The following is a 71,089-nucleotide window of genomic DNA, read 5'->3' as shown; positions in this document are numbered from 1 at the left end:
CTTGCTGGCGGCCTTCCCTCCTTTCCCCTTCATTTTGACAGCTTGGGGGAGGCTTGAGAGTCATGGGCGGACGGAGCACCTTTGGCCACCCCCCCCACTCCCAGGCTGCTTCCTGGGTGTGGGAAGGCTCCCCGAGCTGTCAAAAGGAAGAGGGAAGGCTGCTGGCAAAGTGGCGCGGCTCCCCTTCCCCCAGGAAGCCGCCAGCCATGGGCGGCTCACTCCACCCCACTGGGTGTCTCACCCCCTGGGGTGCTCACCCTGCCCCCCGGGACGCTCGGCCCCCCCCCCCATGGCCCCGGCATGTGTGCCGCTCCGGGTGCCAGAGCAGCTAGCTCCGCCTCTGATGTGATGTACTTTGAGATTTTCATTTTCATTTTCAAACATATTGACCCAGCTTGCACATAACACTTAGCCAAATGATGGATAAGCTCAGAGGTGTGTAGTTAGAAAATTGCAGCTGCCTCGCTTCTCCATTCCTACTGCTGCTACGCTACTGGGAGTGAAGCCATGGTTTGGCTTAGTGTTACAGTGGTAAAGGACTGAACGATGGGGTAAAGGGACTCTGACCATTAGGTCCAGTCGTGGCCGACTCTGGGGTTGCAGCGCTCATCTCGCTTTATTGGTCGAGGGAGCCAGCGTACAGCTTCCGGGTCATGTGGCCAGCATGACTAAGCTGCTTCTGGCGGACCAGAGCAGCGCACGGAAACGTTGTTTACCTTCCCGCCGGAGTGGTACCTATTTATCTACTTGCACTTTGACGTGCTTTCGAACTGCTAGGTTGGCAGGAGCAGGGACCGAGGAATGGGAGCTCACCCCGTCACGGGGATTCGAACTGCCGACCTTCCGATCAGCAAGTCCTAGGCTCTGTGGTTTAACCCACAGTGGTACCTCGGGTTAAGTACTTAATTCGTTCCGGAGGTCCGTTCTTAACCTGAAACTGTTCTTAACCTGAAGCACCACTTTAGCTAATAGGGGCCTCCTGCTGCCGCTGCGCTGCCGGAGCATGATTTCTGTTCTCATCCTGAAGCAAAGTTCTTAACCCGAGGTACTATTTCTGGGTTAGCGGAGTCTGTCACCTGAAACGTCTGTAACCTGAAATGTATGTAACCCGAGGTACCACTGTATTTGGGGGTTCATGGTTTGTCTCACTCCAAAGAAACCACGAGCATAGCCAAAGTTTGTTATTGACTTTACTGCTCATGGTTTGTCCGTGATGGGTGGGAGCAAACAAAACCACAAGGCTGGGTATTGACGTAATGCTAAGCCAGCGCATTAGGCGAATCTTTTTTGTTTGCCTGCATGTTTTGAAATCAAACTGAGTGGCCCAGGAACAGGGCTGTGTGAGCATTACTGATCAGCTGGTTGGGGATGCTTGCAAACCCTCCAACATTTCTCCAGTGAAAACAGGCACGTCCCGTTCCATGATGATAATTTTACTATTTATACCCCACACATCTTACTGGGTTGCCCCAGCCACTCTGGGCATCGTCCTATAATAACATAATAAAACATTAAACATTAAAAAAAAACCCTTTGCTATACAGGATTGCCTTCAGACAGCCTGGGGGTTAGATAACTCCAACATTTCTCTAATGAAAATAGGGATATCCTAAGGAAAAAACAATAACCCAATAACCCCCCCCCCCCAAGAAAACAACATTTTAAAAGGGCATAGGATGTCAATCCAGTCAACCAAAGGCCTGGTTAAAAAGGAACATTTTTGCCTGGCGCCTAAAGGTGTATAATGAAGGAGCCAAGTGAACTTCCCTGGGGAGAGCGCATCCCACAGATGGGGAGCCACTGTGGAGAAGGCCCGTTCTCATGTTGCCATCCTCCGCGCCTCTCAAGGAGGAGGCACATGAAGAAGGGCCTCAGAAGATGATCTCAGGGTCTGGGTAGGTTCATATGTAAAGAGGCGGTCCTTGAGGTACTGCGGTCCTGAGCCTCCACTACAAGGAGGCAGAATGTTGTGTTTGATTTGGTCTGATGCAAAAAATTAAAAATCTAAACATGATGTCTATGGGTTGTCCTGTTTTTTATAAAAAAAAAAGTACCCAAAACCTTCTGTGAATTGCTGAATTAATTTCACATTTTTTGCTGGAAGGAGGAATGGCCGTGAAATTGACAAAGCATCTGTGAAGCCTCCCTCAAACCCCCGTCTCTAAAAACTATTGTGAACGGATCAGTTGCTGGCAAGGCAGTGATGTAGGGGACAGAAAGTCCCCTGGCAGGGATTGTCATTTTTAAACGAAGTACCGGACAGTGGAGACAGGGACCTCCAGCCACCTGCAGAGTGGTCACTTTTGCATATATCCTGTTTGGATGGAGTGCCTAAACTGTCTCTCTCCCCCCTCCCTGTCCCGCTGCCGCCACCAAGCACTCGCCACATCCCCCAGCGCAGGCAGGAAGAGCAGGAAACAGATGGAGCCGGCTGCTTCCGGTAAACTAACCAGGTGCTTCCTGCCACTGGACCCAGCCAGAAGGAACAAGGCAGCCCACGCACGCCCCTGGATTCTGCCGGGCTCTGTACGTGTGCACATGTGTGCACATTTGTGTGTGCATGTATGTGTGTGTGTACATGTATACACATGCTGGTGTGGGTAGATGTGCACAGGAATAACCATACCCATTTGCAGTTAGGAAATGCATCAGGAAGGTATGTTCACAGTTGTGTGAGAGAGTAGGTAATCCTTAACAGCCCCCAGCTCCTGACACTCTGTGGTGTCCCTGGAGCTGAGATTAGGATGATTGAGCTGTGCTGGATGGTTGTGAGCAGACAGCATGCGGGATTCCAAGATGAGCAGGAATGGATGAAGATGTTATGTTGTGATGTTGTTGTTGTTTAGTCGTTTAGTCGTGTCCGACTCTTCGTGACCCCATGGACCAGAGCACGCCAGGCACTCCTGTCTTCCACTGCCTCCTGCAGTTTGGTCAAATTCATGCTGGTAGCTTTGAGAACACTGTCCAACCATCTCGTCCTCTGTCGTCCCCTTCGCCTTGTGCCCTCCATCTTTCCCAACATCAGGGTCTTTTCCAGGGAGTCTTCTCTTCTCATGAGGTGGCCAAAGTATTGGAGCTATGCTGTATATCCATAACTATTTGCTGCAGTGTGAATGGCTTTCTGTTAAGAGAGTTATCAGTGTAAATGGCATGTTACAGGTTTGCATAATCAAAAAAAAAAGTTCTCCCAAGGAACTTGCAGTATAAAAGCTTGAGAACCTAGGAAGCAGTGGAGATTCCCCTCTGACTTTCTAAGAGACCGGCTTGATCTTGCAAAAACTGTCTGGGAATGGATCTCCTTATGCTGCACTGAGCCTCAGTTTCCAGCAGCCAGATCCACCCACACAATTGCTGCTATCCCTTGCTTGAAGCCCACACCTCTTGCTCATTTGGTAGCAAACTGTGCACGACTGTGCCTGGGAAGCTCTTTGCTTTAGCCTCAGGAGCAGAATCTGGTTAGATACTCAGAGCGCTAGCTACTACTGTCAGCCTGCAAGTGCAAAGGTATTACCATGTTAATTCCTGGGCAATTCACATGCCAGACCCGGTATATCTGTGCACTCCCTTCTGCACTGCTTTGTAGGAATCTGTATCACTAATATCCATAGTAGAGCCATGTGGGTGTATCCCTGGACAGTTAAGTCTAGTCAAAGGCGACTATGGGGTTGCGGTGCTCATCTCGCTTTCAGGCCAAGGGATCAGGCAGTTGTACAGACAGCTTTCCGGGTCATGTGGCCAGCATGACTAAACTGCTTCTGGTGCAACGGGACACCATGACAGAAACCAGAGTGAATGGAAACGACTTTTACCTTTCCGCTGCAGCGGTACCTATTTATCTACTTGCACTGGTGTGCTTTCAAACTGCTAGGTTGGCAGGAGCTGGGACAGAGCAATGGGAGCTCACTCCGTCGTGGGGATTCGAACCACCGACCTTCTGATCGGCAAGCCCAAGAGGCTCAGTGGTTTAGACCACAGCGCCACCCTGTGCACAGTGGACTAAGGGGGGGATGCACTGGATGTGTGCATCAGAGAGTATTGCTGCTAATAAAATGAGTCAAATGAGTGCTCTGGTGTGTGAAGTCATGGACAGGTTTGTACAGCTCAGAGTACTACTTGCGTTGTGTGAATGCAGAAGTGGCCCTGCCAAATCTCAGGGTGGCACAGCTAGCAGAGGCAGTGGATTGCGTGGCGAGTTCCTGCCCCCCCACCAGGATAAATAAAGACACGAGACACCATAATTTAAGGTTAATTGGGCGAATTAGGCCACAACTTTATTGAATTCAGGAATGAGAGGCATTGGCTTAGGCATTGGTCCTAGCGACTATCCGGCTCCAGCCCATTTGCTGGAGACACGGGGAAGGGTTAACACTATATCGGGGGAGTCTCCTGCCGAGGCATGTCGACTAGGAGCTCCCCCGGGTCACCGCTCTGGGGCGTGCCTTTGGCCCACACCTCCATAGGCTTCGGACAGGGCCACGCCCCCCGGAGTCATTTAACGGACCACCCCTCGCTCACTGGGGGGAGGTGATGGCGTTCCTCCCCCCCCACATCCTCTTAACCCCTTCTTACCAATGCCTACCGCCAATGCCGAGAAGTTGTGACGAGTTGCTACGACGTAGGCGAAAAACCAAAAGGCTAGAAATTGCCAATTGGGAAAAATTCCTACCATGCCCCTTGCGGCGACAGACCGAAGTCCATAGCAAAGTCAAAGACCTACCTAAAGGGAGGGAGGGTGGGAAAACGTGAGGGCTAGCCGGCGAAAAGAGGGCGAGCCCCCTCTGCGCTGGCCCTAAATAGGGCAGGCCACGCCCCCCAGCCAGCTGATTGGCTGGCTGGGGGGGGGCAGACCCGGCCGGGATTCCCCTGCTCTCGCGGGGGCTGCAACCAGCCCCCGCTCCCGTGGGGTGGGCGTGTAGCCCGCAACCCCACCTCCTGGGCAGGCCGGAAGTGGCTTTTCGGATTTCATTCGTGACAACACAACAGGGGAAGGAACTTCTAGTCCCAGTCGAGTGGGAAGCTCTCAGGCCCATCTCCAATACACTGGAGAAACTCCCAATGGATCTCATCCACCCCAGTTCATTATTAGGGAGGGCTGCCATTTGGATTTCACCAGAGATGCTAAAGGGGTTGGGTTGGAAAGGGTTTTGCCGCCTGCTCTGGTTCCCTGGCCTCTTGCAGATTGTGGGTCTAAAAGGGAAACTTGGTTTTGAGAGTGGGATGGGGCCCAGAGGATATATAAGCACATGGACAGTTTTCCATGGGGCTATTATCCTCCACATAGGTAAAGGTAAAGGAACCCCTGACCATTAGGTCCAGTTGTGACCAACTCTGGGGTTGTGGCACTCATCTCGCTTTATCGGCCGAGGGAGCCGGTGTACAGCTTCCGGGTCATGTGGCCAGCATGACTAAGCCGCTTCTGGCGAACCAGAGCAGCGCACGGAAACGCCGTTTACCTTCCCACTGGAGCGGTACCTATTTATCTACTTGCACTTTGACGTGCTTTCGAACTGCTAGGTTGGCAGGAGCAGGGACCGAGCAATGGGAGCTCACCCCGTCACAGGGATTCAAACCACCGACCTTCTGATTGGCAAGTCCTAGGCTCTGTGGTTTAACCCACAGCACCACCCGCGTCCATCCCCCAGATAACCATCTTGCAATTTCTGAACATCCTTCACCCTTTAGCATTTGTCTTCCTAAAGGTTAGGACTACCCATGCGCTATCTGCTCAGGGTGCTTCCTATTCTTTAGCAATAGGATTTGCAGCTGGCAGCCAGCACAACTGCTTGCCATTCCTGGATCAGCAAGGTCTGTCCACCCCTCCCCTCCCCAGCTAAGGGGCAGATCAGTCAAGGCTGGGCCTGCCTGGTTGCCAAAGGCCCTGGCAGCGTCCTTGCTCCAGGGGAGTCAATTCCAGGACAGCGCAGGAAGCAATGAGCGCGAAACAACTCTATTGCTCTGTGTGAAGTGGCCCAATGGCTCTGAGTAATATTTTCCTGAGCAGTGGCTCCAGGAGAAGCAGGAAGTGAACACATTTCCTGCCATTCAAGGCTGCCTCTCCCTCCCCGCAGGTCCAGCCATCGGCATTCCTCATTAACATCAACTCTCTTGAAATGCACCCAACGCTCGATTCATCTGAAGCCAGGTGTCCTCTTCAGACAGCCTGAGATGCCTGCCAGGGTTTCTGCTCTGCACATCAGCTGCCTGGAATCCTGCAACCAGAGTAGATCATGCGAAGTGACCAGATTTGCATGTATGTCTTCCTCTGCACATTTTGCAGAATATATTTCCTTCTCAAGGACCGTGTCTTCAAAGAAATGCAGGGAGCTAAGAGACGGTGTTCTAACAAACATAGCTGTCAACTTACAGATTTGAAAATAAGGGACCAGCAGCCTTGAAAATTAGGGACCAGCAGCCAAAATAAGGGACCTGCAGCCTCACCTGTTCCAGGCACTCCAGTCTTCCTGTCCTCCTGCAGTCTGGTCAAACTCATGCTGGTAGCTTCGAGAACACTGTCCAACCAACTTTGTAACCAGAGGTTCAACTGAATAGAATCTGAATCACATGCACCACAAGGCCTATGCAGCCTCAGCTTAAGATGGCTCCCCGGCCTGGCTTTGCACTGCAAAGTTTGCAGCAGCACGTGCAACAAAATGGCGTCCAGCATTCAAAACCCCCCTCAGCTTGCATTAACTAGCCACACACAAGGCATGCAAGCTCCACCCCCCAGTTGTTCTTAGACTTCTTATTGGGTGAGCAACATAGCCAAGCAACACAGTTAGAGCCTCCCTCCTCCCTGGCCGGCAGGGAGGGAGGGAGAGGAGCTGCTTCCTTTGAAATTTAAGGGACATCCTTTAAGGGACATTTAAGGGACATCCATCAATAAGGGACAGCAGCGGGACATGGCGCTGGAATAAGGGACTGTCCCTTCAAATAAGGGACACTTGACAGCTATGAACAAACCGTTTCCTGCATGTGAGAACGGAAGTAGTAACTCGAAATCTTGAAGCTGCGCAGGGTGTTTGGAACCGCAACAGGTTTGCCTAGTACTATCAGATTTAGCTCTGGTAGTTTTAAGAATTCTATTGTGACCCCAGAGTCGACTTACACGTCTGTTACTTTCAACAATATGTGAGCACTAAAAAGTCGCACACGTGCCGGCTGGTTCCATTTGGCTCCCCAGTGGGCACTGCACAATGTGCAATCATACACACTGGGATATACTGGATTGGTCACAAACGGAGGGTCTCACTCACCAGGTGAACTGATTTGGTTGTCACAGTTTGCATCTGCCCTGCTCAGAACTTTGCTAATATGTGTGGAATTTCAAATTCTTAATATTGGGCACACATGCAAACATTTGTTAACATTTTTCTCAATGTAGGAAGATACTTGGGACTCCTCTTGATGCCTTATTTATTCAGCTTTCATCCTGAGCTGGATCTACACTGACCTTAAAAAAAACAAAAATGCTAAGAAAAAAAGTTATATACCCCTCAATGCAATTTTCCATCAACTGCTGTACAGCGCCCCCTGGGGTCACATTTTTATAACACATTTATAACGTTATAACTCACCAGTATAGATTAGTCCCCGATTTACCTGCACAAAGCTTATACAGATGTTAGATTATATCCAGTTGTTACTGAACATTCTTTGTGATTTGTTTGCTAGGCAGTTCTAGGGCAATGAGCATTCATCATCCTGCATTTATCCTGATTGGCTTGCAAGTTATTTATATGTCTTCCTGATAATCATTTGTTCTTCCCATATTTCTCAATTCTCCATCACTTTCCCAAATGCAAAAAGTCTGTTTCTTATTTCATGTGGATTTGTTGTGCTCGGATGACAAAAGGCTTTAACGCACTTCAGTTGTTCTAACAACTGTTCCTGCATGTGGTTGAATCATATTGAATATGCTGACGGTGTATTAATCCTAAGTAGGCTTGCTAAGATGTATAAGACTGAATCAGATAAGTGCTGGAGATGCAGTGAGGTCGAAGGTACGTTCTTTCATATGTGGTGGACCTGTAAAAGGGTAAAAGAGTATTGGGAAATAATTTATAATGAATTGGAAAAAATGTTTAAAAGCACCCCCCCCCCAAAAAAAACCCCAACAACCAGAGTCCTTTTTGTTGGGGATAATTCAGATGGAAATTCCCAGGTGTCAAAAAAGGTCATTTATGTATGCCACTACTGTGGCCCGTGTTTTGTTAGCCCCAAAATGGAAAATGAGCGAGGTCCCAACCAAAGAAGAATGGCAGATTAAAGTGATGGAATATGCACAGTTTGTGGATCTAACTTATAGAATAAGAGAACAAGAAGAACATTCGTTTAAAGAAGATTGGGAAATGTTTATTGACTATATGGGGGGAAATTGTGTACACTTGAAAACGTTGGCAGTGTTCAAAGGCACTGATTTTGACCCCACACGCAGTGGCAACCTATTTCAGAGCCTCTCATAAAAGATCTGCTATCGGCTGAGTCTAGTCTTATCTTCCTGACCATTCATAAGAAGGCAACTGATCAGATGGTATGGGACGGGAACAATTAAACTGTTCTCCACAAAGGGTATGGCAGTGGCAAGAGTTCCTTTATTTTGAATGCTGTGAAACAGGGATGGTTCCCTCCCTTCCCCATTTCACCCTGTAGACTGTTGTCAGAGGGTCTACGCCCTCAGGACACAAGAAGAGCCTGCTGATTCATAGGAGCTGGTCAGAAGCAAGGGACCGCCAAGGGGAGGGTGATGGAAGGGTGCAATTCTCCAAGGCAAGGATGCAGGGGAAATGCAGCACTCAGCAGCGCAGTTGAAGGGGAGCCTTTGCCAGGAAGTTTGGACAATGAGTCATCCTCTGCTGGAACATCAGAGAACAGGCACACACACATTGTTGGAGCTCTGCGGAAGGCAGTGCACGCATAGCACAGAATGCATGTGCTTTTGTTGTAAAGTTGCTTTGAATTACTTTTTGAAAAATAAAAGACATAAAGAGGAGACTAATAAGTTAAATAAATAAATATAGGGCGGCACCCAGCTGAGTTTTACCTGGAAATCTGAGGAGCTAATTCAGTCATGGTTCATTCATTTCAATGGGTCTACTCTTGAGTAAAACGTAGTTGAATACCCCACTAAGTGATGGACATCCATTCTGAGGGCATCTGTATGGATCCGCATTCGCACATGAACCCCCCCTAGACAGCTCTTTCCGCATACCGAGCACTGATATCTTATGGAAAACTTACTGTGTACTGCTATTCTTTGACTTTTGCACTCATCAGAATTTTGCGATGCCATTCTCCAACTGAACAATGGTTACAAAGTGGTGTATGTTAGGGGGAAGTGTGCCTACAAATGCATACATTAGTAAAAGTAGCAAAAAAATGCAGGTTATTGGGGAAAATTGCTTGCAAAAATGTGTACATTGACTAATACAAAAATCTACTTGTTGGTAGAAATTCACACTAAAATGCTGATGAATTTCTATCAGGAATTTAAAAATAAAAATTTATTGTGAATTGCTGCAAAAAGCAGGCAACTGAATTTAAGAACAACAATTTCTAATTCAGAAAAGGCATGGAGGTAGGCAATTTTTAGGATGGGCACCTGTCAGAGCCGCCCGAGGTCCCAGCTCACAAAGGACCAACGCTGCTTCGTTGTTAAGTACAAAAGTCTTTATTGAAGTTCAGTTTCACTTCCAGAGCCACAGCGCGCAGCTCTACGTCTCAACTGTCAGACCGCTGATGCTCCGTCTGAGTCTCCTCCCCCCAGACACCAATTTAAGACTCTCGCCTTACTCCACCTCTTCCTCTGTTCCTTCCGCCTCCTGTCCGTTGGGGTCTCGCCCTTTCTAGATTCTTCTGACGCTGAATCCCCTGAGCCTTCCCCCTCCCTCCTGCGGGCTTTAGGAGCTGGTTCCCCATCCGGGTCTCCTGCTGTCCCCCGCGCCTGTACATTTGAACTTGGCGCGCGCGCCCAGCCAGTAACTTTTCTCCTGACCGTTTCACTGCTGCTGTCACTGCTTCCCCCTCTGGGGGGGCTAGCTGCAACTGACCTCCCCTCCGTTGGAGGCGTGGTCAGCCCTGACTCACTTTCTCTCCCCGCTGGAGGAGACGCTGGCCCTGACACATGTGACTCTTCCCCCCCACTACGCTCTGGTGGGGAAACTGGTCCTGCTGCTTTGGGGTTCCCCTCTGGCTCCTTGTTTCTGGTGCGTCCCCCCTGGGACCCCCCTTGCCCTGACCATCGGCGCCCCCTTCTGGGAATCTTCTGAATCGCTGGAGAAGCTCATGGAATCTCTCGGGCCACTGTCATACTCCCCTACGCTGCCCTCGGATTCTTCCCCTTCGCTCTCCATTTCCTCTCTCCCCAGTGCTCCTGCTCCTGAGCCCCTGACAGCACCGGTCATATCCTGTTTCTTGTATAATAATAATAATAGTAATCGTAGAACCCCGCCCATCTGGGCGGCTTCCAGCACATATAAAAGCATAATAAAATGTCCAACATTAAAAACTTCCCGATACAAGGCTGCCTTCAGATGTCTTCTAAAAGTTGTGTAGCTTTTCATCTCTTTGACAGGGCAGGTGCCACTACCAAGAAGGCCCTCTGCCTGGTTCCCTGTAACTTCACTTCTCGTAGTGAGGGAACCACCAGAAGGCCCTTAAAGGTGGACCTCAGTGTCTGGGCTGAACGATGGGGGGGGGCGTATAAGCAGCTTAGAACCAAGATTTTGCAACTAAGACCCCACCAGAGGAATATGCCGTGCCTCGCCTCGCCTCACTGGCTGGCATGAGGAGCGCAGGGAACATTCTCTGGGTCACTTTGTGCTTGGGAGTGAAAAGATCTCCCTGACAGGGTGGGTCTCCTTGCCTGTGCGAGAGAGATGGGCAGGGGAGTACCGAAATGTATTTGTTTTGACTAATAATAATAATAATAATAATAATAATAATAATAATTTATTTGTACCCCGCCCATCTGGCTGGGTTTCCCCAGCCACTCTGGGTGACTTCCACAAAGACCAAAAATACACTAAGATGTCATACATTAAAAACTTCCCTGAACAGGGCTGCCTTAAGATGTCTTCTAAATGTCAGGTAGTTGTTTATCTCTTTGACATCTGATGGGAGGGGGTTCCACAGGACGGGCGCCACTACCGAGAAGGCCCTCTGCCTGGTTCCCTGTAACTTGGCTTCTCACAGTGAGGGAACCGCCAGAAGGCCCTTGGCACTGGACCTCAGCGTCCGGGCTGAATGATGGGGGTGGAGACACTCCTTCAGGTATACTGGGCCGAGGCCATTTAGGGCTTTAAAGGTCAACACCAATACTTTGAATTGTGCTTGGAAACGTACTGGGAGCCAATGTAGGTCTTTCAAGACCGGTGTTGAGGATCAGGATGAAGAGCATACTTTCAAGAAAATATAGAATAATAATTAAAAAAAGAATGTTGCAATGCTGTACTAAACTGGGAGCAAGTCCCATTGTAAAAAGATTGCCTGCTGCGTTCAGCTAGTCCTTCCACCAAACAAAAGGACCTCGGGTTTGGGCTATATTATACATTCACTGAATCACAGGGAACAGTCACCTCAAAGTTTTGAACTTCTGTGATTCCTCCATAGAGAGTGTTCCTACAAATGTGCTCCCGAGTGGTGACATAACAATATGGCTGTCACCAAATCCAAAAAGGCCATCAAATGGCAGTGAAGAATTAGTGTGCGATTTTTCCGTGCTTCAGTTGTGCTTCTTCTGTACACTCTGCAAAACGGATCCCATAGCGAGAGGCACACGCCCAGATTTCAGAGACTGAAGCATATTTTGAGTGTGTGAAATTCAGTTCTGCCCTGTGCGAATGTGTTGCTTATCCTGTCTTTTACTGCAGAAGTACGGCTGTGTTTTCTAATCTGTTGGCTGAAAGCTCTGTGGAAAATAAGGACATCTAAGTTTTCTGAAGAGGAAGAAACCCTGTGCAAATTGTTAAGAACATAAGCCAAAAAGAGAGAGAGAAATACAGTGATTTCATAGTTAGTGTGATGAGTTTGCTGTGGAAAAAAGTATGCATGTGAACTTGTGCACAGACTACAGGAAAGGTACAGGCATGTTTGCTTTTAATCTACAGTACTATATATTTGGGGGGAAAGTTTGCTTTTTCTCTATAGCTGCCTCTTGAGATATTGTTGCCAGATTCGGCACAAGGGTTCCCAATATGAGGGTCGCGATCTTTCCCAATGTTTGGATGCTGACTGACATTTTGAATCAAGATGGAAAACGAAAATGTCATTTTAGTGTGATTTCACCTGTTTTTTGGCATAGGTTCAGCTGCCTCCCAAGAGATAATTGCTAAACTTGGCGTGAAGGTTGCTGAGGGTTTATTCCTCACTTTTTGGATGCCAGACATATTTTTAATGAAGATGTGGGACTGAATTATCACTTTGGTGTGACTTGGCCCCCCTTTTGGGCATAGGTTTGCTTGCCTGTTGAGATATGATCGCCAAACTCAGCACAAGGGCTTCTGTGGTGTGCAGAATGGTCTATGTTGGTGTTTAGATGCTGGGCACCATTTTGATTCAAGATGGTGGAGCAAAATGCCATTTTGGCATGACTTTGCCCAGTTTTTTTGCATAGGTTCAGCCACCTCTTAAGAAATCGTTGCCAAACTTGGCACGAGGGTTCCAAGATGGAGGTGGCAGTCTTTGTTGGCATTTGGATGCTGGGCACCATTTTGAACCTAAACATTACAGTGGTACCTTGGGTTACTGACGCTTCAGGTTACAGACGCTTCAGGTTACAGACTCCACTAACCCAGAAATAGTACGTCAGGTTAAGAACTTTGCTTCAGGATGAGAACAAAAATCGCATGGCGGTGGCGCAGTGGCAGCTGAAGTGGTGTTTCAGGTTAAGAACAGTTTCAGGCTAAGAACGGACCTCCAGAACGAATTAAGTTCTTAACCTGAGGTACCACTGTACTTTACTTGGTTTTTGGCATGATGGATCCAAACTCACAAATTACACCATCCATTTAAAAATCAATTATTTTTGGTTTCTGAAATTCCCAGACAGCACCAGGTACTTCCCGCTAGTATTGATATAAGTATTAAAGCTCCCCCCACAATAAATAAATAAATAAATCCAGCCATCATGTAAGAGCAGGGATTGCATATAGCAATGTTGCAGCCGAAATGCACTTACCTGGGATGGGAGTTAAGTGCCACTGAATGCAGTAGGAATTGTTTCTGAGAATGCATGAGTACGATTGTACTGTAAGGAAGTAATTTTTCTTTATCTTTTGATCCTGGCACCTCTCTGTTCTGAACTATTGCTGCACTGTTCCCATGATTGGAGTAGCACATTCTTATGCTTAAGTTTGGATGAGTTATTTGTGAGAGTTCCCTGGTATAAGAGCATTAAGCAAGAGACTTCTCTGCCTGCCCTGCCCATTCCAGCAATAGCCACAGAAAATATACTACCGGAAGATCATGGTAGCAAAATAGAAGATACCCAATCTAGGAGCATGGCGGGAGAGACCTTAACCTCTTTTAAAACATGGGTAGGCAAACTAAGGCCCAGGGGCCGGATCCGGCCCAATCGCCTTCTAAATCCGGCCCGTGGATGGTCTGGGAATCAGCATGTTTTTACATGAGTAGAATGTGTCCTTTTATTTAAAATGCATCTCTGGGTTATTTGTGGGGCTTGCCTGGTGTTTTTACAAGAGTAGAATGTGTGCTTTTATTTAAAATGCACCTCTGAGTTATTCTTTTCAATTACAAGTCCTTCAAATCCAGTCGAAAGAGCGTATTTTGTGTATGAATAGGGGAGGTTTGGGACAATGGTTTCAGGAATTATATTATTTGCCATTTCAAAAAAATGGCCCAGAGAGGCCAGAACAAGGCAATCAGCACACATTATTATCCACACTCTCAAATTTCTGTTGTAGACCAGGGGTCTACAATCTAAGGCCCGGGGGCTGGATCCGGCCCAATCGCCTTCTCAATCCGGCCTGCAGACGGTCCAGGAATCAGCGTGTTTTTACATGAGTAGAATGTGTCCTTTTATTTAAAATGCATCTTTGGGTTATTTGTGGGGCATAGCAATCCGTTCATCCCCCCCCCCCAAAAAATAGTCCGGCCCCCCCCACAAGGTCTGAGAGACAGTGAAGCAGCCCCCTGCTGAAAAAGTTTGCTGACCCCTGCTTTGAAATCATAAAAAGGTAAGAAGTGCCAGCAACCAGATACTGGCAGGCAGGCTCATCATGTAGTCCTTGCCTTGTGACTCTCCATTTCACATCCTTCCATTTCTCATGGAATCAGCATTCAGGATTTCTAGGAAACGTTCCTCCCAAATAGTCTTTGCACAGGAACCAGTCATCAGAAGGACTGCCAGCTCCGCTTGTGCTTACAGGTTGTGCACTCATATCCAAGTGGTGCAGTGCAAGTTGTGTGTATTTCTCAGCTGTTCCCAAAAGCTGCTAAGGTGATTGCATGTATGTGCGCTGACAGATTTGCTGCTGCTTTGTGTTGACTGCTGCTTCTGTTGTTTTATGGCTCTTGCCTCCTTCCCTTCATGAAAGGACACAGCAGGCTAGGAGGGTCTAAAGAGCACACGTCTCTGAGAGAACTTCCTTGCCCTCGTTCACAAACCATCAGTCCCCTGGTCATTCTTTTGATCTCCACAGCCTGGTTCTTCCAACGTCTGATGTGTGGCTAAACTGCAACTTACATTAAGCCTACAAGGAGAAAGCGCACATTTGCTTTTTCTAAAAATATTTTTTATTAATTGTTCATTAATAACATTCCAATTGACAACATATCAAATCTTGCCGCATCATAATACAAATAATAAAGCCAATTATACATTCCAAATTAAAAAAATAATAATTAGGGGGACATCTCATGTTCTGGCTGATCAGGAGGATTTTATTATTATTATTGTTCCTACTTTTTCTCTCTAGTTTTTTCCAAATATCATAACTCTGATCTTAACCCATTGTCTTATCATCACAATCACTAGTATGCGACTTTCCATTGTGTTTAACTGCTTTTTCTTTGCTAATCAGCACCCAGGGAGATGGGGGCAGGGGGTTGGGACTGGAGGAGAGGAAGGCAACACTTTGCCCCTACCACTTTGCCCCCAATTTAAATCATACCCGCTCACCTGCCTGCGTGGCTGCCATTTGTCTCAGCAGTATGACTGCTGTTGGCACAGGGACCGCCTGCCTGGCACTAATCTGTCAAGCAACAGGGAAGGCAGAGTTATTCATTGGGGGGAGGTGCGGGTACAGACAGACCCACCACCATCTGTGAGGCAGAGCGTCCACACTGCCCTCGCCCTGGGCAAAGGGCCTTAACACTTTTCAGACATTTGGATGGCACATATTGACCTGAATGTGTGACTTGAGATAAGTGTAGTAGTAGTAGTACAGTGGTACCTCTGGATGTGAATGGGATCCATTCCGGAGCCCCGTTCGCATCCTGAATAAAACATAACATGCGTCTGCGCATCCGCAGGACATGTTTCGCTGCTTCCGCACATGCACGTGATGTCATTTTGAGCATCTGCGCATGCACGAGCGGCAAAACCCGGAAGTATCACATTCCGTTACTTCCGGGTCGCTGCAGAGTGTAACCTGAAAACGCTCAACCTGAAGTATATTTAACCTGAGGTATGACTGTAGTAGGGACGCGGGTGGCGCTGTGGTCTAAACCACAGAGCCTAGGACTTGCCAATCAGAAGGTCGGGGGTTCGAATCCCCGCAATGGGGTGAGCTCCCGTCGCTCGCTCCCCGCTCCTGCCAACCTTGCAGTTCAAAAGCACCTCAAAGTGCATGTAGATAAATAGGTACCGCTCCGGCGTGAAGGTAAACGGCGTTTCCATGTGCTGCTCTGGTTAGCCAGAAACGTTTTAGTCATGCTGGCCACATGACCTGGAAGCTGTACGCCGGCCTCCTCGGCCAATAAAGCGAGATTAGCGCCGCAACCCCAGAGTCGGCCACGACTGGACCTAACGGTCAGGGGTTCTTTATGACTGTAGTAATATATTATTTATACCCCACCCATCTGGCTGGGTTTCCCCAGCCACTCTGGGCAGCTCCCAACAGAATATTAAAAACACAATAAAACATCAAACATTAAAAACTTTCCTAAACAGGGCTGCCTTGTTTATTGTATTGATGCTTATTGTATTGTCCATATAGGCTGACAGGTTTCTTCTGATTTTCTTCATGCTTCCCACCCCACTTTCCTTTCTCTGGTTTTCTTTTTCTTTTTTAAAATTTCCTAAATCAATTTTAAATAAAAAATCATTTAAAAAACAAAATCTGATGAGGAATGCTGGGGAAGAAAGCATCTAACACCCTCTCAATTTTCCTGATTGAAATCCTTCCCTGTTGCCCTTTGCTTTGCTGGGGGGGGGGGCGGTGAAGACAGGTACGACTGGTGTCTCACCACCACCAGGAGGGTCAAAAAGCAGCTGCGGATGAGGAGTGGATTTAGATCAAGGAATCAGGCCCAGAGGGCAAAGTATTCTGTGTGCCTCTGCCCCAGTGCGAATTATAGAGGGTCCTCCTATGGCTTGCTTTAAAATAAAAATAAAAAGCCACGGGGAGAGCCAGTCACAAACAATGCAAAAAATGGTCTACAGTCCCAACAAAGATCTTTTCCTGACCTGGAAGCATTTCTAGCCTTGCCAGGTCAGAAGAAGGCAATGGGCTGCCCGAGGGGTGGAGCTCTTTAGACCTAGTGTTATGTACTGAAGTTCTCACCCTGGGCCAGCAGGGGGATACTGTAGATAGTTATGCAAATAAGGGATCAAAAGTGACATTCAGTGATTGGATAGTTTTAGAAAATTGTTACAGTTACGTTGTACTGGAGCTCTATATAAGCAGGCTGACTGAACCCTTCAGTTCAGTTCTGTCCTGGCCTGTGAATAAACAAGAGCTATTTGAAGAATTGCTGTGTCGTCTGATATGTTCACCCACAACTTAACAATAATATTGCCTCTTCTTCCTCTACTGCAGTCTCAAGTATCTCATCATTCAAGGGAGGGGGCAGACCAGGAAACTCCTGGGTTTAAGCTCTAATTGACCTGGCAAGCCTAAGTTTGCGCTGTCGTTGAGTTATTCTTGCTGGACCATAGCTCCATCTTGGTTCGGGGTGGAGAAAAAAAAATTGATTCAGTTTGCATTTTAATGTGAAACTACCTAATTTGTTCTTGCAGAAACAATATGCAAACTGAGACGGGGACATCCTTTTTAAATTTGTGCATCTCTGAATTTTGCAATGCAGTTCTCAAATAACAAAAGAAGTATGCACACAGACGCCTGCGCCTATATTAGAACTGTGGCGATGTGGAAATGTGGTGAACTTAAAATTTGAGAAATGAGAAACCGAGAGAAACCAAAATTGACCCAGATGCTCATCTAAACTTCTGACATTGGGATTAAATCAATGCCTAGTTCAGCTTGACTGCTGTGTAGAATTCACACTGGCAGCCTCCTAAGAGTCAGGTCTCACCTTTTCCTAAAAATGTCTCCCAATAAGGTGCCTACAAGTCACCCAGCCATAATCCATGCTATGCTCCACCACAATTGACACACTGGTGGAGGAGAATTGCATGGCTCCTACCGTGAAATATTGAATTTTGAGAGCTAGAAAGAGATGATAGCATTGCACTCATAGTGTGCCACCTCAGGAAAGGCCTCTGTGGAATGAGTAACAACATCTGGCCACTTGTGGTGTGTGCTGTAAATTAACCTTTGGGGAAGGGCTGGAGTTGCATACCCAGAAGATGGCAGCCCAGTCCTGTGAAATTCTCGGGCTGAGTTTGTTCCTTTTAAAATATGACCAATCTACTTCCCAGATTTGACTCCTTGCACAGACATGATGACAAAGCGAGGCACATGGTACATTCTAGAACCAGGGCCTCACCTATAGATAGATTATTATTTGGGGGGGGGGTCTGAGAGTTTTTTAAAGTATTCAGTACAGAAACTAGAAAATAGCAGAAGATGGTGCACCTTTGTAATGTTGGAAGAGTTATGCACGAGCAAAGCTTCTTGGGCTGGTTTTGGATTCCACTTGCATGTCCTGTGTTACCTTTCTAAGGTTTCTCCTACAAATGACACAAACATTGTCCAGCTTTGTAATCTGAATGGAAAGCTGAGGCAACCCCAGTTCCCACAAACGCTTTAGGAGTTTGGCAACTGGGCAGGTTTGCTGCTGGTCCTTGCTTCATTTATGAAGATGATTTTTATGCTGCCGTTTATCAAATTATCTTAGGACATTGTGTGAACCAGCACTTTGATGTGGCTAAGTAATGTATAAAGTTGGTGGTGCACACCCATATGAATGGCACTTCTGTGAGACCTTGTCTCAGCGGCAAGTCACACCCCCACTTCACCTGACCCCATCCCCACACTTCCAATACAGATGGGCGCCATCACTTATGAACTGGATTATGAGAGGCAATATAAATCAAAACTTTATTCAAAAATGGGATATATTTAATAAATATTTAATGAAATACAATAGCGGTGTGGCATCTATGACAGCGTTTGAATGATTTCTGTATATATGATAGATAAAACTAAAGCAAAAGGTTTCATAAGTAGTAATAAATTTTAAGATCACATAATTAGTATAAAGTTACAGCCATGTACACAATTGGAAAATAGAAAAGGTAACTTGGGGGTGGCGGGAAGTCTTATGTACATACGAAAGAACGTATGGTGAATTGTATTGTACAGAACTGTATTTGATTTGTATTCTTTTTCTTTTTTCATAATACCATATATAACAATGTAATGTTGCCAAGCAAACTTAATAAAATAATTTTTTTTAAAAAATGAATTGGACTCTAGATTGGCTACATAGATGTCAACTTTTCCCTTTTCTTGCGAGGAATCCTATTTGGAATAAGGGAATTTCCCTTTAAAAAAGGAAAAAATTGACAGCTATGATTGGCTAGATTATGCATTTTCTTCCATTTTCTATCCTGTCCAAGATTTGCAAAGAGCATGGACTGCTGCTGTTGCGGCTGCCCAGGGAAGACTGACCTGCTGAGTGCCTGAGGGCCCTGCTCTGCCTCTCTCCATCGGTCTAGGGCGAGGCCTGACAGGCTGGAGCAACTCCTGGTGGACAGGCCACAGGGCCACTGCTGGACCTCCAGGTCAGCCACTACACCAAGTGCAGTTGCCACTCGCTGCTCCAGAGGGACACCCTGGTCTTGGACTTCCTCAAGTGGGAATAGACCTCCATGAAAGCTATGTGGGCAAGTTCCTCCTCAACAGTGCTGAGGCAGGCTACCCAGAGTCAACATCCACCTTACCACTGGCGTTACGCCAGAGAGCCCCACCATCTCCACACCCCAGCCAGCGCAGCATGATGTGCATGTGTGTATTTTAATGAACTGAACAGAGTGAAAAGTTATGAGTCATGGGGGTGCAGAGATCGTGTGAACGAACTTAGTGCTTAGCTTATCTTTTAATTGCTATTTTGTTAATGTTTTTAATATTGTTTTATAGATTCTAAATGCTGCGTTGATTTGTTCATCGCATGACTTACCATAATTGTGAGGTTTAGCCTAATTTTTAGTCGCTGTTTAGTTAAGTTTTTTTATTGGTAATTTGTTAATTATTTTATATGATGCATGCTGTAGTTGCGAAATGCTATTATGTTTTATTATGTTATGGTTATTTATCGGTTTGTAAGCCGCTTTGAGATTCACTTGAATGAAAAGCGGGGTCGAAATATAATAAATCAAAATCAAATAAACCAAATGGAAACACTTCCTTTAAAATCCCAAGCATAGCCCAGAGGTGTGCGTTCCTGTTCGTTGTCTGGGTCTTTCCTTACAAGTGCTCTAAGGCTGAAATTCCATGGCAGCAATTGTGATATCAAGTTATGCCCAGGCTTGCACAGAATGGGTGAACACGAGGCCGATGGCTTTGCACGAGTGCCTGCAAACACCCTTCCTTTGCAGGAATTGCAGGCGTCTTTACTGACCGTGGATCCGAGGCCAGTGACTGACAGCCTGGTTCGCCTGGTTCCCATGCCATCCAACGGTTGTAAGAAATGCCAGCTGCTGACCAACTGAGCGCGATGCCCAACAGGAGGCACATGGGCCCTGTGCCTGCCAGGAACCCCAAAAATAGGCTGGCCGGCCGACTGGCTGATGGAGAATCGGGGAAGAACCTCCTTCCTTCCCTCCCTGGGCAAGGCTCTCCTGAGCTCACATCCAATCCATGTTTCTGGTCGCTAATGAAAGTGCTGTGAGCTCTCCTAGGCCACCTCTATTATGTGTTCACTGGTCTATGTTATTCCAGTGTGTAGACACTGGGCTTCCTCTTGTTTGCTTTCCAAGTCCCTTTGCTTAGGCTGGGTCTGACTCGGGAGTTTCCTTATCAGCCCTGTGCAGGCAGCTCCTGTGCGGCTTATCTCCGAACTGCAGAACATCCCCCGTCCAAAGAGGGCAGGAAATCTCTCTCCTGCAGGGGAGGGGAGAGGGAGGGAGTGGGGAGGGGGCTTGGCTCAGGCTCCTTCATCAAAGCAGCTCCTTCCAGTGGCCAAATAGCGCCTGTCAATAAAGAGAGGTGGCCGCAGGGGGAATTTGTAAGGAACGAGGTAGCAGGAAAAGCGGGAGCCTAATTGATTTGAAGTCCCCAACCCAGCAGCAAATAACAATAATAATTATACGCACGCTCTGGCGGAGGGAAGCCGAGGAGGAGAGAGGAAGCGGCCGCGAATCATGGCCCCCGAGCATGGTAGCCTGCAGCAGCCATGTGGCCGGCTTCAGGGGTAGAGTGCCTGGACAACACGGGCCGCTCACCTTCTTCCAAGGCTCTAGAATCAGAGCCTGGGACCTCCTGTTTCGTCTTTGAGGGGACCCCTGTGGCACGGCTTCTACATGCCCCCACACCTTGCCACCCAGGCCTCTTTACAGCCAGCAATCAGGTGACACCCCATTTCACCTCGGGATCCTCCGGCCATCGGACGGGGTTTCGCGGCCTTCCTGCCGGCCCTTCTGCCACAGGGGATTAAAAATGACCGCCTTGGTTGACCTTTGGAAGAGGAAAGATGGCTTTGGCCCGGTGACATCTGGCAGGTGAGGAAAGGGGCTTTTGGGGAGTGGCGGGAAAAGGATGGTTGGCATCTCCCTTGGAAAGAAAAGGCAGAGGGGACTGAGTTTCAATGATTTTATTTTAGCAAAGACGGTTGTTAAGGTCTTTTGATTCATAGTTTGCCCAGAAAGGACCGGTGGTTCCTTCTCTTGCAATTTGTTGTTGTTGTTAAACAAAAACCCATTCTTACTCTTGTGGTACACAGCGCCGTATTTTTTTCTCTTAGACTGAATAGCTTGTATGTTTTTATGGTAATTTTTTTACTGTATCATCAGTCCAGAATAAGGATGTCTAGGAGCTCAATTAATCTTAAGACTATTCTTCCTCCAATTGCCCTTTTCGTGTGGGGAACTTTTTGTTCCTGATGAATTCTTCGTCTCTCACCAACCCTTACTGCCTGACTGCTGATCCCACTGCTAAAATCTAATTTAAGAAAAGAAATGGCATCTGTAAGGCCCAGAAAACATAACTGCAGAATGGAATTTTCACAGCAATCCGAAAATACATTTACAAGCCAAATAGATTTTGCATTGAAATCCAAATCCAGTTCTGTATAGTAACTAGAGTGGCATCCGTCGAGCAGCGCTGATCTGTCACAGGGTCCTCCTTCATTTTTCTATATGGCAATTACAGTTAAATAACCACCACTAATCAATAGGTTTGAAACTTCCACCTGCACTCCCGTTTGAATTTCAAAGATTCCTGTGATCTCTGTGCTTATCCTGGAAATTATCGCTGTTGTTATTTAAGCTGCTGTGATATCATTCGTTTGCTCGGCAATCGCATCTCTTATCGTGCCTCATCACCCACATGGTTTCCTACCGGAGTGCAATTTGTAACAAAACTGAGCGATTATGACTTCTTGCTTCACGTTTCGAAGACCAAATTCAATGCTGTGGCTCATTCGTGTTTTCTACCAGATTGACACAGTGCTTTTTTATCTACAATTCCCTGCTCCTTCTCATACAGAAGATGAACTCACATGCCGTACAGTCATCTCTGTAAACATGTAAAATAGTCATCTATGTAAAAAGAAAAGAAAAGTGTGTGATATATTGTTAATGACATGCACAGATTTTTTTAAATTTTTATTTTTCTTGATATGATACAACACTGTAATGGCATCAGCATTTTAAAAATAAGAGATGCATATTCTCCCCTGAATTAACAGTTGTTGCAGTAAGGGCCTCTTCAGACATTACACACTTCCTCAACGGCAAACACTTCCATGTAGGAAAATTGTGCGTGTGTGTGAAAATTGTGTTTAGATTGTTGTGTGTGACAATTGCACACATGCCTGTCTCACGGTGAGCACACGTGCAGGTGGTCTTGGCTCCCAATGTATGTATTTCCCACTGCATGTGAAATGGTCTCATACTGAACTGCCACATGCATGACAAATATTTTGTGCTTTCCACATACACCCCCCCAAATGCTGGAAATGCATTGATCCTGGAAATGATGCAAAGAGTCAGCAAGCTTTATCTTTACAAACATTCCTCTCTTCAGGAAAAATATAATTTACTTATAATTATATCTACAATATAAGAGAGTGTGTGTGTGTGTATAAAATCTCCCCTTCATTACATCAGTAGTCCTAGGGCAGTTTCTAACCTCTGTTAAAAATACATTTAAATAAAACTACCAACCAAAAGCAAAACCCTGCTGCAGCAGTCGAGAGCAATAACAATATTTATTACGTATATATACATTCATTATTAAAAATTTATACACATCCACATAATACCATGTACAAAAACAACATATAGTATCTATCTTTTAATTACGGTACTTGTGATGTACAGTACATGACAAACACTGGGGCCACAGTCCCTCATAGGGTTTTGTACCCGTTAAAGACACCGATTTAAATTGGTTTTAAGTCCTCCTAACTGTGCTATGTATGACTATGCCAATGCATGTGTTAAGAAAACCGAAGGCAGGAACTTAGCGTGGTAATATAACATTTTTAGGATAAAGCAATAATCCAGAATCCCGTTACCCTGAAATATTTGGATTTAAGTTAGTTTCTGTTTCATTGAAAGTCAATGTAACTAATTTGGGGCAAACGAAGAAACAATTGATTAAAGTAAGTCATGGATTGGCTGTATAAGGTTTAACCAGTACAGTATACAGTATACTTATTTAAAGTGGATTTTTTTCCCTTCAATGGGGGGAGGGAATAAAAAGCTGAATAAATGCCCTGAACTTGTGGGTGTTCAATGAGCTCTGCTTCTCAATTTTAGACACCGTATACTTTGTTGTCCTTCTTTCTTGTGCTGTCCTCCAGTTTTAGAGGAAAATATTGAAGGCAAAATGAAAACATGTGACAGTCGACGTCCCTGACTTGTAAATCCCAGAACTGTGGTTTGTTTTTTGGTTTTTTAAGCAGCCTGTGTTTTAAAAGTCTGGTGCGTATGAGTTGAAAGTAGCTCGTAATTTTTGTCTGTGTGCATGCATAAGAATGGCTTTGAAAAGGCCTCAGATGTTGCTGATTGGGACGCCAAACCCTCCTGATGACATTTGCAAAACCATTTCCTCTATTTCTCAAACATTTTTATCGCCTGACACTCAAACAAAGGACTGTGGCAGCCACTCAGAATAAGCATTGTTGTCATTTTATCTCCCTTAGCTCAGTTACCTGCGTTGCAAAATATCATCTCATCCCATCTCAGTCATGATTCTTAATCCAACATTTTGTATGGGGAGTCCAAGTGAGCCAGGCATCTGAGGAGAGCCGGGCCTTGTGGACGGATATGTTTTTAAAGCCCTGAATACGATGGCATTTTCCTGAGCAGGAGTTCACTTTGTAATCAGAGCAGTTTCATAATCTATTCAGAAAAAGGACAATAATAATAAAAAAAGAAACCTGTTCCCAAGTCAATTACTATTATCAATCAAAGCATTTGCAAATTTCCTTATTCACAGTTGTGCACCACCTGGCTCATATTTGCATGTTTAAATTTGGACTCGGCTCTCTGCAGAATTTTGACCACTGTGCATTATTTCTAGCCGAAAGGGCGACATGAGGCGGGAAAACGTAAGGGAGAGTCAAGTAGTTATTTGGGCCCTTAGAGAAGAATTCCTCCTCTCAATGCACTGGGCAAATTCTGACTACACATTTGCAGTTGGTCTTCACAACCAGGGAGCCAAAGCATTACAAAACGGGCTTACTTCTTGTGCAGGTACGCCAGCATATTTCAACTCTCTGTTTTGGTTCCAATCTATCTGTAGATTGGAGATCCCTTCCAACCACACAATTCTACGATTCTACAACTTCTTATCTGGCATATTTGGCCATTAGCAGATAGATCGAGCGTTTCAGCAGCATTCCGTTGCTTCCTGTCCTCGCTGGTAGGCAGAGCTTGAGAGAATGTCTCTTCCTCTTTCATAACAGAATACAGAGGGTCAGCAGAGCCAGCCCTGTCATTCAACAAAGTGAATTGGATGCTACAGGCAGCACATGTTTGGGGTCAGAGGAGCAAAGGTGTTATGTACTGAGTTGAATAGGATCCAAACTGCAGCAGTCTGATTGGTCCTAGAACAATAGGATTCAGAATGCAGCAGTCTGATTGGTCCTAGAACAATAGGATCCAAAAGGCAGCAGTCTGATTGGTCCTAGAACAATAGGATTCAGAATGCAGCAGTCTGATTGGTCCTAGAACAATGCAGCAGTATGATTGGTTGGCAGGAACCACCCAATCATGCTCCAGATAGAAGTGAATCCACAACCTGATTGGCTTACAGTAGAATTCCGGAATTAGCCAATCATGTGCAGCCCATTGTGTAAATAATGTATATAAAGCAGATACTTTGAGGGGACTTCATTCATTCCTCCTCACCACTATGAGCTGAATAAAGAGCATGAAATCACTTTGCGGCTCTGAGTATATTTCAAAAGGCAAAGACTTTGAGGGCAAAGTTTTGTGAGTTGTCAAATGCCCTGCCCTTTCCTGCTCTCCTGCTGCCATGAGACCTCCGGGTACAGGGCGCTATATCAATTCAATAAAAATATTTTTTTTTAAATTGCTTGTAGGTCTGGTGGAAGATTCCCACAGGCATCTGGTTGGCCACTGTGAGAACAGGATGCTGGACTAGATGGGCCATTGGCCTGATCCTGCAGGCTCCTCTTATGTTCTTAAGATCAGAAGGTTGGCGGTTTGAATCCCCATGACGGAGTGAGCTCCTGTTGCTTGGTCCCTGCTCCTGCCAACCTAGCAGTTCGAAAGCATGTCAAAGTGCAAGTAGATAAATAGGTACCGCTCTGGTTGGAAGGTAAACGGCGTTTCCGTGCACTGCTCTGGTTCGCCAGAAGTGGCTTAGTCATGCTGGCCACATGACCCAAAAAAGCTGTCTGCGGACAAACGCTGGCCTTCGAGAGACACTGTTTCGTTCTTCCCCTCAGCTCCAAAATAACCTTGATCCTGCTGGTGACGTTGATGGGCAGAGGGTTCAGAACTGATGGAAGGATAGTCCTTTTTCACGCACAATGTGTATCAGACTTATGGAACCGCAAGATATGGCGATACCACTCATTTAAACACAGCTAGGCAGAAATGTGGGTTGCCCTCTCTGCCATTATTAGCAGCCATTGAAAACATCACATTCAGCGACAGGGAGAGTAGACCTCTGGCTACAGAAGAGCAGGCTAATGGGTGCCTTGTTTTCACTTCCATGCCTCACCGGTAAGTTTCCAGAGATACCAGGTCTTATCTGCCCAGGGTCTCTGGTGTGTTCTCCATTTTATTCCATGTTGAGCTTCATTGATAAGCCAGTCCAGGCAGGGCTGTGGCATTTGTGGGCTTGCTGTGGCCAAGCACCCCTCATCTCTTAGAGCAGTAATTCAAGGCTGTTGTCCGAACCACCCAGACCTTCCTGATTTGAAATGGGAGCTGCATCTCTGGGGGAAAGCCGTTCCCGGAAGACAAGCCCCAGGAGAGACTAGCCACGTGCCCCTTTTCCGCAGTGAACGGCAGGCTCTGCCTCACATTTCACATGTGCCTCGTAGGGCAGCCGACGGGTGCAAGCAAGTGGTTTTGCTACCCCCATGCATAGCCTGAACTGGGGAGAATCTCCTTGTGCTGGAGAGGAAGATAAATGTAGGAGGCAGGCAGGAGGATTATCAGTGCTAAGACAACTTCTCTGGACCCTCCCTTTTCTAACGGTTTCCTGGACTGAGCCTTTATTTTTTTGCATGCTCTCTCTAGGGTTGGAGGAGAGAGGCAGTTTCTTACCAACATCCAGAGACACCCCCTCCCCTATTGATGACTGAATCGCTTATTCTGAACCAGCTACTGTGTTTTTCTGTTTAGGGGTTCGGTTCCTGATTCTGGGTGCTTCCAGGGGGGTGTTTGTTGCCGACGGGTGCTCATCACACATGCAATTAATTTGCAGCATCCACACAGCATCCTTGGCATTGAAATATCAACTCAACTCATATTTCCCGCTCTATCTCAATTTAACCTGATTTTTACACTTTCAAGGAAAAATCCTAGGGTGTGTGTGTGTGTGTGTGTGTGTGTGTGTGTGTAAACACATTGCCATCAACCTGGTTGCAATAGCTGAGTGACCTGTTCACAATACTATTATCCCTTCGGGAATAATTTTCATGGAAAATGTTTGACCAATTGTTTTTATTTTTGGAATTTTTTAAAATAATATCTAAGAAAAAAGGGAATAGCCTTCAGGCTGAGTTTCGATTTCAGTGAGCAGGAGGGCAGGGGGAAGACTCTCTGATCCAGTTCTGAGTTTAGGTCCAAGTTCAGTTCTTCTCCTTCTTAACAATCACAAGGGCTATGGACAAATATACTTTAAAAATAAATAATTAAGGTCAAGATTTTCAGGAATTAAAGTAGACTAGGAGTGTTCCCGTACTTGCATTATTGTCCCAAGACAGTTCCCTCAACCTCTGCAGCTATTGCACAAGAATGGGAATTCCATGAATGGTCTGGAGGCAGAGCAAAACTGCAAACAGTGAGTCTATTCCAACCCCCTGCAGTGGCGTACCGTGGGAGGAGGCTACTGGGGTGATTGCCCAGGGTGCAAAAATCTTTCAGGGCGTGTCTCTGCAGTTGCTGCCCCAACCGAAGGCGCTCCCCATCCCTCCCACCCACCAGCCTCACCTGAGCAGCACACTGAGCAGGAGCTGGGAGAGGACGGGCCCTTGCATTCGCCCAGCCACACGGCGAGACTCGTGGCCATGGCAGTGGTGGTGCCCCAGCCCAAGGAGGTGCACACACATGTCCCGCTGCTACACTGCAACTCTGTCTGGCAGCAGCGGCAGAGCTGCCTGGAGGTGCTGGTTTGTGGGCACAATACTTGCCTTGGGAGGTGCAATATTTTCCTTGCCCTGGGTGCTGGCATCCCACGCTACGTCACTGACCCCTGCAGTGCAGGAAGCGCAGCTAAAAGATGGCCAGCCCAAACATGGTCAAATGTCTTTCTTGGGGAACTGGAGGGAATCCCTAAGTGCACATTACAAGAATGAGAGGCAGAGGGAATGGGAGCAGGGATGAGTTAAGTTCTTTCAGTAGACAGGCTCTCATTCCCAGGCAGACTTGCACCCTTGCCCCCCCCCCCATAAATTAACCAGCAGGGTTTCTGACAAACCTGTGAGAGCCTTGGAATTCTGATTTATTCCTAACTGAAGGGAAAACACAACACTCTGCACCCCCATTCAGCAAGCAAGCAGGCAAGCAATATGAAAAAAATGTTTGTAATGCATGTCACCATTTTTGTAGCTCGACCTTTTTCACTGGCTTGTTGAACTGATCCAGGCCAGCCAGCCATTACCTGACTGAGGTTCAGGGGCCTTAAACCAGGCACAGGCAAACTCGGCCCTCCAGATGTTTTGGGACTACAACTCCCATCATCCCTAGCTAACAGGACCAATGGTCAGGGATGATGGGAGTTGTAGTCCCAAAACATCTGGAGGGCTGAGTTTGTCTATGCCTGCCTTAAATATATAAATGCATTGGGGAGAAAACTGTTTTCCAGAAACCCAGACCTGCTCCCCCCGTTTCTTGGCTGAGCATGGAAGCACAGGAATAGCCCCCTCCCCCAATACAGAACATTAAAGAAACTCACACAAGGCTGTGGCCAACCTCCCACCCACTGCCTGTGGCTCACAGCATGACCGCATTTATGATTATCTGCTGAGAACGTCTACCTCAATCGAACCACACCATCTCTCCGTGACAGCTGGGGATTCCCCACACATCAGATTTTCGTAGACACCTGTGATAAAAGCCCTCAGAGAATCACAGCCATAGTGAACAGCAAGATCCAGCAGCTTTTGCTGCCCCCCCCCAGATCACAGGCCCTCCAAGTGTCCCTATTTTCCAGGGACGTCCCTAATTTAGAGAAGCCATCCTGGTTTCCAATTTGATCCTGAAATGTCTTGCTTTTCCTTAAAGGTAAAGGGACCCCTGACCATTAGGTCCAGTCGTGTCCGACTCTGGGGTTGCGGCACTCATCTCGCTTTATTGGCCCAGGGAGCCGGTGTACAGCTTCTGGGTCATGTGGCCAGCATGACAAAGCCGCTTCTGGAGAAACCAGAGCAGCACACGGAAACACCGTTTACCTTCCTGCCGGAGCGGTACCTATTTATCTACTTGCACTTTGACGTGCTTTCGAACTGCTAGGTTGGCAGGAGCTGGGACCAAGCAACAGGAGCTCACCCCGTCGCAGGGATTCAAACCGCAGACCTTCTGATCGGCAAGTCCTAGGCTCTGTGGTTTAACCCACAGCGCCACAGCGCTTTTGCTTAGGATGTCCCTATTTTCATTGGATAAATGTTGGAGGGTATATATGTTGAAAGCAGCTCAAAGTGGCTGGGGCAACTCAGTAAGATGCGTGGGGTATAAATAGTAACATATTCACTATGGAATGGGACATCCCTATTTTCATCAGAGAAATGCTGGAGTGGATGAGATCACAGGACTGCTCATCTGAGCACTGGCTGCAATGTTACCCAAATGTGATTGTACCATAGATTCCTATACAGTCGTACCTTGGATCCCGAATACCTTGGTACTAAAACGTTTTGGCTCCCGAACGCCACAAACCCGGAAGTGAGTGTTCTGGTTTGCGAACTTTCTTTGCAACGAATGTCCGATGGAGCTTCCACTTCTTCCAACTGGCTGCTGGAGCTTCCTGCAGCCAATCAGAAGCCGCGGTTTGGTTTCCGAATGTTTAGGAAGTCAAACGGCCTTCTGAAACAGATTCTGTTTGACTTCCAAGTACGACTGTAATGAATGGCATTATGAGAAAGGCAGTTTCATTTTCAATTGGTTTCCTAAAGTCCCCTAGCGTGGATTTTGCCTTTTTTGCAGCTGACCTCAAGGTCTTGTTCCTGGTCCGTCACTGCCAGTTCTGACCCCATGAGTGCATATGCGAAATTAAGATTTTATCCTTTTGTGTGGACACACGTCTACAATGAATTGCATTTGCCATTTTAACCACCCATTCGGAGAGGTCCTTTTGGAGCTCTTCACGATCTCTTTTGGGACAATTGGGTATTATCAGGAAAATTGGCTACCTCACTGATCGCTCCTAACTCATTTATGGACAAGTTTAAAACCAGAAGTTTCAATACAGATTATTTCTACCTGTCTCCACTGGGAAAACGCATGTTTTCCTGCTTCCTGTTTCTTAACCAGTTACTGATCCACAAGAGTCCCTTTCCTTTTACTCTGTTATTGCTAAGCTTGCTCAGAAAACTTTGGTAAGGTACTTTATTTTTAAAAAAATTAAAAATCAAAATATCAACCAAATCCCCTCTATCTATATGCTTGCAGCTCTTCTTCAGGCACTGCAAGTTTGTATTGGATAGCATGCAGATATACACTGCTGTGAGGTGATAAATTGAATGATTCCTATTATTAGATCTTGTAATAGTAATGCCTGAGTAGACATATGGTCAGAGTTGGCCTCTGGATTTATGGCAGGATCCAGGCTCTATGTTTGAGTCTGTTGTGTGGCCTGCAAGTGGTAGTGAGGCAGACGTTTTAGATCAGGTTTAGTTCCCAAACTGTGGTCCATGGACTCAGGGGCGGACTTTGGAAATCTTTGATAATATAGCACCTTGTGTGAGGCAAACATTTGGTGCCCCCAAATGGAACTTCTCCATTATGGATCTTCTCCATTTTGTGCCCCCACAGCTCAGTGCCTTTTGTGGGGGAATCTCCTGCATCCCTCTAAATCTGGCACTGCATGGATTAGCAATGCCCTGTGAGCATCATTTGGGTGGTTCATGGCATTTTCGTGGATTGATGGTTGAAGATGCAAGATGTAAGGGACCCCCGATGGTTAAGTCCAGTCAAAGGCGACTATGGGGTGTGGTGCTCATCTTGCTTCAGGCTGAGGGAGCCGGTGTTTGTCCACAGATAGTTTTCCGGGTCATGTGGCCAGAGCCGTAGCTTGCGCCCCTGACAGAACTGTCCAGATTGCGCCCCCTAGCCACTGACAAATTAGCTCTTCTTTCCGCCTCTCCTCCCAACCCCCCCATTCAATCCACCCTCGATTTAAAACCTTTTCTTATGAGGAAATAATCAATATTTTTATTTATAGACATATTGATGGACATTTTTTAAACAGTATTGCGTGCGCCTCCTTGCCTGCGCCCCTGGTGGGGGCCCACTTCACCACCCCCCTAGCTATGGCCCTGCATGTGGCCAGCATGACTAAACCGCTTCTGGCACAATGGGACACCGTGACAAGTGCCAGAGCGTACAGAAACACCATTTACCTTCCCGCCGCCGTGGTACCTATTTATCTACTTGCATTGGTGTGCTTTTGAACTGCTAGGTTGGCAGGAGCTGGGATAGAGCAATGGGCGCTCACCCCGGCGCACGGATTTGAACCGCCAACCTTACGATCAGCAAGCCCAAGAGGCTCAGTGGTTTAGACCACAGTGCTACCCACATCCCTATGTGAGATGGCAAATCCATCGCATAAATAAAACATTCATTGAGTTTTAACTGTGTTTTTATTGCTGCTTTTATTTATTGCATTTTAGTGTACAGTGGTACCTCGGGTTACAGACTCTGCTGATCCAGAAATAGTACCTCGGGTTAAGAACTTTGCTTCAGGATGAGAACAGAAATCGCGCAGTGGCAGCAGGAGGCCCCATTAACTAAAGTTAAGAATAGTTTCAGGTTAAGAACAGACCTCCAGAACGAATTAAGTTCTTAACCCGAGGTAACACTGTATTACAGTTTTAATTTAAATGGCAAGGCATTAAATGCAATGGGTGGAATTTGACATCCCACTGTGACGAATCTTCCGCTGCAAAAGTGTTTCAGCTGGCCTTGGCGAATGATCCTCCCTCTCCTCCCTTGTGCGCTGTGCAGGGAAGAGTGCAAAAATCATGAAGCATCTAGTGCAGTGCTCTAGTACAATAAGCAGAACAATAAGCAGAACAAGTATTAAGTGGTCTGCCAAGGCCCTCAGTTATTTTCACATGGTCTGTATGGGAAAAAACAGTGGGTTTAGATTAATGGTTTATTTGTAAGGAAAGACAAGGACAGACACCCAAGGCCTGTGTGGCAGAAGCATCATTGCCCAAGATGAGCTAAAGTTCATTGATGAAACATCGGAGTGGTTTTAGCTGGTAACTCTAGGTGGGAAGTAGTGTTCTGTCACTTTCTTACTTGGATCTATTCTGTAGTAAATTATTTTGCTTTTTCAGCCTCCCACCCACCCCCCCACCAATTCGTTGGGTAGTTTGAGAAAAGTCTGATGTCAATCCCTGTCACAGCTCACCACAGGTTTTTGCTTCTCCTGTCCATGTGGACTCTAGAACCTGGAATATGTATACAGTGGTACCTTGGGTTAAGTACTTAATTCGTTCCGGAGGTCCATTCTTAACCTGAAACTGTTCTTAACTTGAAGTACCACTTTAGCCTATGGGGTCTCCTGCTGCTGCTGCTGCCGTGCCACCGGAGCACGATTTCTGTTCTCATTCTGAAGCAAAGTTCTTAACCCGAGGTAATATTTCTGGGTTAGCAGAGTCTGTAACCTGAAGCATATGTAACCTGAAGTGTATGTAACCCGAGGTACCACTGTACTTGAGACATATATCATATACAGTCGTACCTCGGCTTAGGAACTTAATCCATTCTGGAAGTCTGTTCTTAAACCGAAACTGTTCTTAAACCGAGCCACGCTTTCCCTAATGAGGCCTCCCGCTGCCAGTGCCCTTCCACCATTCAGCTTCCATTCTTGGACTGAGGTAGAGTTTGCAAACCGGGACACTACTTCCAGTTTTGTGGAGTTCGTAAACCGAATAGTTCGTAAACAGAGCTGTTCTTTAACCGATGGTGATTCTGGTAATGCTGAACCAAATCAGCATACCGTTGCAAACTGGTGACTTGCCAAGCTGAAATTTTGCAGCTATCCCCTTTCACTGTGTGACAAGGCGAGTGAGAAAGGTCCAATTTTGTTGTAGCTGAGACAAGTCACCCAGGTCCCTTGCCCTCTAATCAGGATTAACAAAGTTCTCTTCTTCCCTTTACAAAAGTGGACTCGTAAAGATTATGGGACGTCTCGAAGAAGAGTGGTTATAGCTTCTCATTTGGGGAGTGGGAACTGTTTTGGTTGAAACTTGAGAACGCATTATGCTCCCTCCATCTGAAACACATTTCTAGAAGTAAATGTTAATGCTCCATTAGTGCCTAAAACCCAAATATTAAACACTGAAAACTAAAAGTCTGAAAACGAGGAGAATCTGCTAACAACATTTACATAAATACATTTCTCCTCCTGCTAACAAACTAGTCGTTGCCAAAAGAACTGGCATCCCTCATGATGGCGTTTGTGACTAAATTTCTGAAAACCAGGCAACTAGGATCGCAAATAATCTGGTTTGCCTCATCTCCAAAATTCAATTGGGTTTGTTAAGCGGCTTAGTTTAGGGGACCCACCACCGGCTTCTGCGATGCCCACATTTCATGACTTGTGGGAGTAGCTGGTTGGTTGGTGTGATTTGATGCAGTCTTCCTCACTCTCATTCTCTTCTTCCCACAGATGAGAAGCGAAGAAAAAATGATGGAGAAGCTGGAGACCCCTCAGCCGCCGGTTGCCCCAGAACAGCAAAACCCGCAGCCACCAGTCTCCCCAATTGATATCCCCTCCCCAGCTACTGGGGGGGATGAGGTTGAGGCCACCCCATCGCCCACAAGCCCCACCTCTTCCTCCCTTCCAGCCAAGGGGAGCCCTTCTCCTCCTGAGCCTCCCCCGGCCCCATTACCTCACAACGTCCCGGTCATCAGCCTGAGCTACAGCAGCAAGCCCCCCGCCCACGTTGAGGTCCCCACCACTCAGCTCACTGCCCTGCACCCCATTCCCAGCCTCTTACAGCTCTCAGCTCTTCCGGCTGGCCCTCCTCCTCCCCCTATGGCGAATCTAGCCGGAGTGAGGAGCCCCCTTTTGGCCCCACAATACCAGCCTCAGTACCAGCCCTTTCTCAACAGGTAAGTCCTGAGTGGAACTAATCAGGTATGCTGGGTGGGGAGGGTGGGAAGAAAACCCGGCAATGGAAATAAGCCAGCAATCGGAATGGGGCATAGCTGTCAACTTTCAGATTTGAAAGTAAGGGATCGGCAGCCTCACCTGTCCTGCGGACAGTCTACGGGATATCTAACAATCCGGGATAGCAGCGGGAAGCAGCGGGAAACGGCGCTGGAATAAGGGAATTTCCCACAAAAAAAGGGAAGGTTGACAGCTATGGAATGGGGTTGAAGTTTGATTCTGTTCACATTAAAAGGCGAAACTACTTGAGTTGCGCTTTCTGGAAGCGCACTGAAACGTAGCCGTCCTTCAGAATTCGTTACTGCTCTTAAATTTTGCAATGCAAAATTCTCCAGCACATATCATTTTGTAAGAATAACGTATGAAAATGCATTATATTGGGCGAAATTGCCTAGGAAAATGTACATGTTACAAGAAATTCACACCAAAGTGCTGACGAATTTTCAAGAGAAATTATTATTACCGTCTTGTCCCAAATATAAGCCGTACCTTTAAAATTCGGGGGGGGGGGGGAGAGAAAAAGACAATACCCGAATATAAGCCGCTCCCTTAAAATTCCGCAGGCACTCACATCCGTAAATGGCAAATGTAGAAGAAAATCCTATGGGTATTAGAGAGGACACGCAAGTGGTTTAAACCCCTGTTTGTAGCACCATACATGCAAATAAAAAAATCAATACTGCACTGTCAAATACGGGGAAAGCGATGAATGACATTAGAATTAATTGCACAACAGTCTCAAGCTCGCAAATTGGCAATAAAATATTTTTTGTTCCGTTTTACCGTATGCCTGTTTCAGCAGTGATATCGTAAAAGCCAATTTTTGTAAAGTTACGAATTTATCTTTTCACGGTTGGAATTTGGAAAAAAAGTGACAGTATGGTATTAATATTATTATTATTAGGGTTTGTAAAATTGCAAGCTGATGTGGAAAGGTAGAGAACTGAAGACTGCAAAAATTATAAATGGGCAGAAACCGAAATTGGCATATTTGTCCTTCCCTAATCAGTCCCAGCCTAGACCAGGGGTTGTCAAACTTTTTGGACCAATGGGTATATTTCAGTTTTTTAGAGAGTACCAGAGGCACTGAGTTGTGCCAACATTGGGGGCGGTGGCATCGTGCATGTGTGATATCGCACGTGGCACCAGCACGCTGGGCTCCTCAAAGCGTCCAGTGGACATGTATACCATTGTACCAGAAGTGAATTGTTAATCTGCCTGATATTTATCTAATGCACAGCAGGAGACATGCCTAAGCCTCTGAGCATTTGCCTTTTGGGCCCTCTTATTTGCAGAAAATAACATCTAGGGGCTACCTAAGCTCAGGCAAAGCCACTGCAAGAAAGTTGCATCCTGGTTGTTAGGGAAAAAGGAAGGGTGATCTTAAAAAATGCCAATGACCAGTGAGTAAGACATACAGTCATACCTTGGAAGTCGACGGAATCCGTTCTGGAAGTCTGTTCAACTTCCTAAGCATTTGGAAACCAAAGCATGGCTCCTGCAGCCAATCGGAAGCCCCGTCGGACGTTCGGGTTCCAAAGAACATTTGCAAACCGGAACACTCACTTCCGGGTTTGCGGCGTTCGGGAGCCAAAACGTTCGACTCCCAAGGCGTTTCGGATCCAAGGTACGACTGTATGTTTAAAACAAGGCTGCCTGTGGAAGAACCATCCTGACCTCTTCTCTTCTCTCTTTAGCATCTACATTGGCAGCTCTGGGACTTTTGGCCTCTTCCCCAACAACCGCCTCAAGCGGAGGCCGAGCCATTATGAACAGGACATCACGGAGGGTGAGTGGCTGTGGGGTAAACCTTCCATGCAGGATGGATGAGAGAGCGTAGGAAGAACCGCCCATTTTACAGGATTGGGGACTGAGGCTGAAGTGTCTTTCTCAGGAAGGCTGGCATGCTCAGCGGAAGAGGGATGTGCCCCCAAGTTGATGCATTTTACCCACCCACTTACCCTTCTCTGCTTATTTGCCCAGGTCATCAGCCCCAGAAGGTGGCACGCCGGGTCTTCACCAACAGCAGGGAGCGCTGGCGGCAGCAGAACGTCAACGGCGCCTTTGCTGAGCTGCGGAAGCTCATCCCTACCCACCCGCCCGACAAGAAGTTGAGCAAGAACGAAATCCTTCGCCTGGCCATGCGATATATCAACTTCCTGGTCAAGTTGCTGAGCGACCAGGCCAGGTCAGCTGGCGGGGAGCCTCCTGAATCAGAAGCGCCTATCAATGGCACCCCGAGGACTCCCTCGCCACCCACAGCACCCATAAAAATGGAGCAAGGGACCGTGGAGCCAGTGACTGTACTGGGGGCAGGAGAGCCGCGGTGATGAAGAGCTCTCTGCCCAAATGTGTGCAGCCGTTGCTTCTCTCCCTCCACACGCTCAAACAGTGCCAGACAGCCACATGTGTAGACTGAAGCAGCATTGAAGCACCTGGACCAAATCTCCCTTCTGGGCACTAGATGGAGGACTTGTGATGTGGAGGCTGCTATGACCTTCTGAGGATGAATACTTGGACCAGGACATCCAGCCATGCCCACCTGGTGGCATAAAAAGCAGAGACTTCTTTCTGAGGAGGAATTAGGAGCGGGGCTTTTTATGTTCATGTATCCAGCTTGGCTTGTTTCCAGAATGACCCATGAGAAGGTGTGAGGGAGCCTGGTTTGTATGAGACATAACTCTCCCGCCCCCATCTCCAGTGAAGTGGGGCCCCTGGGTGGGCGAGGGGGACGTTCTTCTGTGTTTTACCTCTGCTCAATGTGCACCACTTCCAAATCCTCAAGCCCAAGCATCTATTTTGTGCAGGGTCTTTAAATTGAAATTTGAGCCCGGACAAAGGAACGGGAATAAAATCAGGGTTAAGGGGTTGCTCTTGGCGTTGGAACTGGGGGGGGGGAGTGGCAGCCTTCAGCTCATAGGCTGAACCCCTTTCCGTTGGGAAAACCCTTCATCACAGGGCACAGGCTCAACTCCCTCTGTAAAAGCCAACAAGAGATGGAGGGAAAGTGGCAAGGGGGGAGGTATTGAGTAAATAAATGGGCAGAAGAGAACGGGTTAGGCAGTCCCTCTCTCCCCACCAATCGTCTGCTCATGACTGCAGCCCCTTGTGGCTTTTCATTAAAAAAAGCAAAAAAGCTGGAAGACTATTATATGCATCTGATATGTCACGTCTGATTTGACCCTTACTAGCTCACGCTGGGTGGAATGCAACAAAATTTAACTCGGAGTAAAACTTTGCTGCCTGCCACCCTCTGGATTGTGGGCAGGGGTTTAAAGCACTGGAATAGGGGGGGAGGGGAAATCCTTCAGAAAGAAAACAAGGAAAAAGCTGGGCTAGCACTCTCCTCCCCGACATCCTTATAGGGATCTTTTGTAGGGATCTTTTCCTTGTTACTGCATTACCTGCCGTCCGCACGTGATATACCTCACCGTCGGAGAGAACCAGGCCTATTGATGCTTCTTTCTTCAGCTCACAGCCATAATATTAGCGGCCTCAGTGGGCTGCAAGAGGAATTACCCAAGTCTGGGGTTTGAGGGGCTTTGGGTGGGTGTGTTGGGACAGATGGGCGTTGCCACAGCAACTGCTGTGTCACTGCTGGTGGGCCGGTGCCTGGCTTGCGGTGGTTGGGCTGTTGATGGGAGCCTCACAGCTTCAGGAACTGCTCCCCTTCCTGGAAATGGAAGGGCGGTTTGTGCTGAGTCAGTGTCCAAACCTGCCCCACACTTTCTGGGCCTCCTGCCAAAACCAAATGTGCCAGTGGCAGATCCAGGAGGGTGGAAGGTCCTCCTAGGCTGCTGGTTTTTATTGCGTAAAGGAGAAGGTGAAGAAGAAGAAGAAGAAGAAGAAGAAGAAGAAGAAGAAGAAGAAGAAGAGGAGGAGGAGGAGGAGGAGGAGGAGGAGGAGGAGGAGGAGGAGGAAGAGCCTTCTGGATGGGGGAGGGAGTGAGCGAAAGAAGGAAGGACAGAGAAGTATGGCGACAGCTACTGCTTATCTGAATGCACCAGCACCCAGTGGATCGCCAGATTAATGGGCCAAGGGGATGGCAGTTTTTCACAGCCATCCCTGCAGGGTGAGCTCTTGCCCCCATTGGATGTTTCAAATGGCCAGTGCAGCAGGGCTGCCCTGGGCTAGGAGATCCATCCATGTTAAGGCCAGGAGATATTTATGACCTGGAGCGTTCATGCTCTGTCCCAAGAAGAGAGAAATGTTAAAGCTGAAATCATTCCGCAATTAGACAAAATACAGACCAATCCTTTTTAGTGCAATTTAACAAGTACTGCATAATCTTGCTCAATGTGCCTGCTGTGTTCTGAACCTTATTTTCCTCCCACCCACTAAATTGGAGCTTGTGTGTGTGTCTGTGTGTGTGTGAGCATTGAGATTATTTTTATTACTCCTAGGAATTGAGGATGGAAGAGGTTCGGGTAAGTGAGAGGCAATAGGGAAGGAACGTGTCCTTGGCAGCCCAGAAGTGGGGGCTGGGGTAGGAGAACAGAAAACTATTCAACGCACCAGAGTTTTGCCTTCTGAGTCTACACTGCCATAACTGTATGTTTGAAATCATGAAGACTGGAGGCCTGCTGAATTCTTCCAGGGGAGCAGTTCTCTTAGCCTGCAGCAGTAAACAACAACATGCATGGCAGCAAAGAGACTACCTACTTTTGTGGTGGTGCAAGTTTCCACAGGCAATCCCTGTTATGTGCTAGGAATCATTCCAAATGCAGAGAGATGAACAGCCCTGGCAGACGTCACTGTTTTCTGCTTAGCTGTATTTTCAGCCTCATTCCCATGGCTAAGGAGTTTCTTCTGTAGCACCTTCCTCTAGGTTTGGAGAATCGGGATGCTTCCTAATGCGAGCTTTATGTTGCAAATGGGTCATTCAGTTCGGGTTCTTCCGCGTGTTTGGCACGTCAGCTTCTACACATGCTTATAATTTCAGTCATGGATATTAATTGCTATTCTGCAGCTTGTGGTTCACATGAAATGGGAAGAGCATGATGGAATGTAGCCTGAGGTGGGGTTTTTTGTTTTTGGCCCCTCACTATAGTCATTCTGCAGTTGCACTCCACTGACTTCTATTCTGGCTAGGCACACTGGTATTTTCTCTGTGTGTGTGAGCACTTCTAAAGAAAAAAATTCGCAGGAAGAGAGCAAGAGCAAATGTAACCAGACTTTACATTTCAACAATGGGCAAAATGGATATGTCTACTGTGACACTGTGGTCTAAATCACTGAGCCTCTTGGGCTTGCTGATTGGAAGGTCGGCAGTTCAAATTTGCGCAAGGGGGTGAGCTCCTGTTGCTCTGTCCCAGCTCCTGCACGTTAGTGCAAGTAGATAAATAGGTACCTCTGTGGTGGGAAGGTAAACGGCGTTTCCATGTGCTCTGGTTTCCATCATGGCGTTCAGTTGCGCCAGAAGCGGTTTAGTCATGCTGGCCACATGACCTGGAAAGCTGTCTGCAGACAAATGCCGGCTCCCTCGGCCTGAAAGTGAGATGAGCACCACAACCCCATAGTCGCCTTTGATTGGACTTAACTGTCCAGGGGTCCCTTACCTTTTTTTACAAGAGTGCTAAAGCAGTATTGCACAATATATGAGAATTATTATTATGAGGAATTCAACATTGTGCTAAGTTGATCATTCCATCAGTGTAAGCTTTTCAACTTGCCAGATGGAAAGATCCCTCCTCTTCTCCCCCGCACCTTGTTCTGGGGATTCTCCCGACCCTTGTGAGCCAGTTTGGGGGCTGCTATGAGGAAGCACAAGAGAAAGAGAGGAGGAAAATCTCCATTTGCTGCCGGGTATTGTTAGGTGAATTCAACATTTCGATGAGTGCCCTCTGTTTCCACACAGCCTACTTCTGTGCACTCCTTGCATGAACAGATCTGTGCAAGACCTGCGACAATAATTTAAAAAATGCTTGGGGGCTGCTTGCCACCCCACACGGGGGTGGGGTGTGTCTGTGTGTGCCAGTCTTCCCGTCCCAGCCTTCTCCAGCTGACCTTTAACTTTAGCTTAAAGCTCCTCAGAATCGTGTTGCCTCTTCTAGATCTTTTTTCGAACTTCTCCAAGGGTTTCCTGAGGCAGGAAGGAGATCTGGGGGACATGGAGAGAGATTTTGGGCCCTTCTAGACATCCTTCTTATTGTGCATTCATGGTGATTTCTGTTCTTGGGGGAGTCACACAAGATCCCGATTTCAATTCTGTTTGTGGTTGCAAAGATATTGGGGTAGTCATCCTGTCTCATTTCCAGTCAGCACATATCCTGTAACTTCCTGCTGAAATCCTGTGACTTTTCATAGCACAAATGTCCTGGGTTTGCCCGTTTTTGTCCTGCTTTTGTTGTGCTATATCTCCCCCAGACAGCAATAATGTGGTGCCATTGGGGAAGCACCGCAGAACAACTAATAAAGCAGAAGGGATCCACGCAGTGCTTTTTTTCTTAAAAAAATGTTTAGGGGTACTCTCATTTTGACTCAAGAAAATCACCATTTTATAGTTAAAATTGGGAAAAATAAAGACAAGTAAATGGTAAAGGTAAAGGTTAAGGGACCCCTGACCATTAAGTCCAGTCGTGGCCGACTCTGGGGTTGCGGCGCTCATCTCGCTTTATTGGTCGAGGGAGCCGGCGTATAGCTTCCGTGTCATGTGGCCAGCATGACTAAGCCGCTTCTGGTGAATCAGAGCAGCGCACGGAAACACCGTTTACCTTCCCGCCGTTTACTTGCACTTTGCTGTGCTTTTAACTGCTAGGTTGGCAGGAGCAGGGACAGAGGAACGGTAGCTCACCCCGTCGTGGGGATTCAAACCGCCGACCTTCTGATCAGCAAGTCCTAGGCTCTGTGGTTTAACCCACAGCGCCACTCGCGTCCCTACAAGGACAAAAGTACAAATATCCATGTCCCCCCAAATTAGCGTCCCCCCAGAAAAAAAGGAAGTGGATCCACGGCTAATGCTGCGTTCAGAATATGTTGCAGAATGCACCTGCAACAAAACACCAGTCTGGAAGAGTCCTTAAAAAAACAGAGCAGCAGCAGGAATGCACACACATCCTCTGCCACTTGCTTTCCCTCCCAAGAGGGGAGATTCTTGGAAAGGCTGGCAAAAACTGAAAAGAGATTTAGGTCTGATCTGACCACCTGCTCCTCTGAGCAACATGACCAAAGCCTGCAGTGCTTTAAGTAGAAGCTGCAGAAGGCTGGGAGAAAGGAATTAATTTGCAGAAAGCTTGGCACATACAACTACAGACCCTTACCTGGTCAAGAGCACTAAGGAGCCCAGCTCCAACCACCTATTTTTATTATTACAGATCTATTAAGTCAGAATTGTAAATAAATAAAAAACAACAACCAGGCAAACTACAGCTGAAACCTTTAAGTTGATTGTGAGTGATTGAGGTTGAGGGGGAAAACCAATTAACCAACAAACCGTATACCCTGGATATTTCCTGCCAAGCTCTGCCCAGTGGTGTGGACAGCAAACAGCAGAAACACCATTAATACTGTGAGTGAAAAAACAGATGTGCAGAGCCTCATGTGCCAATCACACACATGGAGAAAAATTGGATCTGAAAGACCTGTTCTGAGATTGTGCCTGGACACAGCTTCTCTCTATGTGTGTGTGTACTAGTTTTTAACAGATGTTGAAGACCAAGACAAGCCCAAGACATTTTGGCGCCTGAGGTGATCCACAAAATGGCACAAACACACACCAGGGAAGATCATCATCGGGGAAAAGCGGGGAATAAAGATCTACACTGGGAATAAAATCAACCTCACCTGGCGGCTGGAGCGGGAATCAACGGCTGTTGTGTGGAAGTTGGAAGGAGCCTGTTCTGAATCACACCAGGCGGGCGCATAGCCCAGAGGGCAGCTCCTGCCATTTCCTCCTCAGTGGTGGGAGATTAGCTGCACCTCCTATTTACCGAGAGACTGCTATAGAGGCAGCACTGAAAGGAGGCTACCGAGGAGGCAGGTCCAGCCTCCTAGGAGCCTGCCACTGCAGCATCGGTGGCAGCGGTGGGTAATGCATTCCTTGGAGGCCAGATCTGCTGCCCCTGTGGATCCTGCCACCTGAGGCGGTTGCCTCACCTTGCCTCATGGGTGGGCCAGCCCTGTTGAAGACTCTTCCACAATCAGCGAGCAGTGAAGTAGAAATGGTTAAAAGCAAAAAGCAAAAAACCAGTGTTTTTACTAGCCTTCTTCAGATACATTTTTATAAAGCTTAGAATAAAACAAGGAGCAAGTCCTGTGCAATGAGACTAGCTGATTTTACCGCCAGTCCTCCTGCATCAAGCTAATGGGCGAAATCCATTTTAAGCTGAATTTTTCAAACATGCAACTTAATCCATTTGACCCATCAGTGCTCTATTTGCTACAATTATATCCTGCCAAGGAACCCAAGACAGCCCATGCGTTGGCCTCACCCATTCCGTCCACATCACAACCCTGTGAAATAGGGTTAGGGTCTGTGTGACTTCACCTGTTGACTTCTGAATTTATTAGTTCATTACCAGGAAGCTACGACAGCCCTGGTGCATGAACTAGGTTTTCTGCGGTATGAACAACTTCTTTTAGCTATGAATGGTACTTTACCCTTTTCCTTCACAAGTTCATGAGCTCTGTTATTTCTTTATTTGGCATGTGTGGGCAAAGCATCCTTATTAACATTGTCCAGGTATGCTTAGCCTGGAGAAGAGAAGACCAAGAGGTGATATGATAGCCATCTTGAAATATCTGAAGAGCTGTTGCATGCATGATGGAGCCAGGGGAGTGTCGGTTTGCTAGCAGCGCTTGCTGTGTTTTGGGAAGACCTGGTGCTTTATCAGACATCAACACCCACTAGCAGCCACCACAGCTCACACTCCATCACTTTAGGGATGAGCATACCTTGCACATGTACTTCCTGAAGTTAATGGAGCTGGTCAGGGTTGCTGAGTTGAGCCTCAGTAGAAGAAAACTACAGTGGTACCTCTAGTTGTGGACATGATCTGTTCCGGGGTGCCGTTTGCACCCTGAAAAGTCTGCAACTAGAGCGGCACTTCTGTGCAAGTGCGGAGAGCGATAGAGCACTTCTGTGCAAGCGCGAAGAACGCTTCTGCACATGCGCAAAGCGCACAGAACGCTTCTGCACACGCGGTGAAACCCGGAAGGTTCACAAGCCGAAAAGACCCAACATGAACCTAACACAACGCGAGGTATGACTGTACCATCTCCCTGTGAACATGTCTGTGTGGTGTGTTGGGGCCTCCGATCAGTCGCCCCTGCAGCCCCGAACTCATGCAACAAATACATTCAGGGGAGTATTAGGGCTCTGTGGCCATTCATCTATCAAGGAAGCCAAAGAGAGACAATTACAGTCAATAACATTCTTTAATTCAATCAGTTAAAGAAGGTGCTGCATCTATAAACTTTTATTATGGAAAAAATTTGTAATTAACACATGCGTATTACACCCCGCTCGGAGAGTGGCACTTGGGGAGGGAGGGGAAGTGCCGAGGGCTGACTGGGACAGGGGAAGGGGCTGGAGAAGCTGGCCCACCACATCGCAGCAGCTGGTTCCCTTCTTTGGGGGCAAGGATGAGGGTCGAGCTACATGAAATGAAGGCTGGTTTAGCAGAGGGAGCCATTTTGTAGGCCTCAGCTTCCCTCCTGTGTGTGAAAAGTGCAGGCGGGGGAGGGGGGAGAGTGGAGAAAGCAGGTGGGGATGATAAGCAATGGTGGGAGGGGCTCCCATGAGCCCCACCTGGAGGCGGTTTGATTGCAATCTCTGTAAACATCTTTTTGTTCACATTTCTGAAGCTGGATGCATAAAAGTTTGATCGATTTCTCTTCCTGTCTCGGTTTGTTCGCTGGTGGCAGCAAAGGCATCATTTTAAGGCACTTCCCTTAATTCGGCTGCAGGGTTATGAGTTCTTTTTGTTTTCAAAAACCAAACCAGTAGCAATGAACAGCTTCGTAAAGGAGCGGGAGGGCGCTGAAAGGGTGGGGGATGGAGCTGGGAGACGGCTGCTCTGGAGCATCAGGCTGGCATCGGTGGAAACGGGCACACACCTTTGGGGCCTGAGCTGGGTAAGACTGCAGGTGGCCCACCTGAGACTGGCACCCCTCTGGCAAAAACCTCACAATCGCCAAAAAAAAAAAAAAAGAGCCTCGCTCTCCCTGCATTGGAATGGGCAGGTACTGTCCTAACATCCACAGTGGGCCTCAGCCCAAATGGAAGGTGCCTCGGTGGGTGGCAGGGGGAAGAGTTCTTCCCGAAAACAGCTCCTGGGTGCCAAGGTATGTCCCACAAAAGGATTCAAGGCTGGAGGCTGCGGAATGGAATCGTTGGGGAAGATCTGCCTCTGCACAAGGAAGCAACAGTAATGGAAGACGTTACTATGCATTCCCCATGGCGATGGGGAAGAAGCATCTCCATCAGTTGGCTGTGCTTCATCAAGAGCACCCAGGAAACAGGAGCTGGTTTTTATTTCTGCAACCATTCGGGCTTCTCCCTTATCCTATGCAAACATATGCTGGCTCCCCTTTGGCTTTCTCACTGGGTCACTCTGAATCTTTTCTCAGCAAAGCTGGAGTGAAGCTGGAGTCAAGGGCGTCTTACCCATAGAGGCTAGTGGGGCGGGGCGCCAAGCTCTGGAGGGCACCAGGGAAGAGGCAGAGGGTGGACAAAGCGCCTCCTGGCATCAGCTTGCCGCCCTCGCCCGCCTCCGCCATGCTGCGCCGCGCCCGGAGCCTCTGTCTGCCATGGCCACCGCAGCATGAAGCGTCCAGCTGAGCCGGGAGGTGCTGCGTCCAGCCTCCGCCTCTTCCCTGCCCTCCAGCCGCTGCCCGCCTCCTCCAGCCCCTCCTCCCTAAAAAACTCTGGGAAACGGGGGCGGGCAGAGGGAGCTTTGCACCACAGCGCCGGATATGCTTAAGACGGCCCTGGCTGGAGTGACCCGTGAAACCACTGGTGTCTTTCGACAGACGACCACCATGTTAGCTCAGCCTAGGGGGATACTGTGGGAAAGCTGTGGGCCTGTGGAAACCCAACAGGGGGCTGAGCCGCTTCTGAAAACTGGACCTCTGTACCTTATGACTTCAGGGCTGGACTCCCAAGTCAAAAGCTGACCCCGGGCTGTGAAGCTCTGGGCCTAACTAGAATTGACCTCAGCGGAGCCATCTTTTCCATGTGGGTCTGCCCTAATAAAGGGAGTTTCAGAGCAAAAGGGGTTCTGAGCCCCTTCCCCCCATGGCTTGCCTTCCTCTCCTGCCTGCGCCCACAAGCGTTTCTCCCTCTCCAGCTGCAAGGGAGCCCGGAGGGGAGAGAAGGGCTTCGGGGAGGGGAAGGGTTGTGGGAGGTGAGCGGTGCTGCCTCCAGCTGCCGGATCCACAGCAGCTGCCCTCCCTCCACATGTCAGCAGGTGTCGTGCCAGGAGGCATCACTCCGAGATGCCCAATCCTAAAGGATACGTGAGGAGGAACTGAAGTATTGTCTTTGCCGCTGAAAAAATGACCTCTTAATTAGGCACTTTACAATTTGACCAAAGGGATGGTGGGCGGGCGGGCGGGCGGGTGTATGGAGGGAATGGGTCTATTCTTGATGTTTCTGAGCAGCTCCTCCAGAAAGGAATGGGAATGGGGAAAGAAGGGACACAGACCCCCCCACCCCCGAAAAAAACCACCCACCAACACAGACATACACACATCGTCGTGGAGCCCTCGGCACTCCCCTCCACTGGGCTTCCCATCTCTGCTCTGAGGAAGGAATTGGTGGGACAAGGAAAGAGGGAAGCCGATGATTTTTTTTTCTTTTTTGAAGTATATGTAGTTTTTTTTCTCTTTTTTAAACATATTTTGATTTTTTTTTCTTTTTTCCCCTCTTTTTTTTTTTTTAATTCACATAACACAATAAGCCATTCCAATGGAGAAAGCCGAAGAAAGCTCAGGCAAAAATGATAAAACAGTTCGGATTTTTCTTTTTTTTTCTTTTTTTTCTTTTTTTTTTTGTCGTGAAGCAATATTGACAGTTATAACATATGGCTACCTGCATTCTGCTAGACACGGAAGAAACTTCAGAAAGAACAAAAACAGACGAAGAACTACCTTTTATTTTCAAGTGCGGGGGGTGGGTGGGAGGGAAGGGGGGGGTTCGGAAGAACAGACTCAAAGACACGAAGGGGGCATTGGGGAGGCGCAGGAGAGGCAAAGGGGTACGGTCGGGGATGGGGGGGCGGATGAGGAGAAAAAGCACACCAAATTCCATTAGTACTATATATATACTGTACTGTACTCATATATATACTGCGTTTCTTAACCAAGGAAGAAACTTGTTCAAAGGGGCAGGGGTGGGTTGCAGTCAGGGAAGCTGCAGTTTCATGGATCTCAAGGTTTTACTGCCGAGCGAGAGAAGTGGGTTTGGGGGTTCGCGGTGGGTGGGGAGGGGGTTGCATGCGGAAGGTGGGGGGGGTCAGCAAAAAAGGGAGAGAAAGGGGGCTGCGGAAGGGATCTGGCCAGGAAGGACAGGAATGCTCAAGGGCAGGAACGCTCCACGGTTATTCCTAAAGCGAGAGACAGAAGGTGAGAGATCCGAATAAAGTGAGGGCCTGAGGATCCTTTTCGGAGCACAGGGTGACTGTTCTTGGCCACGTGGGTTAAGTTCAAGCCAAGGGACACCCTCCCTCTCCCTCCCGCCACAGATAAGCTGCCCAAGGGAGGGCAAGGAGGGTCTCAATAGGTTTGTCGGACGAAGCCCTGGTAGGGCAGTCCAGTCCAAACTGAAATCATCTTGGGATTTGTGAACCTAACACCCCTCAGGGCTCCCAGAGGAGCCACCAGCAGCCGCTGGGTACATCAAGGGCCCCGACTAAGCATCACCCGAGAGGGGCTGAGGGCCCCATGCAAGATGGCAGAGGCGGCCCTGCGCAGAAAGGCTGCCGAGAGAAATCCACGCAGCCTTCAGCCCTGCTGCTTGGGTGACACGCATCCTTCCCTCTCTCCTGGGTGGTGCTGGCCCTCTCTTATGCATGGGGCAGCAGAAGCCGGCCAAAGAGAACTAGGCACCACTGAGCTTAGCCATGGCCACAATTCCCTCTTGCTGGTCGAGGCTTGGCTGTTTATTGCTTTCCCCTGTATTGAGCACATGGGTCAAAGGGGGGAAGGGGCGGGAGTTCCAGTAACCCACCCACCCCGGCAGAGCATGCGGTCCATCTGTTCCAGCGGAAGATGGGTTTACAAAAGGCACTATGTCAGCTGGCCAGTTAAGCGGGGTGGGAGTAAGGCAATACCATCCATCTTGGTCCTTCCCTGAAGCGAGACGTTTCTCCAAGTCAACCTTCCATGCTCTGAGAGGCTGTGGGGCAAGGGGGTTGGGGTTGGGGGGGTATGCACTGCTGCTTTGCCCCCCGCCCCACCCGCCGCCCCGAAAGCCAGCAAGGGAAGGGAGGGAGTTGAGAGGAACCACGGTGGGGAGGCTGTGAGAAAGAGGGCAAGCGAGGGCTGAAAAGAACCAACTTGGGGGAGGATGGAAGGAGTTCAATGGACGGGATGCTGGTGAGATCACAAGGCGGTTCCTCTTCCCAAAGAGGAGCCCCTGAAAGATGAGAGAGGGAGAGGGGAAGAGAGAGCGCACGCTGCAGATTTGGCTCACTAGGGGAGAAGAAATCAAAGGCATTCCCAAAGTCAACTGGTTTTGCTTAGCTCTATGCGGGGGTTGGAGAGAAAGGCCAGGAGAACCAAGATAGAAGGGGGTGCGGTGGCAAGTGATGCGAGGGGGAGAGGGGAGAAAGGGGTGAAAGGAGGCAGAGAACCACGGCCTGTGCAGGAACCTTTGCCGTGGCAATCTCACCGTCACCCATCTCACTCGGCAACCTGGGAAGATCCATGAGAAGCTGCCAGAGACTTGCTGGTGCGTTTGACTGCAAGGCCCGCTGCCCCTTTCAGCTAAACATAAAGAAGGGATAATGCATGTTTCCTAAAATGTGCTTTATGATAACAATTAATTGGTTCATAAACTATGTATAATAGAGATTTTAATGTATTTTATATTGTAAGAAGCACCAGGTTTTGTATTTTTAATCTTTTTTCTTCTTTTATGATTTTTAGGGTTTTTTTGTTGTCCTTTTCTTTAATTTTAATTTTGCAGTTTTCTTCTATGTTTTTAACCTGATACAGTGTTTTGTTTTGTTTACAATTTTATTTTTGCGTGTGAAAAACTTTTGCCTTCAGCCCTCCCATAAAACGACAAAACTAATGAGGAAAAGGAAAAAAAAAACCAAACCCCGATCATTATCAATTTTTTTTAAAAAAAGGATTTAAAAAACAAACAAGAAAAAGGAAAAGTAAACAAATGAAAAAATAAACAGAAAAAGTTTTTTCCCCATACTTACAAAGGTTGGGTTTTTCTTTTGTCCCTATTTATTTAGAGTCCCTGGGAACAGAGGACTTTGCAACAAAAATAGATTTTTTCTCTTCTTCTTAACAATCTTTAACATACAAAGATATTAAAACTATGCACTCCATTGCACTTGGCTCAATGCAAACAAAATTGGTTCTTTTAAAACCCCTAATATATATTTTGCTTTTTTAAAAATCCCCTCCCCATTTTTAAACACACATTCCTGTGTATCTTTCTTTCTCCTGCCCATACCTTCCAGCCACCATAATTTAAAGTCCTGTGTGCCACCCCTTCCAGGTTCCTCCTCAGTGTTTACATTCGCCCTTTTAAAGGACCCAAACCAGGTAGAGTTTAACATGTAAGCGGATGACATTGTCACTCTGTCCACCCACATGCTGCTGTCACCCAACGGTCACACTCTAGGAGATGCCAAGAGTTAAGTGTGTGCTTAAGCACTGCGAGGACTCAGAGCCTCCTTTTCAGAATGAAATACAGTAAACTTCTACTTGTTCCCACCTCCAGTTTTTAAGTGCTGATTATTTGTGGTCGCTTGCCTTTGGACTCCTGCAAATCTCTGGCCCCACCACTGTTTTAGACCATCCAAACAGATAGCCCCCCTCCCCATGGTTTCTCAAGTAAGGAACCTATTCCTAGCAATCCTGGGCATTATATTTAGAAGCTTGCCGAAATCAGATCTGAATTACTTGATTGAATGGTTTTCTTTTAAATAACTGAATACATTGACTGAATGAATTTAGCAACTGAAAAGATGCTGTAGCAGCACCAACTATGGTGGCCGTCGGTATTTATTCCCTGGTTTGAGCCACCCCCTCTTTGCGCATTGCTCTGCATTCAGAAATGGTCACCAGGAGCTTGAATGCACTTTTTAAGAATTGGGGAGGGGCACTGTCTTTCTCAATTGGGGGAATGCTCCAAATGATTCTTATGTCAAAATAAAATGAAATATGCACAGCACTCCAGATGCTGTAGTAGGTGCCTTCTTGCCCTGGACTGCAATGCTTGAGTTATCTTCAACTTCATCTCACCTCAAAGTCTCGTGATTTAGATCACAATGGGACCATGTCCCATGCAACCAGGGGAAAGAAGGGCGATTGGTACTTTGCAGGAGAAAGGATGCTGAGGAGGGGAGGGGGCAGACTGCACTGGAGGAGGGGAGACGTCTGTTTTCTTAAGACCACCAAGGTGGGAATGGTTTCCATTCTGACATTTGCAGAACTTCTCCATGGCTTTGTGCTCTTAAGGACATAGACACGGACCTTGGGCTTAAAACCTGGGAGCTTTCCAACCTCACCACGAGGAACGAAGCTGCGTCCCAATTCCAGTTACTGTTTCTGATCTCTGCCCACGTCACAGAAGTAAGCTCAACCCTCAGTGCTTGCCTAAATTACTTTATGGATATTTGGCTAGAGACTACTAGTCATTTGTTCTCAAAGATCTGAGAGCAGTCTGAAAGAGGAATGACCTATTTGTGTGGTATACACTTATCCCATTGTTGCCTCTGGTAAACAGCTTTTCGGATTGTTTCAAAACCCTGAAATATCTGCTTCCTGAGAGGCGACATGAAATGCATGTGTGTACAACATGCAAGGTGACCCCTCTCTCAACACACTCTCTTCAAAATCATTGTCTTTCTACATCCCCAGCTGCTTAGTCTCTGAAAGGTTGTATTTCACCTCTGAGTTGCATTTTACTGAAGGTATTGGGTGAGGGCCCTGGTATGGGGGAAGCAGCAAAGCACCACTCCTAGACTCCATGCAATCCAGGTCTGCAGTCTGACTGGGCAAGAGCAGACCTGACTCATGCCAAAGATGGAAGCCTCAGGCAGGCGGCTCCACATGCAGCAGCCAATTATGTCAGCCAACTGAAACGTGTACATGTATTTTCGGCAGGCTACTTGCTCCCTTACCACATTCCTCATGGAGAAGAACTCCCTCCCTTCATGCAGCAGCTGTCCTGCAGCTGTGCAGGGTCAGGCTTCATGACTCCTCCATGAAAGCAGGCCTCTGATAAGGGTGGCCACTGTTAAAGGTGTGTGTGTGTGTGTGTGTGTGTGTGTGTGTGTGTGTGTTCCTCTGACATCTGGGAACCGGTGGGTGTGAATGGGGATAAGCAGGGAAGCCAACTGCTGGTGGAGGGGAGGGGCAGATCTGCAGCCCTCAGAATTCCCTTCCTTGACCCTGTTTCTCCATTTGGAACTGGAAAATCATTGCACTTAGACAGGGATGCAGATACCTGGTCCCGCCAGCAGCTCCTGACTATGTCTGCTCCAGAACTTGCTGATGCATCAGCTGGGGATCACTGTGGCAGAGAGGAGAGGGGCTTCAGGAGGTTCTCCAGATCAACTTGTTTTCTTGCACGGTCATTTGGGGGCAACTCCAGGCACTGCAAGCCAGAAACCCAAATGCAATTGCCCTGGGCAGATGGCATGGGAGCCCATTCCCTGCAGCACTCTCCAGATCTACTCCAAATCAGACAATCCCTAACCCTTACCCAACGCCCTGGCCTATCCTAAGTATACCATGTGGAGTTGCCCTGTAACAACCAGTGACCCCTCATGCAGAGATGGACACATTTAACAGGGAAGATGGGATGGGGAAGGGGATGAACCCCAAAGAATTTGGCAAAGCTCCTGCCCCCAAAGCTTAGCATGGGGGTAAATAAGGAGAAAGAGAGGGGCCTCTTCCACAGACCTTTGGAAAATAAATAATGAAGATCTCATTGGTGCAAAACAGAGGGGGGCGCTTGCTCTCCTCACTTATTATTATTATTATTATTAATTATTATTATTCTTTTGAAGTCTGAGAAAGGGAAGAGGAAAGTGTGCGGAGCTGTGTGGTCGATTCTGGTGCGTATGTGTGCATGCGTAGTGTACAGCCGGCAATGTCAAACCTTCACATCTACCAGTCAGGCAGCTTCCACTACCTCTAACTCTATACAATTAATTTTGTTGCGCTGAAGTTTTGCTGAGAGTGTTCATATGTTCTAAGCTTAAAGGGTTTGTCTTTTCGTTTGTCTCAACGACGACCACAAAACCCTAGCGTTTAATTTCTTTGCTGTTGTCACCTGTATGTAGAGGAAGCCAAAGGAAATGCTACAACTAAAGGAGGAAAAGAACAAAGTGGAGAAAAGGGATCAGGAAGAGCATCAAACCATAGTAACAACAGACACCCAAAACCTCAAAAGGAAAATACTGGAACTCAGAGGAAAGGGACACAGCCCAACCTGTCCAGAACAGGCTACAAGCTCTGCAGAAACGTGCCTGACTGAGCCAGCTGCCTTCGCTCCAGTGATTTGTCTGGGGTACAACTTGAATGTGGCCTCTTTGCTCTCTTGTCAATGGATTCTTTTTACAATGTTTTTAGTAAGCATCCAATGGGTCTCCAAGTGTCATTTGCCCTATGGCAGTGGTAGCAGATGCTCTCTTTGCTAAGAGAAATACTTAGAAACACTTTCCAGCCCAATCTGTCTTGGACTCATGAACCCAAGAGTGCCTGCCTTTCTTGTATGTGAAGGGATCCCAGTTCATGGAGAATATGACTGGGAGTACCTTCCACATAAGCCCTAACGTGTTATTATATATATCTGAGATGCAGGAAAGGTTCATCAATGGCAAAGGACACCAGGAGTCACCAGACACCAGGATGTGTCAGGTGTGTGTGGTTTTGTCTCAGAGAGACACTAGGGAGAGCCTCCCCTCTTGCTCAGGAATGGAATATTGTCTCGGCATCTGGTAGTCAGGAGCGTTTCTGTTTTTGCTTTTTTAAGTAATGAGGATGCTATGTTAAATTTCATCAACAAGGGAATTTACTGCAAGGGGGAATTTATGTTTGGTAGGAGATGTTTGTGCTGTGAATGCCAACCAAGCATTATGACCCTAGTACTGCTCTAATCATAGCCAGTTCCAATTGTGAACCAGTGCACCACACTGGACATGCTTTTAAAAACGTATTTAGGAGGATATTTGAATTTAGGACAAACTTCATTTTCCTGCAGCCCCTGTACCACATTGCGAAGTTTCAAAAAGCAAATTGAGTGACCTAGAAACACAACTCTCCTCAAGTCGCAAATGGGCTCATAGGAATTAGGCTGGTAGGCAGTTGAGACACTAAGAAAGTGTCTCCTCTTTCATTTCACAACAAACATAACCCCTAGCAAACCTTGGTGCAAATTTTGGGGGTTTGAGGCTGGTTAATGTGAATGCTATTCCTTCCCCATGATGAATAAGAGAAACCCCTTTCTTTTTTTAACCACTGCTTGAATAGCCTGTCCAGAACTATCATATCATTGAAACAGGATTACGTGACTTCTGTAGGTGTTGATGGGATTCCTTGCAGAAGACAAGCCTCTTCTACGCAAATGCAAAAATCTGCTTTGGATCGGGGAGGTCCAACGTAATTCTTTTAAGCTTCTCATCTGTAGTGTTACCCAACGTCTCTTACTTTTCCTTGAAGAGGAGCAGCTCAGTGAAGATATGGGTTAAGGACTGAAGATTCTGATTCTCAGGACGTGAGCGAAAACTTATTATTATCATCATCATCACCACCATCATCATTATTATTTTTCTTCGCTTGAAGATCCCGTCAGAGGAACCAAGACTGGAGCAGAAGAAAACACAAAAAGGGAGAATTAAAACAGAGCGTTGCAAACTTTCTTTTTCCTTTGTTTGGCAGGCTAACATTGATACCCATCAAGTGAAACCCACAGTGCTAACCCAGTCACTGAGTTTGATGCCTTTGCCTTCTTCTGGCAAGCTCCAGTCATCTAGTCTCGTTTTTTGTTCTGGACTTGTTCCTCGCTAGTGTTCCAATCCATGATTTACCCTCACATTGCTCTGAAATACTGGTGCCCCTTCATCCCCCTTTGCTGAAAGACTCCTTTGCTAAGGCCACTCATGGCTACATTTGTGTACATTTAACAAGGAGAACGACTAATATTGGCTCTCCGGTGAAGGTAACTATATGAATGACACATGCATTTCAGGGCTTTTGTCACAATTGCACTGTGCATTTGTTGGCATACGCTTAAACGTGTTAGGGTTGGAACAAGGTCACTTGCCAAAAATGGCGATCGCACATCAAGTTTCCTCTCTCCTCTTTCCATCCAGTTTAAGAAAACTTGCCCATATCCTAAGGTTATTGGCAGTGTGCTTCCTTGCCCCAGTACTACATCACCAATGTTAATGACATGGGTGGGGAAACACATAGTGTCGGTGTCAAGAAGGCTCGGGGGGCAAGCTTAACTCTGTGTGCCAGAGGGGAAAGGGGCAAAGTCGACAGCATGCTACCATTTTTGATGTTCACCAAAACATCTAACGTTGTCCCTTAGTATATACTTTTGAACACACTCCTTTCTCCAAGGAGCTCAGGGTGGCACATGTGATTGTCCCCTCCCATGTTATCTTCACAACAATCCTACAAGGCAAGGCAAGCTGAAGGAGTGTGCGACTGGCCTAGGACATCAGAGCTCAGTGGGGATTTGAACCCAGGTCTCCCTGGTCAATGTCTGACAGCATATCTGCTAGACTACACAGGGTTTGGGCTTCTTGCCACTGTTTGCATTTGTGCTGAAACTAGACAATGATTATTTTCTTTAGTATCTAATATGACACCTGATGTAACTTCTCCCTCTCTTTCTGTTTATCTTGCCTTTCTTGCTGCTACTCCCAAGGTGCTGCCTACTTTCGTGGAAAACGTGCAGCTCAACGCAATTTCACAGCCCTGCCTGAAGCTGTTCCTTTATCAGCAAGACATTGTGAGCCAGAATTCAGTGAAACAGCTTTTGCCTCTCCTGCTGTTTGGAAAGACAAAAAGCTTAGCATTGGCCACCAATGCCATGGGATGTTTCCAAGTGCTGCACTAAGAGCGTTTTCTGGCTGTAGCGTTTTATACAGTGCTGTTTTGAACCTTCCCTTGAGAGAAGGTGAGTTCCAGTCCTTTACCCAACCTCACGCACCCTACTCCCACCTGCTAACTTTCTCCTGACAAATGCTGCTTGATCCCTGCCCTTTGCTCTTACTCAAGGATAGGGGACGTAGTGCCCCTTGGTATGTGTTGTTGGACTCCAGCTTCCATCAGCCCCAGCCAGTATGACTGATGGTCAAGGATGATAGCAGCTGTGGTCCAGCTACACCTGAAGGGACACAGTTTCCCTGCTGCTGATAACTGTTGCCCACAGCAACAGCCTCTGCGATGGATGGGAAGGTGAGGAGGTTCAGGTGGGAAGTTCTTCTTTCAACTTCACCCTCCTGTAAATCCCAAAGCCACACATGCTTTCTTCTTCTGGTTGCTAAAGAAGAATTTGATGCGTGTTCTATATTATTATTATTATTATTATTATTATTATTATTTGTAGTTTAGCAGTGGGTGGAACCTCCATGCCTGGCTCCTGATCTATCTGCCACAGACTGAACAGTGCCTGGAAGTTCACAGTTCCCTCCAAGCTGAAAGGTGAGGGGCAGAGATGCAAGCTCTGCATGAAGGCACAATCTGCTCCCTGACAGTGCCAAGTAGGGTGGGGGAAGGTGACACACTGTAGATAGAATCGCCATCTGCGGCACCGAGAGAATACTGAAAGCGCTGTGGAGGAAGGGAGAGGAGGAAAGGAAGGCAGCTCCAAATAACTGGATTCTCTGGAGGAAAACGCAAGCTTTGCGAATGGCCACCAGGAGGGGCTCTGCTACCGCTATTGGGAAGCCCAGGGAGTTCTCCCTTTTTCTAGCCCCCAGCTTCTCTCTGCCTCTCTTGGGCCACTGCCAAATGCTTTCCCTGCCTATTCTGGAACTGTGGAGCATGCCTACCTCATTGGGCAAAGCTCACCTTTATGCATCTGTTCTTAAAACCGCTTGGAAAAGGAGGCCTCGCTCCGTTTATGAGAATGTGTAGGACAGAAAGAGCAAACTTCCATTTCCTGCAGTTTTCATAGCACTAGCAGAAGCAGGAACTCAGCCTCCTCCCAACTTTCCCAGCCAGTGGTCCGCCTCCCCCTATCCTGCAAGAGCCAAGCAGGCATTCCACCTTCCTGCAGCACTGCTTTGTCTCCACTCTCCAGACTTCGCTCCATTTCTGGAATTGAGGTCCTTGGTCAAGGTGTTTCACCATGTTATTGGGATTTCAATATACCCTACCTGGATCACTTTGGGATAGAGAGGAAAATATGTCCGCTTAACAGAAGGAAGCTTAGGACGTATGATGAAAGGCCTATAATTGTAACATGCAGCAAAGCAAAATTGCCCGGATCCAAAACACAGCACTATGTCAACCCACCAACCCCCACTGCCCATTGGGTACCAAACTTGGGTTTCCTGACTTCCAAAGTTTATTTATTTCTACAGGTCACTTCCTGCTCTTTACCAAGGTGCTTTTTAATATTTTTTGTTCTCTCCAGCTCTTTTTGCTTCACACATCCTCTCTCCGTTTGGCCAGTCCATGTTCCTTTCATAAAATAAGATGCCAGCTCTTACACCCAAGTGAATTCATGCCAGCCAACTGCATTGCTGGCCATTACTCATTGTCACAGATTCCAGCCAATCAGGTGCAGATGCACCCCCAGTCTAAATACTCCAACTGGGTGAGGCGTGCTATGATGCTAAATTTTCTAAGCCAATCATAAGGGACTAGGCAAATTACAGCATCAGAAGCAAAACCTGACATCCTCTGGTGGTGGTGGAGAACCAATACAAATTAGAGATTTGGAAACAATCAATCAAACAAAAACAAAAACAACAGCACATCGTTTTGCCCGCTCCTGCTTTGTGACTGGCTAGATTTAAAAATGATGTGCCTAAAAAGCCAATCAGAATGCTGTGCCTCAGTAACAAGCCAGTCAGGAGTTGTCACTCCACCATGACAACGTCCACTTGGCAGTGAGGGATGGATCTGTCTCCATATGTCCCTTCATGTCATAGCATCTCTGCTTTCAGATGCCTTGAGCAAGCCCTCTGTAGTCACACGACTGCTCTCTCGAAACTCCATTTCTGACGGCGTATTTGAGCTGCATCTGACCATCCTGCAGCGGCATCTGACTACACCAGCAACAGTGCAAATCTGCAGACCTTAGGGGAGCGCTTATGTGCCACTCATAAATATTGTCTGCCCTGGCAATGAGTGGGCTGCTGTGGCAAGGTATGCCCTGAGTCAGGAGAAGGAACGGCCCTGCGTCATCCTGTACTACATCACAGAAATTTCCTTGGGTGGCGGCGGCGCAGGAGAAGGTTGGCTCCACTCACCTTTCAACAGCCACCTAATTTTGCCTAGAGCAAAATTCAAAGCAAATTTGGAAGCCTCACCTCAGACAGAGACACTGGAGGAATTTCAAGTCAAGAGAGTTTCAAAGAAGACCAGCAAAATTTGGGAGTGGGGTTTCATGTATCCCTATGTGAAAAGGTGTATGGATGCATCTAAATTTGGAGCAATGCCTTGCCCATCCCTCCCCAATACAAATAGGGTCCATATAGCCAAGATGCAGGCAGCCAAGTGCAAGCCGGTGGGGTCTATTGTTCTAAATGGAAAAGAGCACATGGGTGAGAGGAGTTAACTCTTTCCTCGCCTTACTCTACTTCATTGCTTCAAGCCCTTTTCTCTCCAGCCTGGCTTATTTCCAGAGTTGGGTCTGGGTTGGGACAAAAGTGTTTCAAGCAACAGAGCACACGGAGGTATGATGGGGGAGGGATGATTTTGCTTCTCTCACCCCCATGGAACAAATAGATTCCCCTCCCACATTTAACATGTCAATGGGGCAGACACATGCATAAAGAGACATGGCTGACCCACCAGGTCTAGTGTGACTTGGTGGTCCTTTTGTCCTCTTTCTTGAAGATACGTTACAGAAGTAGCCATTTGCCGCCATAATGAAAAAGAACCCTTACATCACAAAGAAGCAGGTGTGATTTTGCAGCTCCTGCCAGCCTCTGAGGGCATCTGGCTGCCATGGGTGTTTTGGCAGCTGCTGGGCGAGGGGGTACCAGGGAAGAGTGCTGCGATGATGCCAGGCCACATAATGCCTTTTGCTAGGCAGTACCTGGGAGATTTAGATTGGCATCAGCCGCATTGCTGTAATCTCTGATTTGGGCCCAGCCAGAGCCCACGAAAGGAGCAGGCAACCAGCTAGAATGGCACTGAGCTCACCAGCCACACCAACGGCAATGGGAGCTAGTTCACCTGTGGCGCTGGCATAGCCTTAGACTTTAAGCCAAGGAGGCAGCAGCCGGGTCAGTGCAAGGTTCAGCGTGCACTGTTGGCACTAAGTGAATGTTTAATAACAATGAAAGCAGTATGACCACAAGCAAAGGTCCGTCACACCTCACGGGACCTGCAGCTGTTCCTATGGGCAACAGCCAGAAGCCACAGCTGAGAGAGGGGGAACTGGCACTCTCCTCCATCTCTCGCTTGCCCAGTGCTATCTGTCTTTCTCTTCCCCTCTTTTGTCCTCCTCCATCTGCCTGAATCCAGAGTTCAGAAAAGTCACTGGTTACTGTGGTAACACCTGCCCTCCCCCCCCAAAATATACTGCAGCTTAGCCAATAGAGCAAGGAATATCTCCCGCCCCCCTCCCACACACAAACAGAAAACACAAAACACACATGGGCACATTAAAGGGCCCTTGGCAAATCTAGGAGCCCACCTGGCAGAGCCTGGGTTGAAAAATACTTCGATGTTTCCCATCCGTCTTATGCATGATAGGCCAGAGCAACCCCTCCCCAGCCCCCCTAAAATCCCAGGAGGAGTGAGGGGGGGGGGAAATCAAAATGAATCAAAGGGTAGGTGGATGGGGTGGGGGAGTACAGCAGCTATAAAGAAAGTGATAGAAGTGCATTAAAAGAAAGAGAAGTGGGAAAGGGAGTGGGGAGAAAGCGGGGGGGGGGGGAAATGGAAAATGAAATAAATCCAGAGAGGCAAAGCAGAAAAGAAGGAGAAAGCAAGAAGCAGGGAAGTTGCTGGCGGAAGTGGCCCTGCTATTCCTGAGGCCGTGCTGGGCCCTGGTCCAGCCTCGCTCTGGACCATTGTTTCCCTGCCCGGCCCCCCAAGTCCAAGTTCATCTGGGTGTGACATCATGTCTCGTTGCTCGGGGAAACCAGACGGGCCAGACGTGACATTGGTTATGGGATGGGAAGGGGAACAGATCCCATTCCTGCTCTGCTCCAGCTCTTTTGCTCACCGGCAGGGAGCAACGAAGGCTGGGAGGAAGGAAAGGCAGACCAAACCTCAGAGCAATCTTGTGAGAGAGGGCAGGCTGGATCAGTGTGTGTGTGTGTGTGTGTGTGTGTGTGTGTGTGTGTGCGTGTGTGCTAAAGCAGGTTTGCTCCAATTCTGCTTCACACAGCCGTTCTCTGCTGCTCTCTACCCTTCATGTCTCCGGCACATTCCCCTCCTTTGCTTTCTGATCATGGTACTGGCAGGGTTGAAACATTCCTAAATAATATGACACACCAGCTTGATCATTTTTTGCTGCAGAACCAGTGCTCGTTTGTTACTTAGTTGTTATGGGGTATCCTCACAGATAGCATCTCTGCTGCAGGGAAACCACAACCTCCCAGCAATAAAACTGTTGATAGAAAAAGGTGGTTCCCCTCCCTTCTCCAGCTATCTCCCATATTTCAATTCAGAGTGGCTGGTGGTACTGTGGCTGCATGAGTGCAATGGGCAGGATATTATTAGGTCGAGCAATAAACGCCTTTGTACTCCCCACCTGCAACATGCCCACTTTGAGAACTTTTCAAAAGGCTTTACTTTTCCACCCTGATGATCAGCATCCTGATTTTGTAGCCTTTCAAAATTTGTTAGGAAAACTGCTGAAACTCTTTCCCCTAGCCTGGTTAGCAACCCCCAATTGTGGAGGGGAAAAGTCCGTTTCCCCCTATTAGTTCTTTCCATGATGGGCACTCCCAGCTCTCCCATACACCTACCAGGGAACATATTGTGCCACTAGCGTTGGATCCAAGTGGTGGCTACTTTAATAACAAGGGGAGCACATTTTCACACATGGGGCTTTGATTGGCTTCGGCTTAAATCCAACACTAGCAATAATGCCTAGTCTGCGTATCCTATTTTGCTTGTATAACACCTATTCCCGTGGCACAAACAGGGCAAGACAGACTCAGAGATACATTTAAAGCCCCATGTGAGGAACATAGACTCATCAGCCCCTCCACATCTTCCCCCAAGAGCCTTCTGCTCTGCTGTAGAGAGCAGCTACACGAAAAACTATTGGGAACCAAACTCCAGCCTAAGAACAGGAATGGGCAGCAGAGCCTCCAAAGTGCAGCATAGATGCTCTCTGCACAGTGGTGTAGTCTGTCCATGAGTGCTACACAACTGGTCCAGACATGGAATCTTCAACACCTCACTGATTCCTCTGAAATGCTGGACATATCCTTTCACTGTTGTCTCCTCCGTAGGCGCCCTCCCTTGAGAGGCGGATTTATTTAGGGGAGCGTGACGGGCTTGGTTGCACTGGATGAAGAGCCTTGGGGTCACCGCAACTATGATGTAGAATGAGGACTAGAGGTGGGCAAAGGGGAGGGCTCTGAATTTTGGCGTTGCCCATGGTGCTGCTGCAATTTGAAACCCCAAGGTCTGCCACTGCTCCCTTCTCCACTTCAATACTTTCCACAATAACTGATTGGCTGGTCAGTAAAGTAATTAAGTTGCTCAGATGGCAATGCCACCTCCTAGCTGACTCCAGGCTCCTATGCCTTTATCACTTCCATGGGAGGCATCAAGGAACCAGTCAGATTTTCCTCCCTGCCTTGGAATCCTGCAAGGTTGCTGAGCAGTTCCGCCACCGTGCAAGGAGGGTGAAGCAGCAGCAACCCAAAGGGCAAGAGAAGGGCTTTGTGGCCTAAAAGGAGGTGGCCTTTTTAAAGTAGGGACATGATAATGGGGCAAAGAAGGTCAGTGTGGGCCAGTGTCACAATAACTGGGCTCCTCATGAATTCTTTATTTTACTCTTTTCACTATGCAATCCTCGCCCGCCCCCCGCAAAAAGTATCTCTTATAGATTGTTCTTACTTCCCAATCATGTAAGACTGGGCTCACTGCTGTTTCACATTACAGTGGTACCTCCGGTTGCGGACGGGATCCATTCCGGAGCTCTGGTTGGATCCCAAAGTTTCCGCAACTGGAGGTGCCCATTCTGCGCATGTGTGAGGCATGGTAGAGCACTTCTGCACATGTGCGCGCGGTGAAACCTGGAAAAACACTTCCAGGTTTGCCACGTACGTATCCTGAAGGATATGTAACCAGAGGTGATCGTAATTAGAGGTACCACTGTACACTTCTGCATAGAAAATATTTCCATGCAGGAAGCAACACAAATAAAGCCTGTATCTCCATCATCACATTCATTTGAATGTTTATGAGGATGAGGAAACAACAACTTGCTGGCACATGTACATGGCTTGCTCACTCAGGTATGCACTCACCACAATTGATGACCTACACCTTTACCGAAACACTTCCAAGTAGAGAAAAAGTATAGATCATCATGAGGAGTGCACGTGGTTCTATTTCACTAAGTGTACATGCCAGTAATTTGCTGTTTCCCAACCTGTGTAGTGACATCTATGTGACAACCTACATGTGGGTCTTGCATTTTTTCCTGCATGGAAACCTTTTCCAAGTGAAAATGCAATGTGAAGCGGCCCAGAGCCCCATCTCATGGGGTCGTGAGAGAACAAATGTGTAGGCAAGGACTATTATGTGGGAAGCCTTGAGAGACCTGGATGGAGACACAGTGACCCGCCCAAGGCCACCTTATGAACTTCCTGATTGAGCAAACTGATATGTGTCTTCTCCACCCAAATCCAACACCCTTTCCACTGAACTACAATCAAACTTGGGAGTCCTGCTTTCAGATTCTGTCTCAGTTGCAGACTTATAAGTCTGGGCTTTGCAAGTCTGTGTCTCAGTGGGTTGTTTTTTTGTCCTGGCACTTTTGCTGGGAAAACCCGTGTTTTACCGGGGAATCAGAGAAAACAGCTATTAAGTTTTCTGTGGGTTGCTGTTTGCTCCAATTGAGCAGTAAAGCGCAAGTTTTCTCAGGGAAAGTGCTAGGACAAAAACAAAAAACACTCAGCCACGGACCTGGAAAGCACCAACTTGTGCCTAGAAAGCGCAAAGCAAAGGTAAGTGTGGATGAGTTCTGATCCTCAGTTTCCTGTTTGGAAAACGTAGGCCTGTAACTGATGTTACAGAGTTGGCTGCAAGAGCATCAGATCTAGATAATGCCAAAGGTAATTCTGGCATTGGAAAGGGGCTTGATGACATACCTACCAAGGGAACCCTGGAGTCCTGGTGTTCAATTTCATTTTGTATTCTACCTACTAAACTCTGTGTTATCCCCACCGTTCAAACGAAAGCTGAGAAGACACACGTGCTAGCTGCCTTTCCTTCTCATTTGTGCTTTTGCTCTATTTACAGGGGAGACTTTGGTACTGGGTGCAATGCATGTTGGAGCAGAAGGGTCTCAGCAGACGTGTAGGTGTCTGGCCCTGACCCTCATCCCATCCATCCCTTTAGCAGAACCACGTCCATCAACCCGCCCAACCTCCCCCATACATTGCAAGCTACATTTGGGCTACAGCCACATACAACCCCTGTGAAACTGGCCCCCCTACCTGAGATTGCTGGGGGATGTTTAGAAAGTTGCCGTCCCGGGGTCCGATGCCGACAAACCGGTTGGCAGAGGAGGAGGAGCCTGGCGCTGAGAATGCTGGAGGGGAAAGAGATGTGAGGCCGTTAGGGCCACTGGGAGAGGCTGATGGCATTGATGGTGGTCATGTCAGATGAAGGCCTGCCAGATGAGGTTCAAGACAGAAAAAAATCTAAAGAGAGACTGGGCACAACTCCTCCCACCCTCCCCAGAACAGGATAGCCACCTACAGGTTGTGAGTGCGACCTGCTGTGAAGAGGGACAAAGCTCGCTGCTTGAGAGATGGGGGTTATGGGCACTGACAGATTTGGCCAGCTTGACTGCACACACTACCCAGCAGCTCCCTGAGGGAGCAACTGTTTCTAGAGAGGCCTCAGTGAAGCCACACGTCCCAGCAACCTCTGTGGCATTTCAGGGGATCCTTGGATGCTCCTCTTCGATCAGGCGGTGCAGTCTTGTGTGAGCTTGGCCTGGATTGGGATGGAAGTAAGGGAGACTCTGGCCATCGTTCCACAGCCTTTGCTTCGCTTGAGCATGCTCGCTCTCCCCCTCTCTCTCATGGCCCAACATCTAAATCTCCTGGCCTAGTTTTCCCTTTGACCCTAGAGGTTGCCAGGGCTTCTGAGCTCAAGAGTCCTATTAACAGCCTGAGACAAGCCTCCTGCCCAATGGCAGGGTGGATGGCATCCCCAAACATGCCCTTGTATGGGTCTGCCAGGAGATGGAGTCCCGTGGTCTGCGTGCCTCCCCTGGGCATAATGCTGTGTGCCAGAAATAACTGAGCTCAGTCCTTTGGTATTTAGTGTGGTGGCAGAGGAGGGCAAAGCTCTCAGGGAGGCTGAGTGAGGGGCAAGGAACAGGCATGGGAGATTCCCCCACCCTAAAGTACAACTCCAGTATGGAAACCAGTCTGGGCCAAACCTTGCTTATGAGATTGCAAGAGGTTCTGCAATTACATGCTAACATGCATGCGCATGCATACGAGAACCCAGTGTGGCATTTCGTCTTCATACCTAGCCTCTAACAGCCAATACTCCTGGTTTCCCTAAGAGGGTTTTCTCTGTTGCTCATCTTTGTAGGAGCTTAGCAGGGAGCCAGCAGCTCTTCCTTGGTGAGTTTAAGGCCTGGCTTCCAGCGGTGATTGCAGGAATTGGTAGCAAGAAGAAAAAGGTTTCCCCTGTGCTCCCTCGCCCACAATGTAACACTGGAAGAAGCACCGTGTGTCAACCTCCAGCTACCACATAGAGCTGAGCTGCACCATCAGCAGACTCATGTGGGATATCTGTTGCCGGACTGTAGTGCTTCAGGCTGTGGGTAGAGGGCTGGATATTTTAATGTTCCTCCTCTTCAAATAAATAAATAAACACAAACACACACACACACACACACACACACACACAAAATGAGCAAGTGAAAAAAAGAAAGATAATGGTTCTGGGCCAGTCTTCTTGCTGACATGCTGATTTTGAACATAAGGGAGGGAGGTGATTGGTGGTTGTTGTTGTTTTTCACATAAGGGAGTATTCAAGCAGTCATTCAATTTAAGGCTCATAACAACAGCAGCAGGAACAACAAGAGACTGTTTAGCCTACTGGTTAGGGTGTTGGACTTTGACCTGTGTGACCTGGGTTCAAATCACTACTCCAGTCATGAAACTCCCTAGTTGACCTTGGACTAGTCACTCCCCGCTCAGCATTCACCTACCTCACAGGATTGTTGTGAGGATAAAATGGAGAGGGATCTGTGGGTCACCTTGAGCTCATTGGAGGAAAGGAAGGATATAAGTGTAATGAACAATTAATCGAATAAATAAATTCAGTTCCCACGCTTGCAGTCTGACAGGGTTCAGGCCAGCACCAGCACTTTACGCTGAGTCTACTGATCATGTGGACTAGCTCTTAGTACCTGGAGGTGCCTGGTCTCAACCTCACAGAGAACCACAGTGCCTCACACACTTCCTGACTTTTGTTTTGTTTTGTTAGCCCTCCTAAACAATGGGAAAGGCAGCAACCCAGACATACAAGACTAGAGCATCTCCTGCCATGCCTACAACCTGTTGCCCATCCCTTCGTCACTCATGTCCCCCACCCCCTGCAGCACCACCATCAGTTTAATGGAGAATATGAACAGCGTGGGAGTGAGCAATGCCATGAGCACAGATGTAGAAAAGGAGAAAAAAAAGGAAAAAGGAAAAGAAAGGGAAGGAGAGAAAACAAAAGGAAAATGGAAGTGGTAGCCGATCCTTTCTCCCAAGGGGCCTCACCTAAGCCAAGAAAGTTCGCGAGTCAACTACTTCATAATGGGAGAAGCCAGGGATCCTGGCCCCCCACCCTTCCTCAAATAGGTCTGGTGGGCCCACCACGTCCCCCGAAGATGAGAACAGAACCAGGCATCCTGGCTCACAACCATCGCCACCACCCTGAGTCATATAACACAGCCGCCCTCCTAAAGGTGGGACAGTCAAATGTCTGGGCTCTCATTTCTCACAAAACACTGGGGACATTCTCAGGGAATCCTAGTTCCCAACTTTGCCTCCGCACCCCTGCAGGCAGACGCTCTCCAGGAAAAAAAGCACAGACCACAACTTAGGGCATGACAGGAAGCTTGCTATGGATCTCAATGGAAGTTGATTTTTCAGGCACCAGATGAACACCTGTAAACACAACCCTCCCTCGTATTATGAAAAGCAAAACACCTAGCAGTAATTCTTCTTCTCAGAATTTAATATGTACAGTTGATTTTCCGTCCCTTAAAAAAAGAAGGAACCAACAAAAAAACCCAAAACCCAACCCTACCCAGGAGCCACCATGACAACCAACAACTTAATGAATAATAATAATAAAAAAATTAAAGGTGTCGGAGCTTGGCAGCCTACTGCATCTTTAAACGCTGGGGGATGGGATGGAAGGTGGGAGGGTTTGATGGCAGCTGGGGAAGGGATCAGATGGGGTGTTTCAACCTTTAAAACAAGTATAAAGCACAAGACTTGATGATGACGACATGGTGCCCCCAAGCCCACCCTTTCACTCTCTCTGCTGCTTGTCCCCCTCTCACCCCTCCGCTCGTCTCTCTCTAACGCTCTGCATCCCTTTCTTCTCTGAGGTGCCTCTTCCTTCCGCCTCTGCCACACCTGTGTGCATTCTTCTCTGCTTCTCCTTCTTTGCCCTTCCTCGGCTCCTCTTTCCTCCTGCTCACTAGGTCCTTTCTGCCCTGCTCAACCCCTAGCGAAGGGGTTGGTGGTGTGTGAGTGGGTGGGGAAGAGGTGGATTTTTATTTTGCTTCGCTCGGTGGTTTGGGTTACGCTTGGGTCCACTTACAGGGTGACGTTGGTGTCGGCGCTCCGCCCTCTGGGTTAGTGCTGGTGGATTTTGTATCAGGCATTGGAAGGGGCACTGGTCTGGCCACAGGTGGTGGCGGCGGCAGCAAAAATGACCCCGTGACTTTGCCCTGGCCGCTACCGTTAGGCTGCGAACAACATAAATACAGTGATGCGTGAACGAGACAAGGCAACGTTAAAGATGCAGTATCTGCTGCTGGCGGCTCTTAGGGTGTTTTTGTTTGTTTTGTTTTTCAAGAGGGAAGGTCTTTTTCTCCCCCGTCTTCTTTTTTAAAAATCATATTGTGAACTTAAATCTTCCCCTTGCCTCCCTCAAGCTCTCCCTATCTCCTAACTTTCAAGCATGTACATTCTCCTTGCTTGCCACAAGAGACTCAGGCAGCCTTAATCATCATCCAGGGGCTCCCTGTGTTCCTGCTTGACTGGCAGTCTGAACAAGGATTCTTCCACTCTGATGGCAAGGCATTAAAACCACAGTTTTGACTGGAATTATGTCTTACCGCATATCACTGCACGCTGCGTTGTCAAAGGCTACAGCTCAGTAATTAGCAATTGAATGTGCTCTCCGTTGGGCACCCTGAGGCCTGGCTGGAATGGCATTGTAGCCCTAAGACAGCCCATCAACTAGGGCAGCCTGTAACTCAATATGGCTGCCCAAAGAGAACAACTGTAGTAATATGTGACTTAGTACTGAGAGGATACTTTTTGACTCCCTTTAGCTTTCCGTCTCTAGGCTTTGGATCCTAACTATGTAGGCTTAAAGGACCATATGTACATTTTGCTCACAAAGAACCACGAGCTGATAAAATGCCTTTGTGTACATACAAGATTTCTCTTCTCCATCTCAGGAAATGCTAAACACGTCTCCAAAAATCAAGTATCTGGTCCTCAGAGAGTGTTGTGAGATTTTGTAGCAGCCACCTAGGTCCACCTTCTAGATTTGGAACCTGTAGCATCTAAATTTTAGCACTAAGCCACAGAAAGAAAAATCTTAGACGCCTTTTAAATAATAAAGAAATGCTGAAATTCAGTTACGTCACAGAGCTGGTGAGCTGGGGATACAAGAAAACACCTCATGTATCACAAATCTAATTTCAGCAGCTTTGGAAAAACTGTTTTCCCAGCTCAGTTTTTCCCTGCCATGTGCATGTATAAAGAAGTGAAGGAATGGTGGTAATAGGACCCCATATGTCAAGACTTATGACAAGTCCGTGGAAAGAGCATGGAATTCATGGCTAAGACTTAAATCAGATAGAGAAATAAGGGCTTTATGTTTTGAAGGCGTGGCATGTGAAGTGATTTTATTGGCTCCTTACTTTTGTTAGCCCTGAAAAGAAACAGCGGCCATTGCTCCCTTCTTCAGCAACCATAGTGAATGGACCCCCCTGAATCTCTTCTGCAACCCACCAACTTTATTTCCTTGGATTTCTTGATCTTCCTACACCATCAGATTCTCTAATCTGGCTGAGGTCCTAGCAGGATTCAAGGGATGATCATCTTCATTCTGCATGGGTTTCCAATGCTATGTGCTCTCAGTGAAGCAGGAGCCAACATGGGATACAAGGATTATGTAGACCATGAGGACGAACCATCACAAGCCTTTTCATGGCGACGCCTTGGCTTTCAGTTTTGCCAGTGTTTCTATTGCATGATCTCTGTGGCAGTTTCACTGCTACTCCAGATGCTCTGGTGAATGGTGGAGACTCTTGGCTAAACCAGAACAGTTAAATCTGACTTGGAAACTATGCTAGGTTTGACCAAAGACAAAGGGTGCTGGGGAACCTTAGAAACTTAGCAGCTTGGCTTGGTCTTTTTGCTGCCTTGTGGCAACATGGCTACTCTTCCAAAATATTTCTTGGTAGGCTAAAGGCTCTTTGGAGCTTGTACCAGCTGGGTTGCTTCCACACTAGCCCTTTATTCTGAAATTGCCATTCTTTGTTCACCTTTTAAAAGCAAGGAGTCCACGTAATATTGTTGCCAAATCCTTGCTTCCCAGCACCATCTGTGAAGCCATCCTGAGTTTTTCAAACCTAATATACAGCCATTTTTAAGATGTAAAAGGTAATTGTAGCACCACTCTTGACAGGCAAGGTGTTACTGATGTGTTTAAGTGTTACTGTGCTTTTAATCAAAAGCTTCTTGTTTGTAGATTCAGTCATTGCTTTGTTTTCAGTGCAGCTGTGGGATAGTAAGGAACTATTCCTTTACTCAGCTTCTGTTTCTTGTGATGTATTGTGTGTGTGTGTGTGTGTGTTTACACTACTGATTTACTTGCATTATTTTTTCTTTTCTTTCTGAGGGCAAAATATTGTTATTCTGCTATAAAGCGAAGAAAAGGAGATGGGGGAAATAGAAGGAAACCAGTATTTTAAAGCACACTTACTCTGCAGGAAATAGAAGCTGATTAATTATGGGGCAATTCACCACCAAACAAGAAGTGATAAAATGGGCAAAATACACAAGGATGATACTTTTAATTAGCATTATAGGGGAACATCTGCTCGATGTGACTGACTTGTGCATAAATAGCATTATAGAAGAATCTTGATCATAGGATAGGGCATTGCTGGTTAACATTATAGTATACCATTTGGCAGTTCAATTTCAATTTCATTTCTAGGAAATGATGGTAAAGCAGAGGTCTAGTATGGAAGCAACTTTGGTCCAATATCTTCATTAAAAGGAGGCTTAAAGATGAAGAACATTTCTCTTCCAATATTCTTCTTAGCCTGCAAAACTTGTACTGGGCTGATGCCTTACAGGATGTGGGAGGCAATACTGCATCTCATCGCAATCCTGCTTCCTCACATGCCAGTCAGAAGGGCTCCCTTTGACTACCTCTGAGGTGAAACTTATCACCTAAAGCATATTTTCTAGTATGAACCAAGTACTTGAGGTACATTTCAAACCTTCGTCTCAGAAGGTCCCACTTTCTGAAGCCCACGGTGCACGGAAAAGTTCCATCTTCTAGGTACATGAATTCTTCTGCCATCTAACAATTCTGCAAAACCTGACATCTCTGAATCCTGCCACTCTGTAACCTTCACCAATTCCACAGAGGTTCCACATTCTAGCATGTGCTCGGTACAGCCCTCTGGGATCTCCTCCTGTACCACAGAATCCAGAATACTCCAGGTTTTAGAACACTCAAAGCCCTTCAGAAATATATCCTATGAAAAGAGGGTGGCAGATAGGAGAGGGGCAAGAAAATGGGGCAACAGGGGGAAAAGCCTGTCTGGGCCATACAGACATGCGCCCTCCCTTTGGAGGTCATGTCCCACACAAGGCAGAATGACAAGCAGAAAAGAAGCCCATCTTCTGAATAAATTATATTCCTCTCATCCACCCTCCAAAGCAAGCTCCAATATCCTTGGTGCCCTCAGGGCAGTTCTCCCTAGCCTGAACGTTGTAACTTGGAACCCTGTCTATTTTCAGAGGCCAATGTCAGCTGCCAAGAGCAAGCCAGTGTCAGTCAGACCGTTCCTTCGAGAAAAAAAAAGACCCCGTTTCTTCCAGACCCAGGGGCCTTGGTAATCCTGCCTCCTGTGCTACTGACTTCCATGTGCCCTAGGCAAGCAGGCAGACAGGCAGACAGGCAGAGGGAGGGAGGGAGACAGAGAGGGGTAGGAGGTGGAGAAGGGTTGTAGGGTGGGGGTTTCTGGTTGGACAGGCTGGCATCCCTGGGCTGAGGTGTATGGCTCTTACCTGCCCGGAGCCCTGGCCTGAGCCGTCCGAGCATACAAACTGCACAAATTCCTTCAGCGAGTCCTGGCCGTGGTGGTGGTGGTAGCGGATGGTCGGGTGTGTGAAGTAGGGGCTGGACTGCTGGATGATGGAGGTTGATGGGAAGTGCAGGGCCGAGGCTGTGGCACGGGGGCTTCCTGGAGAGTGTAAGGACAGATGGACAGAAGCAGAGAGAGACAGAGAGAGACAGAGAGAGAGAGAGAGAGAGAGAGAGGGAAGGGGGACAGAAAGAGATGTCAGTAACAACCCCATGCCATGCTGCTTCCATTCTACACAGCCCAACTGATGCTTATACCTCAACAGAAACACCCACCCCGACATCCTTGCTATAAGGGGAAGGGGCGCCATTTTGTCTCATTTGTTGGAATTGAGGGTTCCCTCAACCCTGGCAGGGTGAGGAAACTGCTCTTTTTTGACAAGAACACAGGTGGGCGAGAATTTGCAAAGATGTGAAAGCAGATACAGAGGGATCTGAGCAGGGCATGCCACACACCTGTGTGTGTTACGCATCTTGCGTGTCTTCCACATCCGTGCATGTTTACCTATAAGCATGCAATAAGTGTGTGTGTCTCTCTGTCTGTTTCTCTCTCTCCATATATATACACCACACACACACACACACACACACACACACACACACACACACAGCAGCCATTGAGGGGGGGGGTACCTTTGCTTATGTGCATGTATCCCCCATCATATTTTGTGACAAGATGTTGAAGTCCTCTGCCTTAAATCTGTATTTTTTTACACAATTGTTTTAATCAACACCACCGCCACCCGTCATCAAAATAAAGCACAAGCACAGGGAGCTACATTTCTAAAATGTTCATCTACAATTACCATGCCCTCTCCCATCCTTTTATGCCCTTTATTGTTTTCCCTCCTCCTCCCCGCATCTAATTTAAGATTATTAGCTCATTAGGACAAGGACTTGTCTTATTCCACTTGCATTGCATTGTACATTGGAGGCACTTTACAAATAAATATAATGACAATAACACCTAACTTTCCCCCAAGCACACAAGGGCAAAAGGGCAAGACATATTCCTCTCCTTGGGAATAACTGGAACATTAGTAACTCACAGGGAAATGGGGAAGGGGAGTCAGCAAAGGAACCAGCTGTTGTGGACTGGGGATTGACTCTCCTGTGTGGCTGAAGTTCCTCCTACACACTGATACACAACTAGACAGATGGTGGAACAGGGAATACGGATGATAGCAAGGCAGTTACGCAGAATAACTGGCTGCTGGCTGCATTGGGCAGGTAGAATCATGGCAGGAAACTTGTTCTCTGTGGCAGCTAAATGCAAAGGAAAATGGAATGGGCTAAAATGAAAGGTGGCAGGATTAATATTATTTTAAATTGAACAAAGAAATGGCAACAAAACTCAGCCAATGAAGGCTGCTCTCAAAGGTGATTAGGGAGCAACATCAATGAAAAAAGCAGCAGCATAAAACTAGGGACCTGTTCATGAGAAATCTCAGCTTAGGGATGCAATTTTTGAAACTCTTGATGTTGAGCTTATCTGCATGAATCTTTTCTAATTCTCGTGTTGCTCCTTGATCACAATGAAAAGCAAGTTAATTCTTTATCAGTTTTGCTAGAAATACAAACATTTATTGCATATTATATGCATTATTATACACATTATTGTATGTATATGTTGTATATACATGTTGTATATATGTATATGTTGTATATATTGTATACATATATGCGTGTATATGTATGGACACACACAAAATTATCCTGCAGAAATGAAGTCTGACTCTTTTATACGTATTGTATGCATAATATACATATTTTTGTGTATAATTGTGCATATAATTATTCAGATGTTAAAAAGCAAAACTACCGAAAATGCACAAGCAGCTCAGTTGCAAGTGGGTGCTTGATGCAAGAGCCAGTCCAAGAGAAGCATGGCTCCATCAGATAAGAAATGCCATATTCAGTGTCTAAATATGTTTAAAACAAATTTATCTTCTACTGAGCATTTTGCAGTTCCTGATCAGCAGACAAAACAGCTTCAAAGGGTTGACTGAATAGGCGTATGGAAAAGATTTGTCCTGCCACAATACTGAGAGTATCATTACAGCTGGATTGTCCCCTGCAATCTTTTAAAAATACTTCTGGGGGATCATATACAATTTAAGCTGCAATCCTATACACACTTACCTGGAAGTAGATTCCACACCCGGATTTACTTCTGAGTAGGCATGTATAGGATTGTAATTGTTAGGCAATTACAAGCCAATTTCAAACTTGCCAGTCCTGTGCAATGTGGTTGAGCAAACAGTGGTGGGAGGGATTGGGAACAAAAAAAAATG

At 47.3% G+C, this 71,089-nt stretch overlaps 2 protein-coding genes across 3 annotated transcripts; one reads left to right on the top strand and one right to left on the bottom strand.

Annotated features, from left to right (window-relative positions):
- The first annotated feature begins 20,533 nt into the window (after positions 1 to 20,533).
- Positions 20,534 to 40,059, top strand: LYL1 (LYL1 basic helix-loop-helix family member). Of its 2 annotated transcripts, XM_083593974.1 has the most exons (6): positions 20,534 to 21,082; positions 24,496 to 24,585; positions 25,000 to 25,249; positions 33,126 to 33,571; positions 35,327 to 35,418; positions 35,613 to 40,059. In XM_083593974.1, exons 4-6 carry the CDS (start codon positions 33,126 to 33,128, stop codon positions 35,957 to 35,959), a joined length of 885 nt encoding a protein of 294 aa, XP_083450100.1. In that variant the 5' UTR covers positions 20,534 to 21,082; positions 24,496 to 24,585; positions 25,000 to 25,249; the 3' UTR covers positions 35,960 to 40,059. The 2 variants fall into 2 exon arrangements, with proteins under 2 accessions (XP_083450100.1, XP_083450101.1); XM_083593975.1 differs by lacking the exons at positions 24,496 to 24,585; positions 25,000 to 25,249.
- Positions 40,060 to 42,985: 2,926 nt separating this feature from the next.
- Positions 42,986 to 69,227, bottom strand: LOC310752930 (nuclear factor 1 X-type-like). Its single transcript, XM_083594107.1, has 4 exons — positions 68,720 to 69,227; positions 64,995 to 65,142; positions 61,643 to 61,737; positions 42,986 to 52,625 (listed from the first exon to the last, which is right to left on the bottom strand). Exons 1-4 carry the CDS (start codon positions 69,104 to 69,106, stop codon positions 52,611 to 52,613), a joined length of 645 nt encoding a protein of 214 aa, XP_083450233.1. The 5' UTR covers positions 69,107 to 69,227; the 3' UTR covers positions 42,986 to 52,610.
- Positions 69,228 to 71,089: the final 1,862 nt, after the last annotated feature.

This window comes from Podarcis filfolensis, assembly GCF_964270895.1.
Source record: "Podarcis filfolensis genome assembly, chromosome: 17".
Classification (NCBI taxonomy): domain Eukaryota; kingdom Metazoa; phylum Chordata; class Lepidosauria; order Squamata; family Lacertidae; genus Podarcis; species Podarcis filfolensis.
Note: the sequence above shows the minus strand (reverse complement) of the source record. Positions and strands in the feature narration are given on the sequence as shown.

Coding starts and splice junctions, on each gene's coding strand:
- LYL1 (XM_083593975.1), top strand. CDS start 33,126: ATGAGAAGCGAAGAAAAAATGATGGAGAAGCTGGAGACCCCTCAGCCG. Junction 33,572..35,326: donor TACCAGCCCTTTCTCAACAG/GTAAGTCCTGAG, acceptor TTCTCTCTTTAG/CATCTACATTGGCAGCTCTG. Junction 35,419..35,612: donor TGAACAGGACATCACGGAGG/GTGAGTGGCTGT, acceptor TTATTTGCCCAG/GTCATCAGCCCCAGAAGGTG.
- LOC310752930 (XM_083594107.1), bottom strand. CDS start 69,106: ATGGCGCCCCTTCCCCTTATAGCAAGGATGTCGGGGTGGGTGTTTCTG. Junction 65,143..68,719: donor CAGGCCAGGGCTCCGGGCAG/GTAAGAGCCATA, acceptor TGTTGTTCGCAG/CCTAACGGTAGCGGCCAGGG. Junction 61,738..64,994: donor GCCGACACCAACGTCACCCT/GTAAGTGGACCC, acceptor TTTCCCCTCCAG/CATTCTCAGCGCCAGGCTCC.